We start from the raw sequence: 72,089 nt of genomic DNA, 5'->3' as shown, positions 1-72,089 counted from the left end.
CTGTGACACAACTTTCTGTAGGTAGTGGCCAACTCTTCAAAGGTTACTTCATCATTACTTGAGTCTTCATCAGAACCCCATCTTCCAGTCAAGGCAGTCACAAGATTTGCAGACTCTTCTGTTTCACTTTCATCAGACCAAGTGGCAGTAAGACTCCTATTCTGTTTCTTGAGGTAGGTTCCATATTTAGCTCTAATGTGTCCATACCCATCACATTCATGGCACTGAACTCCTCTTCCTTCTTTGTACTTTTCATCAGATCTTGTTCTTCTTCCAGCATTATTGGATTTACTGATGTCAGATGAGATGTTCTTGACATTTGACTTAGACCTTACATCCATCTTTTTCAGAAGTTTGTTGAACTGTCTTCCCAATAATGCTACATCATTTTTCAGATCCTCATCAGTATCTTGACCACTTTCTTCCTCTTTCTCTTTAGTGTTTGACATGAAGGCTATGCTTTTGACTTTCTTTTCAGATCCATCACACATTCCCATCTCAAATGTTTGGAGAGATCCAATTAGCTCATCAACTCTCATATTGGGAATGTCTTGAGACTCTTCTATGGCTGTCACTTTCATGGCAAATCTCTTAGGAAGTGACCTGAGTATTTTCCTCACTAGCTTTTCATCTGACATTTTCTCACCCAGGGCTCCTGAGGCATTAGCAATTTCAAGGATATTCATATGAAATTCATGAATATTTTCATCTTCTTTCATCATTAAATTTTTAAACTTGGTAGTGAGCAGCTGCAGTCTAGACATTTTTACTCTAGAGGTGCCTTCATGAGTGGTTTTGAGAATGTTCCAAGCATCTTTAGCCACCTCACAGTTGTTTACCAATCTGAAGATGTTCTTATCTACTCCATTGAGTACAACATTCAATGCTTTATAGTTCCCAAGAGCTAGATCATCCTCCTCCTTAGTCCATTCTTCCTCATCCTTCTTGTCAGTTGTAGCTTCTCCTTCCTTAGTAACAATTGGATGTTCCCAGCCTGTTAAAACAGCCTTCCAAGCCTTATTATCCAAAGATTTTAGGAAGGCTACCATTCGAGGTTTCCAGTAATCATAGTTGGATCCATCCAAGATAGGTGGTCTGTGAACAAATCCTCCGTCTCTATCCATAATACCAGAAAGTAACGTCCCTAGATCTCACCCAGAACCAGAGCAGGATGCCTGCTCTGATACCAATTGAAATTCTGGTATCAGATATGAGATGTTGAAGGTAATGTCACGACACTAATATCTGAACAATACAAACAGGATAAAGATAAAGAACAGTAATGCAAGAGACACAAGCAATTGTTAACCCAGTTTGGTGCAAACTCACCTACGTCTGGGGGCTACCAAGCCAGGAAGGAAATCCACTAAATAGAATCAGTTCAAAGACTATCAGTAAACAACTTCAAGTTACAGTCTTTTCACCTAATCTCTACCCATGTGACTTCTACCTAAGAACTCTTAGATATGAGATCCTACTCACTCCCCCTCAATCACATCAATGATATAAAACAAGAATTACAATGAAAAGAAGACACTCTTCAAGGACACATACTTGATCTTACTTAAAAGCTTTAATCAAGTAAACACACACTCATGCTTAAAAGCTTAGAGTGGACAAATTACAACTCAAAAATCAGACCAATTCAATCATCTATGGATGAATTGAATGGCTTACAATTCACACGACCACACAAGACTAAAACCCTTATTCTCTCTCAATATTTCGTTCGTTATTTCTTGTGTATAAAATCAGGTTTTCCATGTCCTTTTTATAGACGCATTTGGCTGGGCTTGGACATCATAAAACCCTAAAACTATTTTCCATTCAAATCTCCTCATGACAGTTGATTAGATCTTGTTGGAAAATAAGTAAATCTTGTTGTAATTAATGATTGAATGCGCGTTTAAATCATCTCTCCAATCATACATAGATTTGCATTAAAAACGCAATCACACAATACATAACATTCAGACTGAATGTTCTGTATACAGATGTCATGACATCGGGTCTGACATCATAGTAAAATCCTGCATAATTACATTTTGAACATCCTGCAGGTACAAGTTATCTTATGTCAAGACAACACATATGACAACTTGTGAACATTCTAGGTTTTACCAAAATTGTTGTCAACACATAGAACCAACAAATACGAAGACTCCACCTAGAGTAGATCTATTTGGAATTTCCATCATGATATGGCTAGCCCATTATTGTGGCGAAATTTTAAATACGATCCATGACTATAGGAACCTCGCCTTAACCTGAAGCCTGTTACTAAGGTCGGTGATTATGTAGTATTGAACCGAGGGGTCTACACCTTGTTCAAACAATATGAAAATCACTCCTAGAGTAGATCTGTTTGGAGTCTTCGTCACGATGAGGCTAGCCCATTATTGCGAGGAAATTCTGAACATGATCCGTGACTCTAGGAACCTCATCTAAAACCTAAGAGCCAACCCTGTGAGTAGTTTATGGGTAGAAAATTTAAAACTATCTATTAAATGGAGCCTACCTAGCAGGTTGTTCTGTGATACTCATATTATCCTGGATCCTAATTATACCTGCATTACATCTTCTTTGCATACCTAAATACAAAATTTCATGCATTCACATTTCATCAGCATGAATTGCATATCATTTTCATTTACCAAAAAACTCATTTCATCCTTTGTCAATAACCTGCAGCTGAGTTCCCGACACTCGTATCGGACCTAAAGCATCCCTTGAAAGATCATGGATCCGTTGGAGCAAAGCCATAACACATTAAGAGGAGATATGGACTTGATGAAAAACCAGATAGACCAACTTTTGGAGGCTATGATAGCTTTAGCAAAGAGGGAGGATAACATTCAGCAAACTGTAGTTGTTGAGAATACCATTCCACCTCCAGTAAATGATCTCACTCAGCCTTGGCTTGTGTGAACCCCAATTGATAACCCTGTTGTACAAGAAATTCATATTGTTCGATATGGGGGTTCCTCATATCATAATGTTGTTGCGTATCACATGTTTTTATTCTCTGTGCCAGATTCCCATGGGACAAGCCTGATGGTTAATACTGAACAATCACAAGATGGCGAGATTGCTAAAAGATGTCGCGTGCTAGAGAAAAGACTCAAGGCCATAGGAGGACAAGCTATTGTTGAACTGAATGCCTTAGACATGTGTTTGGTACCTGACCCGGTTATACCCGCAAAGTTCAAAATACCAGAATTTGAGAAGTACAAAGGAGATAGCTGTCCAAAGCATCATTTGGTGATGTTTTTCCATAAAATGACTTCTCATGCCCATAATGATAAGTTAATGATTCACTGTTTCCAATACAGTTTGACTGGGGCATCGTTGAGTTGGTATATGAAGTTATAAAGGAATCATATTCAGTCATGGTTGGACCTAGCTAATGCCTTTTTGAAGCAGTATAAATACAATTTGGACATGGCTCCCGACCGCATGCAGCTGAGGGCCTTATCTCCGGAAAACAACGAATCCTTCAGAGGGTATGCCCAAAGATGGAGAGAGTTAGCAGCTTGCGTTGAACCACCACTCTTAGACAAAGAATTGATGGAATTATTCAGGGATACCTTGCAAAGTCCTTACTTTGAAAGGATGATTAGTAATGTAGCATCAAACTTCACTCACTTGGTGTCAATTGGAGAACGCATCGAGCATGGCCTTAAAAGTGGAAAAATCCAATGCGCCTCGAGTATCCAGAGCATTGAAAATGAATCTATTGTCAGTTCCCAAAAGGAAGAAAAGGCTGAAGTTAATGCAGTCTGGGAAATCCCACAAGCTCCATATGAGAGACCATCTTCTCCACATGGTCAGTATCCTATAAATCAAGGATCTCTTTACTATCAATGATAGATTCCACCTCAGCAGCCATACAAACGGCAGGATGTTCCACATCGACAACGTCAACACGCCCGACAAAGGCTAAGGAAGCCAGAGAGGCATATTGATCCACTTCCAATGCCATACAGTCAAGTACTTCCATATCTTATTGAGAGAGGACCGATAGTGCCAAAGGAGCTAAATCCAGTCATTCCTCCATATCCACCAGGATTTAACGCCAATGCTCGATGTGACTTCCATGCTGGGGCATATGGGCATTCAATTGAAGACTGTAAGGTGCTCAAAAGCAAGGTACAGTCTCTGCTTGACTCCAAGATGTTCTCATTTGCGCCTCGAGGCATTCACATCAACAATACTTCTTCACCTAGTTGTATTGGTCAATCAATCCATGTTATGGAAGAAATTTCTGAGAGTAGGTCTGAAGATGATTATCATACTGGTCTCAATGAGCAGAACAACCTCCACTCTAAAGAAGGCTAGCCCAACAGTGAACCAAGCACGAGAGAGCTTCCTCTACACTAGCAACCATTTGGCTATTTTTAGCATTTCATTTGTATTTTTCTTTGCATGTTAAGTACTTATCTGCTTTCAAGTATTGTTGATTTCCTCTAATGGTAATATTAATGAAATGATCATGCATGTTTTGAACGAATCCTTTCGTATTCACTCATATTTTCCATTTATATAAAAAAACAAAAAAATATTTCTCCCATTCATTTATCAAATTATTATTCTAGAAAATATTGAAGGGAGGATGACGAAAATGAAATACCCATAATTGATAATGGTATGCTTTTAAATAAAACCTTGCTGATGATATACATGCATTATTTCAAAGTCCCATACACTGGAGAGATAAGGATTTAATCCCTAGTCAACCACTTAGAGCCTAGAAGTAGGAGATTCTTTCGGATTTACAAACCTTTACATTTAACCTGGGGCAGGGTAGTGTTTAGTTAATCTGACTCCACATTGAATTGCAAGGTAATACATCCCATCTGGAGATCAACCGCATGTTATTCTTCGCCAACATCCTGAAGTGGTGAAATAACCAAGCAAAACTCACAATTGATGTCGGTTGTTCTTCAATGACCATGGACTTGACAGTCACATCCTCCAAAAAAATCAAAGAAAGAACCCGCTAAGTCGAACACCCGATAAGGCGACTTAGGAAAAAAAACTGGGGCAATCCCGATGGACTAAAGCTTCAAAAAGCAGTCCAGGCAAAAGTTAGGGACCAAAACAAAAATCAAAAGAGGTCATGAAAACCCTTAAACAAAAGAAAAAACGAGATCCGGTGACCACCATACCAAAATCAAAGGGGCGTCGACATAAAAAAAGGTGACTGCCATTTCAAGCAAAATTTGAATCCTCATCTTTACACCGTCAGACTCTTTTATGAGTGCGTGTGTTAAATAAACTGAGCGTAGGACTGGAGAATCATCATGAAGAAGGGGTAGGGTTAAAACAAAATTTGAGCCTTATATCCTTTGTTTCAATAACCATGAACCAAGCCACGTTACAACCCTTAAAAGACCTAATTGAAGTAGGGTTTATTCTAAAAGCATACTACAACAAGGATGCGTAAACTGACTCCTAAATATTTACTAATTACTTGTATTGGCATCACATTCTCGTTGTATCTTTCAGACTAGCTAAATCAACACCACGTTTGGATTCATGGTCCACTCGTCACACACTACCACATCGTTCCAATAAATGATTTTTAAATACTACATGAATATCGCAATAAAATTACCATTGATTAAATAAACAATTTTAACTGCAAGTAAGTACTTGACATTAAGGAAATTCCAACAATAAGGAATAAATGGAGGAACTTGAACATTCGTCAATGCTGACCTAGATCAATACTACTTCCTAACCCTATGGATTAGGGGCATGGTCCAATGACTATGAATTAGTCAGTCAAAAGACAAACCTACAAGCATCAATTGATCAAGGAGGCTAATTATTTCAAAAGATCTAGTCCATCTGAGGCAAGCCTTTCAAAATCTCAATCAGGGGAAAACTACAGAAAGATTCATACACTGGGGAAAAATTGGTTCAAACCATGGTATCATAGTTCCTAGGGTTTCCTTTCAAAGGAGAATTCCTTCAAAGACCCGCAAACTGGGGAAAACAAGTTATAAAGAGCCTTGGGGTAGAGCAATAACACAATCATCATGCATTGATTGAAGGAGAAGAGCGATCCAAAATGCAGCGGAATTTAAAATTTCTCCTTTAATGATCCTTACGAATGGGCATGATCAGTGATAGAATCGTTACCTCTTGTGGCGATTGTAACCTTTGATGCAGATCTACAGAGCGATCACGAACGTTGAACGATGACAACGCCTCTACTCAGTCCACACGAACGGATTCCTTCAATCTCAGTGCTAGCTACTACGAATGAAGGCTTTGAGTGAGAGAGAGAGAGAGAGAGAGAAACGAAATTGCAACTGCACAAATGCTTCTACACAAGGGTTCTATTTATAGAACCACTTGTGTGGGCTGCAAGCTAAAAAGCCCACTCAAGTGTATGTAGCCCATATCTTATAATATGCCAAAATTACTTAAGCACGTTGTACCTTACCATATTTCGTATTCTACTTAAGTACACCGTATCTTACGATGTTCTACAATTCACTTAAGGGCACCGTACATTACGGTATTCCTTAGATACTCTATCTCTCATCAATCCGTCCTTTTGTGTGTGACCCTGTAGGTTTTCACGGTATTGGCAATTATATTAAATCACGTATTTAACATAATAAACAGTGAGCGGTATCTAGCAACACATCACTACTACCCAAGACACGAAAATGTCATATGATTTGACAAATCCTTTTGTGATAATACTTATGTGCACAATTACCCTTTTGCCCTTATATCTATATTGAACACAAGGCATAGACCGTGTCATCCTTGTCCAGTTCAATATTGGGCCCATAGACATTTATCCTGTTACGCAGGATGGGCGAATTCCATCTAGGTCACTCATGTCCCTTAGCATGCTTCGTGGAGTACCCATCAACTGTCTTTACGGTCATCCAGTTACGGACAATGTTTGATCAGCAATAAGGCACTCGATTCTACATCTAGGGTCCATAGTGGTTTCAGGTCGAAGGGTGGTATACACCATTATCACCATGAGAATAACTTATGAGACTTTGCATAACATTCTATATAGTATTCTCATAGCGGGTCAATCCAGTATAAATATTACTCTTAATATTCATACCTATGTTTAAGACTTGATATCTCCTTATCCATGATCCATGAGATGTGATCATCAGTCTATATACATAATAGTCTTAATGCTTTAATGTTATCCCACTTCACAATAAAGCTCGACTATGGATACTTTAAGAATAGTGTCCTTATGTTTAATGTGATCTCATGATTAAGTCACACTTAATACATTAAACGGACTATCTATTCTAGGGACTTTATTAGACAAACATAATAAAGAAAAAGCCTTTTATTATTAATAAATAATTCGATACAAGTACCAAAAGTATTGGCCTCTAGGGCTTACACCAACATTGATTACATCGTTGCGCTCATTAAATCATTTGCAAGCCATCAAGGCATATCAGGCAAAGAAGTTGAGGATCTCTCCAGAACAAACATGCAACCTATCAGTAACGGATCAAACTTGGGGCACCAAGAGCATCCATATTTATCCTCCAATCATCGCATCGTCAAATACAGAGTGTCGGGAAGTCAAAACCTTTCACCAATCAAAAGTCCAATCTATATTGACAACTACCAAAAATAAAAGTCCACTTTGTCGGCATCTTCATAAACTCAAATCCAATCAACATTGGTACCCAGAAAGTCTCACCTTCAAAAAGGGAGATCAATCCAAAAACAAGCAATAATCCTCTTGCATTACCACATGCACTGCATGCAATAAACACGCATAATTTTCATACCAAATCAGGAAATTGCATATCCAAAAACTTTCTCGCAAAAACGAGAAATTTTCATTAACATGAACCATATGCATACATAACATAATAATTCTTTCTCATCAACCCTTTGGTGATGCCATCCTTTACTTCTTTCTATCAACCCTTTGACGATGACAAATTTTCTTTCCGTTAACCCTTTGACGATGACAAATTCTTTTCCACCAACGTTTTGGTGATGACACCCTTTAATTATTTTTGTCAACCCTTTGACGATGACAATTATTTTCCACTAACCCTTTGGTGATGACATCCTTTAATTATTTCCGTCAACCCTTTCACGATGACAAATTACTTTCCATCAACCCTTTGATGATGCCACTCCATAATGAACTTTCTTTCCGTCAACCCTTTGACGATGATACTACATATATAAGTCCTTTTCCACCAACCCTTTGGTGATGTCATCCTTTACTTCTTTCCGTCAACCCTTTGACGATGACAATTACCTTTCCATCAGCCCTCTGATGATGACAATCTTTTCCGTCAACCCTTTGACAATGACAATTACATTTCCATCATCCCTCTGATGATGACAATCTTTTCCATCAGCCCTCTGATGATGATCTTTTCCATCAACCCTTTGATGATGACATTCACTATATTCCATCAACCCTTCGATGATGATATTCCCCAACAATCTCATTGGAAAAATAAAAACACTACAAAAAAAATCCAAGTACCCAGTTGCATTCCCACATACATCACATTCATTAGTTCATGCATAATTTTCCTGCCAAACAGGAATTTCATCAAACACAATCCTATCAATCATCAGCATACCCATGCATAGAACTCCTGTCGAAATAGGAATTTCATAAAAAATGAACCCAAAAAAAAATCATTCGCATTCCTACATGCACATCCTAAATATCCCCAGTAATTGCATCCCTACATGTATCTCATGCATCATCCCATGCATGGTATTTCCACCCAAAGTGGAACATCATACAAAAATCACACAAAAATATCAGGATCTAGGGCCATTCATGTATATCTTGGGCATTCCTTATTTCTAAATAAATTTATTACCCTGCATGTGCCCGTGGAATTATTTCCCAGCCAATCATTCTTCAACTTTATGATGATATTTCCCAGCATCTTTGCTATCATTTCTCCCCAAGCAGAGGTTACCCTAAAAAGTCTCTTATAAGCTTTTCCCCTGCAGAGCATTCCTAGTAAATCTCCTCCAAAAGGAGTCTTTTCTAAACTATTTCCCCCAACAAATGAACGTCTGAGATACTGCTTCATTTATTCGAAGAATCTCAGTTGTTGTTTAAGATACTACTTCATTTATCTGAAGAATCTCAGTTGCTGTTTGAGATATTGCTTCATCTATCTGAAGAGTCTCATTTATCTATTTGAGATACTGCTTCATTTATCTGAAGAATCTCATTTATCTGATTGAGATGCTGCTTCATTTATCTAAAGAATCTCATTTATCTATTTGAGATACGCCTTCATTTATCTGAAGAATCTCATTTATCTGATTGAGATGCTGCTTCATTCATCTGAAGAATCTCATTTATCTGCTTGAGATACTGCTTCATCAATTTGAAGAGTCTGTTTTGTCTTAGAGATACTGCTCTAGTATCCTCGAAGAGTCTTAGATACAGTTGAGGTATCATTCCCTTGTTGGAGTGTCTCTACTATATCATGTAAGATACTACTTCGTTGATCGTCAGAGAATTTTGTATGTTCAGCTCAGGACACCTCTCTGCTAATGCTCAGAAAATCTTAGGTACATTTGAGGTATCGTTCCATTGTTGGAATATCTCGATTGTGACATCCAGGATACTGTTATGATAATTCCCAGAGAGCCTTGATTGTTTCATTTTACCTCCTAATAACATTTCTCACTGTATTTCTCATTGCATTTTATTTCTGCATTTCATCCTTGTATCTCAAAGGCCAAAATTCGGGTCTTTTTGTATTTAATTATCTTCCACCACGAATGTACGAAGACTACTGTAATTCATACTTCCTGGTTTAAGGTAATTAAATAGGAGCAGCTGTCATACCCCAATTTTCTCCGGCATTTTAAAACTTTCATAAATTCAATTTTATTTTTCAGTTTGCATCAACTGTATAGCATAACATGCACTTAATCATGAATAATACCTAAAATATCAGTCGGAATGAATTCTCGAAAATACAGATAAATTGGTTAAATAATTCCTCAAGTACGTGCAAAATCAGCGGGTAAAAAGTTTCGAAATCAAGCTTGCAGACGTCAGTATTAGTAATCTACGATTCACGTAGTTTAACCTGGTATGCTCGTTATATTTTTCGATGACTTTTTCGGTTGCACTTTGATCCGTCTGAGCCTTTTAACCGGTCAAAATTTATTTCAAAATTAAAAGAAACGTTGTATTTTTTCAATAAGTTTATTTCGTGCTGATCATTTTAGTGCATCCGATTTAATTTTTCGAGCAAACTTTTGCTCGATTTTTCCTCATATTCAGTCATTTTATTTTTATTCGTTTGTCAAATTAATCGGGATCATTAATTAGAATTTTCCATGTTCTTATCTTAGTTGTGAATTTTATTGGAGTTAATTGATTTAATCCCATTTAAATCAATTAAAACTTCTAGAAGGGGCAACTTTGCCATTTTAAATTGTTTGTGCTTCTTTGGTTCAATCCAAGTCACCGATTCAAATTAATCAAAGGCCAATATTTACTATCCATGCCCATTTCCATCTAGCCAATAAAAAAAATCAAAAATTAATTAAAGTTAATAATTAAAAAAAATGAGAAAAATTCTTCCTCCACTTACAAAGGCCCACACGTCCAAAATGGGTCAGATGGATAGGTACTAACGGTAGTCTTAGCTGGCTAAAGGGGAGACCGAAGGAGGATTTTCTTTTTCATTCTAAGCTCTACACATTTTCGGGAGAGGGAGAAAAAAAGGACAAAAAAAAGAGAGCCATCATTCATTGAGACTCGAAAAAGCCATCACCTGACAAAAACTCACACTCACCTCACGTTTTGAAAAAAGATCCATTTTTTCATTACTTAAAAATTCCTCAACAACACAGAGAGGAAGAAAACTCTTTTTGGGTTTTTCTGCAAAGAAAAGAAAAACCTTTTCCTCTTCAACTTTCCTCCATTGCCGACGAACTCACACCGGCCGCCGCGCCTCACTCCACTCCACAACATTTTCTTCTTCCTTCATCAACAACCTACCCTCTTCTTTGTCCTTCAACAAACACCACATCCAACACCATTGTTCGCTTCTTCTCCATCGCTGTAAAAAACTGTCGACAACCACCAAACCTCCATAACCTTCGAAACACCACCGCCAGACCTTCCCCATCTAAAAACCTTCGCACCACTCACAACCGCGACATCATCTTCATCACCTAAACGCCTTCCTCTTCACACCCCACCATCTCAAAACCTTCACCACCACGAAAACCCATCTCCGATTTCACGTCCTACGCGCGGCGCAACCCTTTTGCGTGCTCCCTCCGCCGTCGTACCTCACGCTTCACCGTCACCAATCACAACTGCCGCGGAAGCCACCACATAACCTCATCCTACTATCGCCGACCCTTCATCATTTCTCTCATCTTCCTCCATACACAACCACAGAACCACCAATACCACACATGTCTTAAATACTGCCAGAACCATCCTTAAATAGCTACCTTGCGATTTCGATCTTTTCACGGCGGATCCACTAGGCCCGACAAAGATTTGTGAAGAAGATGAGTGGTGACTATGTTGTTGCTGACTTGGTCACGTTTGAGTCAAGAATCTATTTCAGCTTGTTGTTACGATCATTATATAAGAAGCAGCTGAGGGACAAAGTACCGTCGTAAAACATTTGTATCAAAGTAACGGAGGCCACCAAATCCAAAACCAAGGGATTGTTGTCGCAGCTGAAGGATAATATGTTCATCTGCAGGGTGGTTATGAATATCACGGTTACCCCTTTTTCTTCCTTCCTTATTTCACTTTTCTTTTATTTATCTTGTTTATGTTTTATTTTTAAGGTTAATGTTGTATAATGTAAAATTTGAAGTTAATATGGTTTGAATTGTTAAGTTATATTATTAGGACATTGCTTCATATTATAGTTGTTTTGATTTTCCTAGTATGTTGTTAGAATATATGTGTATTTTGTTTCTACGTAGATGTCAAGTGTGCATCTTGGTGGGTTAGAATACTGTTGGTGATTATAAATGAGCTTTGATATGTAAATATAAATAAACTTTTGATATGTAAATATAAATAAACTTTTGATATGTACATAAAATTTTGAGTTTTATACCATTTTACCTCGTCGCTTTAAATCGGATTTTAATCTGCGAATTCGATAATGTTATGTCGTTATGCCGCCCAAGTTTCAATAAATTAAAAGAATATTTCACCGTGTTTCAATCCACATAAGACACTCCAACTATGTTGTCGCTATGTACAAAACGAACACATTTTCACCGATTTAACTCAATCAATTATATCAACATCATTGCTTAATTCTTTCTCTTTTAACTATAACAAATTAATTAATTAAATTTTGTCCAATTAATTATTTACCATTAATTTAATTTAATTAACTTAGTTATTTAATTTTAATTTAATCCTAATTAATTTAATTAATCGATTCAATCGAACTTTGATCAATTAATTTTGATAATTAAAAATTGATTGACTTCTTCCACTATCACTTCATCATCAATTCATGAGCTAAACCCAGTCAACTTCATTATCAATTCAAAACCGTTATAAACCACTAAAATCACACAATTTTCGATTCAATGTCGAGCCCATTTCCATGCCTTCATAAGTCGATTGCTTTTTAGCATCGCCATCAACCTTACATAGCTTACTCTTGGGCTTTCCTACAATGAGACCTACTAGATTATAATTAAATCGATTAGATGATTGATACACCAAGTATTTCTATCTAAATCCGATTAATTCTACAAATTCAAATTCAAATCTTTTTCCTAATAATAATAATTTCTAAAAGAACATTTTTATAATTTAAACCTTGGATGAAAAAGAATGAGAGACATTCGCCTCACCATCTCTCGAATAATTGAATGATTGGCGCTCGCCATATTACTCAAATTATCGACTTCCGATTAAAACACACTAAATGAACTTGGATAAAGGAATGGGTGGCGCACGCCTCATTGTTCCTTGAATAAGCAAGTGGGAGGCGCACGCCTCACTACCGCGCATATTCGATTTTCGCAAACAATTTACAATAATAATTTGAACGAAAAAGGAAATAGAAGGCGTTCGTCTTATTATTCCTCGAATAATTGAACGATTGGTGTACACCATATTGCTCAATTTTCTGTCGTTCTTCTTCAAAATATCAAACACGTTAAACCTAATTTCTCACCCCCGTGTGACCAACAACTTAATTCTTTTTAGAAATAACATTGCTTAATCCTTTCTAGTGCGTACACAAACTACTGCTTAAGCCTTCACCGCGAGCATGCAAGCCAAAGTTTAACCACTAGGATGCGATCTAAGCACTTGTTCATTAAAACACAGTCAACTTATCAAACCTATTTCATCGCCCCCGTGCGATCGAAACTCTTTTCAAAAATAACGTTGTTTAATCCTTTCTAATGCGCATAACAAACTAGTGCTTCATCCTCCACCGAGAGTAGACAAGCCAATGTTTAGCCTTTAGAACGTGATCTAAACAATCGTTCATTAAAAAGACACCAACCAACCGTAGTTCCCCGAACTATGAATGCTCTGATTTCCTTATTGCATTATAAGGATACGTAGGCAGGAGATTTCTAGATCTTCGCGAGCACACTAATAAAAAACCTCCCTTTTCCCCCTTCTGAGGTTTCCATCCACTTCTCTTTTTCAATCTTTAATTCACTCGAAGAAAACAAACAACATAAGTAACATTCAATTCGCAAATTAAACTAAAAGGTTCCCGTTGAGTACAACGGACGTGAGGGGTGCTAATACCTTCCCCTTGCGTAATCGACTCCCGAACCCGAATATGGTTGTGACGACCATTATTCCATTTTTCAAAGGTTTTATCGATATTTTCCTATTCCTTCGTTGGAATAAATAAGGTTCGGTGGCGACTCTGTTCGAACTATTTTTTTCCGCGACCATTGCGAGGGATCATATATTTTGAGATGCGACAACAACCATACTTAAGGTACCAATTACAATTGGATTATGAAATAGGATACCAACTACAACTGGACTTAAAACACCAGTTACAATTGGATTCTGTAGGGGGTGCCAATAACAACTGGACTTTACAAGCGATGTTGGTGATAACCAAACTTTAAAGAGACACCAGTTACAACTAGATTGGAAAGACATATGCTGATACCAACCAGACTGAACCAAAATATGCTAGTGACAACTGGACTTAGGGTACCAATTACAATTGGATTTTAAAATATTATGCCAATAACAATTGGAGTTCAAAAGTAAAGATGGTGACAACCAAGCTTGGAAAATGGTGCCAGTGACAAATGGACTTTGTGTGCCAATGTCAATTGGACTTTGGAAAAAGGTACCAATTACAATTGGAAGTTAAAAGATGCATGCTGGTAACAACTAGACCTTGGCTGCCAATAACAATTTGGGGTTTAAGAAAAGGTGCCAGTGACAGCTGGACTTTAAACTGTGCCAATTAGAATTGAAATTTGAATACTAATAACAATTAGATCACAAAAAATGAATGCCAATGATAATTGGACTTTTGGACAATACCAATGAAAATTGGGTTTAAAAGATAATGCCAGTGACAACTGGACTTTAAAGGTGTCGCCAATGAAAATTGGACTTCGAAACAGTACCATGACAAATGGAACTCAAATATGTATCAATGATAATTGGATTTTGAAATAAATTCCAATGACAACTAGACTTCAAAGGATGTCAGTAACAACTAGACTCAGGGGTTAATCGATAACGACCAACAATGAGGCCTGAGAGAATGCAAATGAGCATGAAGTACACTTTGGGCTATGTATGATTGTATTTTTCTTCTATGCATGATATATTAATGATCATGATATGCAAATACTTACACTATGTAGACCAAGAGTTTATAGAGGCTTTATAGAGATCCCGAATCCTCAACATCGATAAATCAAACAAAGAGTGATGATATATGCATCGAAGGAGGATCTATCCAGGTTGAAAGTTACAAGTGACCCAAAGATCCTTTCAGAGGATTAATGAATTATGCTCCATGGAAATTTCTATTATGATCATCCAGGAGAAAGCTTGCAACTTGAGTCTTGCAGGGAAAACGAAAGATTTCCTTTCAATATTTCCACATGTCAAAGCAAAATTGTGTTTTTCAATATGTTGAAAATTCTTTTTTTAAGTTCAAAAATTCATTATTAATAAATAAATGACATCTTTCATAACAAATAAAATCAAAGAAAAACAATAAATGATATCAAGTGATAGGAAAACTTGTATTTACTCAAGAATGGTAGCACACAAATGGTGTAGCTCCATGGAATGTTACAAATTTGAAAATCGCAACAGGGAAAAGGTTTACATTGAATCATAATGACTACTATTATCCCTAATAACAATGACTCCACAAAACCTTGCTTCGGAAGGGAGAAGCTGGGTTGATCTTCAGCCTTTGGCTCTTCTGTGTTGATCATTAATATCTGATGTAGTATATGTCTTTTGTCCCTAATTTTTTCCTAGATCACCCTTTCAGGTTTTCAATCCACCGGGACGCTCTTTTTTGCCTAAGTCGCCCTTTCAGGTTTTCGACTAAGCGGGTTTTTGTCATGCATAATATATTTTGACTGCATCAGAGTTCACAGGGTGAGTGAGCTCTTCGCCATCCATAGTTGTGAGAAATAAAGAACCTCCAGAGTATGTTTTCTTTACAACGTATGGGCCTTCAGAATTGGGATTCCGCTTCCCACGTGAATCCTTGTGTGCTGGCAAGATCTTCTTGAGCACGGGATCCCATTCCTTGAACTCTTAAGGACACACCTTCTTGTCAATCACTCTCTTGAGCCGTTGTTGGTACAATTATCCATAGCACAGAGCAATCATATGCTTCTCATCAATGAGTTTAAGTTGATCATAATTGTTATGGATCCATTCAGCTTCATCTAGCTTGCTCTCCACCAGGATTCTTATTGAGGTTATCTTTACTTTGATTGGGAGAACTGCTTCCATCCCATAGACCAAGGAGAATGGGGTTTCCCCAGTTGAAGTGCGGATTGAGGTATGGTATCCACACAATGCAAATGGTAGCATCTCATGCCATTCTTTGTAGGTCTTCACCATCTTTTCCAGGATCTTCTTAATATTCTTGTTGGCAACTTCAACAACGTCGTTCATCTTTGGATGATACGGAGAAGAATTATGATGGTCAATCTTGAAACTCACATAATTTTGTCATTGCCTTGTTATTCAAGTTTGAACCATTATCAATGGTGATCTTGCTTGGGACTCTATAGCGGCAGATAATGTCCTTCATGATAAAGCGGGCCACCACTTGTCTCGTCACGTTGGTGTAGGAAGCAACTTCTACCCATTTGGTAAAGTAATCAATGGAAACCCGAATGAAGAGATGACCATAGGAAGCTTTAGGTTTTATAGCGCCAATCATGTTGATGTTCCACATTGAGAAAAGCCAAGACGATGTCAAAACATTCAACAACGTTGGCGGTACATGCACTTTGTCAGCATAAATTTGATATTTATGGAATTTTCTAGCATAGCTGAAACAATCAGACTCCATGGTCAACCGATAATAACCATCTCTCGAGATCTTCTTGTCCATGGAATTCCTATTGGCATGGGTTCCAAAGGATCATTTATGAATCTCCTTGATCATCAGGTATGCTTCGTGTCTATCCATGCATTTAAACAGAACCATGTCGTGGTTTCTTTTGTAAAGCACATGATTACTCAAAAAGAATTTGGATGATAACCTCCTCAGAGTTTTCTTATCCAACAATGTAGCATCTACTGACTTTGTAGATATCTCTTGATGTCCTGAAACCATGGTTTACCATCAGTTTCTTCTTCAACCAGTTGATAGTAGACATGCTCATCTCTTTGCTCTATTTGAATAATCAGAGCTTCATTACGGAATTTGACTTGGTACATTGATTCTAATGTTGATAGAGTATCAACCACTTGATTTTCTGCTCTTGAGATATGACGGAAAGTGATATCATCAAAGTATTCCACCAGCTTCACAATATGAGCACAATACGGGATCAACTTAGCATCACAAGTCTCCCATTCACCTTTGACTTGATAGATTACCAAGGTCGAGTCTCCATACACCTCAAGGATCTTGATTCAGAGATCAATTGTAGCTTTAATACCAAGGATACAAGCTTCATACTGTACGACATTATTTGTATAATCAAAGCACAACCTGTTGGTGTAAGCCCTATAGGCCAATACTTTTGGTACTTGTATCGAATTATTTATTATTAATAAAAGGTTTTTATTTATTATGTTTGTCTAATAAAGTACCTAGAATAGATAGTCCATTTAATGTATCAAGTGTGACTTAATCATGAGATCACATTAAACATAAGGACACTATTCTTAAAGTATCCATAGTCGAGCTTTATTGTGAAGTGGGATAACATTAAAGCATTAAGACTATTATGTATATAGACTGATGATCACATCTCATGGATCATGGATAAGGAGTTATCAAGTCTTAAACATAGGTATGAGTATTAAAAGTAATATTTATACTGGATTGACCCGCTATGAGAATACTATATAGAATGTTATTCAAAGTGTCATAAGTTATTCTCATGGTGATAATGGTGTATACCACCCTTCGACCTGAAACCACTATGGACCCTAGATGTAGAGTCGAGTGCCTTTTTGTTGATCAAACATTATCCGTAACTGGATGACCATAAAGACAGTTGATGGGTACTCCACGAAGCATGCTAAGGGACATGAGTGACCTAGATGGAATTTTCCCATCCTGCTTAACAGGATAAATGTATATGGGCCCAATATTGAACTAGACAAGGATGACACGGTCTACGCCTTGTGTTCAATATAGACATAAGTGAAAAAGGGTAATTGTACACATAAGTATTGTCATAGAAGGATTTGTCAGATCACATGACAAAAGGACAGATTGATGAGAGATAGAGTAACTAAGGAATACCGTAATGTACGGTGCACTTAAGTGAATTGTAGAACATCATAAGGTACGATGTACTTAAGTAGAATACAAAATATGGTAAGGTACCACGCGCTTAAGTGATTTTGGCATATTATAAGATATGGGCCATATACACTTGAGTGGGCTTTTTAGCTTGCAACCCACACAAGTGGTTCTATAAATAGAACCCTTGTGTAGAAGAATTTGTTCAATTGCAATTTTGTTTCTCTCTCTCTCTCTCTCTCTCTCTATCTCTCTCTCTCTCTCTCTCTCTCTTACTCAAAGCCTTCATTTGTAGCAGCTAGCATTGAGATTGAAGGAATCTGTTCGTGTGGACTGAGTAGAGGCGTTGTCATCATTCAACGTTCGTGATCGCTCCGTAGATCTGCATCAAAGGTTACAATCGCCACAAGAGGTAACGATTCTATCACTGATCATGCTCATTCGTAAGGATCACTAAAGGAGAAATTTTAAATTCCGTTGCGTTTTGTATCGCTCTTCTCCTTCACAGCCTTGCTGCGAAAGGGGTATAACCACGTTTGGGATTCATCAAAACAACTCCTACACCATGACCACTGTAGTTGGAGGAACCATCAAATGCGAGCTTCCATCGAGATCCTAGTTCTAGTCCTTCATCTAGGCATGGGATCTCATAATCCTTTATCACCATTATATCCTCATCAGGAAAATCAAACTTCAATGGCTGATAACTGGTTGATGAGCAAGATACTTTGCTAACACACTTCCCTTTATTGTCTTCTAGGTTACATATTGGATGTCATACTCAGACAAAAGCATCTGCCAACAGGCAAGTCTTCTTGTCAAGGCATGTTTCTCAAAGATGTACTTTATTGGATCCATTTTCGATATCAACAAAGTATATGAAAAATCATATACTACCTCAAACGACGAGCATCTCATGCTAGAGTGCAACAAGTTTTCTCAAAAAGTGAATATTTTTTTCATAATTGGTAAACGTTTTGCTCAAATAGTAAATAACATGTTCTTTCTGACCAGTTTCATCGTGTTTCCCCATTATGCATCCCATTGACTCTTCAAGCACAGTCAGGCACATGATTAATGGCTTTCCTAGGACAGGTGGAATTAAAAGAGGAGGCTCTTGCAAGTATTGTTTGATCTTCTCAAAAGCTTTTTGACAATCAGAGTTCCATTCAATTTCTCGATCCTTTCAAAGCAACTACAAAATAGAATCACACGTGGAAGTCATATATGAGATAAACCTTGAGATGTAATTCAAACGTCCAAGGAAACCTCTGACTTCTCGCTCGGTGCGTAGAGCAGGAATTTCTTGTATAGCTCTGACCTTGTCAAGATCTACCTCAATTCCTCGTTGACTAAAGATGAAACCAAGCATCTTCCTTGATCGGACACAAAATGTTCATTTTGCAGGGACTAATCATAGTCGAAACTTTCTGAGGTGCTCAAACAGCTTCTTCAGATGGTTGATATGATCTTCTTCATTCTGAGATTTAACGATCATGTCGTCGACATAGACCTCTATCTCTTTGTGCATCATGTTATGGAAAAGAGTGAGCCTAGCTCTTTGGTAAGTTTCCCCCGACATTTTTGAGACCGAAAGGCATCACCTTGCAAAATGTTCCCCAAGGGGTGATGAATGTGATCTTCTCCATCTCATCTGGAGCCATCTTGATTTGGTTGTATCCTGAAAAACCATCCATAAAGGAGAAAACAACAAAACTTGCAGCGTTGTCTACTAGAGTATCAATGTGTGGTAGAGGGAAATCGTCCTTCAGACTAGCTTTATTTAAATCCCTATAGTCAACACACATCCTCACCTTGTTATCCTTCTTAGGATTACGTACAATATTAGCTACCCATTAAGGGTACTTCGCCACTGGGAGAAAACCGGTATCAAATTTTTGTTTGACTTCTTCACGAATATTCAGAGCCATATTTGGTCTCGTTCTTCAGAGTTTTTATTTTACTAGCAGGCAGTCAGGCTGAAGAGGCATTTTGTGTACAAAAACATCGGTGTCTAGGCCCGACATATCCTGGTATCACCATGCGAATACATCCATACATTCTTGTAGCAGCTTGACCAATCTATCTTTGACGCTTGCTTCAAGTGTGGTCCCGACCTTGACTTCTTTCTTCTCTTCCTTTGTGCCAAGCTTGATTGCCTCCACCGGTTCCTGATGTGGATGAAGGGCTTTGTACTCGTGCTCGAGCAACCTTGCCAATTCATTGGGGATGTTACAATCTTCCTCACCCTCTTCTTCTGCTTGGTAGATATGGAATTCAAAGTTATGAGAGGGAGTATAGTCATTGGATTCAACGGGCTTATCAGCTATTCTACATGTTTGAATGATTGATTTTTTAGTAAAGTAAAAATAAAATATTCACAAATGGAAAAAAGTTTTTGTTTTTGAAAAGATTGTCATTTTTGAAAAGATTGCCATTTTATGGAGAAAAAAAGCAATAAATGAACAATAAGAATTAACAAAACGTCTTTAATTCACCAATAATGATTATTTGAAAATGAAAAGGGCCCCTACAACATGATCCCTTAGCCTTGGACAGAGCCAAGGATTTTTGAAAGGAAAAACAACAATTATTACTTTGGCAAAGGAAAAATCTCAGGGATCTCAACCGCCTTCCAATTGTTCAAAGTTGTCTCACACGGGTAAACCAAACATGGAAAATCTTCGTCTTCGGCGTTGTCCTCAATTGTGCTGACTTAATCTCCATGGATGAATCTTGTACTAAGGAAAACTTAATGGATGCTTTGGTTGTTGTCCTTTGCAGGGACCAAGACTCCTTTTGCAGTGGAAGGCACATATCCCAAACCAAAGCGTTATTCTCATGAACATCAATAAGTTGACCCCAACCTTCAGGGTTCCCTCCTTCACTGGTTGACTTGGCACTTTTCAGAGAAGCGAAAGATGAACAAGGTTTCCTAACAAGGTCCTTTATCTCAACAAAAATGGCATTGGCTATTTCAAGAGCTTAGGAAGAAGTTTCTAGAGCGTCCTCATCAGCCTCGATATACCTGGAAGATGAAAGGTGACTGACCACAAACCTCTCCAGAAATGATGATAAGTTGATTATCAATCATAAACTTCATCTTTTGATATAAAGTGGAGGTAACTACCCTTACAGTATGGATCCAAGGATGCCTCAACAAGCAGCTATACGCCAGATTAATATCTATGACTTGGAAAGTAATCGGGAATATATGAGGGCCAATCGGTATGGGTAATTCTACCTATCCAATCACGGTTCTCCGGGAACCATCAAAAGCTTTCACTATAAGTGCACTAGGCTTCATGGATGGTCCTTGATAAGATAACTTAGCAAGCATCCTCTTCGACATTACATTCAAGGAAGATCCGATATCAACCAAGACTCTTGCTAATGCATTATCTCTATGTAACACCTTAATTCCCCGACTGAACATTTAAATAAAATAGTTTGATTAAAACCAAGTATTAGAGTGTCTCCAAACCATAAACTTAAAAAACCAATTAGTCATGCAAATATGCGGCGAAAATTAAACAAAGTTTAAAAATAAAGTCCCATCAACAACTCCAACAAAACGAAATAAAAGCATCACGTAATAATGAATGACATCCCATCTCTAATGCTACATATTAGAGCAACTCCACTAGGACCCAATGATAAAAACTAAAGGGAGCATATATGCCATCCCCTACTCCTGTACCTGGTTATATGCACTCCGAGAAGCAAAAACGCCACAACAACAAATAGGGAATGAGAATATACTTACAAGTATTAACAGTGAAGTTTAGCAACAGGATGATAAACGAATACAACAATGAGGTTAATAGATAAACACATACACCAATACAAACACAAAAAAAAGCATTCTCAACATATGTAATGCTATCAAGCACCAACTTCATCATGTATATGCATGTGGTATCAAGTTTTTGTTGATATCAGAGGCATGTTACGAATTTCTTCCACGGTCTCTGGTCCCTCACCTAAACCGACGATCCCCACAAAATAGATTTGAGACCCGTCTCTGGTCTCTCAGTTAGACCAACGATCCCACCAAATAGATCCGAGGCCACCAAAATGAGTCGAAGTCCCACCTAACTCCAATGTATATGCATGTATGATAGTATGAACAAGCAAAAAATGAATTTCACCAAAAGAAAAGTTTTAACATAATACACCAAAAATGATTTATAATATTATTCACCAAAAAAGTAGTTCCATATACGAACAACACATTGTCAATAAAAGGGCATCAATATAGTCCTACCGGACTAATCACAACAAAATAATAACTTTTAATACTTATAATCACCCAAAATTCCAACACACCTCAACAGAGTTGTTATATTATTCTATAGCCCAAAACAACTTTAAAACACTCAAATTACTCTAAAAGGTTCGAAAGGGTCCCCAAAGGATAACCTTCACGAGTGATAACTCTACTGTAACTATCGGAGTTGATGGTTTAACTCAATACTAATAATATATTTTTTAATCTTAATGTATCTAAATAATTATAAACTCGGTATTAATAATAATTTTGAACTTAATAGTGAATTTTAAAATAATTATTTTACCTTAATAATTATTAACTTGATATTATCAAAATAAATATTAACTCAATATTAATAGTTTTAATTTTTAAAATATATTTTTGTATATATAAAAAAACGATTTTTTAGGAAAAAATGATTTTTACCAATAAAAGTGATTATTTATAGAAAAATAATTCTACACCGTCCATTTTTGATATTTTTCCAAAAAGAACATTTTTCTAAATTTAACAAAAACTACATTGTCCCAAAATCGCAATTTTATTATACTTTAACAAAATGAATTTTTCCCAATTCCCACCAATCACCCAATTTCAATGTAACAAATAGTAACCAAATAAGATTTTTCTCTGATCTCATTCAGTTACCAAATCGATAAACATTATCGGTTCAACAAACAATAACCAAATGAGATTTTCCCAAATCCCATTTGGTTACCAAGCATAATAACTATTTGTATCCAAAAACAACAAATCAACCTTTTATACCAAATTCACCATCATATCACATATTATAACAACTTCAATATTATTAACACTATTGAGATATTACCATAGATCAAAGTCAAAAAGGTTAAGGGAAACCCCATTTGGCTAAAATTCAAAATATGAATAACAAAAAAAAATAGAATATAAAAACACAACAACATATTATTGATAAAGAAAATAAGATTATTTGGTCGAAAATCCCTTGGAGCTTATGAGAGGGTAAAAGAACCATCATCGTCCTACTGCCTAAAAGTCACCTTACTATAAACAATTCTCCCACCCTTATCTTAAACGAAACTTTACAATTTCTTGACTTTCCTCCCTCTCCAAAGCTCCCCTTTTTGCCTCTCAGATGGCTTATTCTGTTAAATTTGTGATTTCCTCTCGTACGCCACCCTTAATTTAGAATTTATAGTCCCAAATCCCATTTAGATATTTCACATTTTCCTTACTCTCACAACCCAAATATTACCATTAAATTTCTAACTTTAAAATCTGATTCTTTTTGTTATTAATAAAAATAATTCTCAATTAAATATTTATTCCAATTTAAATAAAATAATACATATAAAATTACCGTAAATGATTATTTTAAAACATTCCAATTAAATAAATATTTAATTAAAACATTTTAATTAATTTCTAACACTCCAATTGTTTCTGCCATTAACTAAATATTTTAAAATTAACTAATTATTACTAATAATTCCAACAATTCTATTTTTAAATTTCACGCTCTCACTTAACTAATTCAGTAATTATTAAATTATCAAAATACTTTTATAACACCCAAATCACCAAAATAATACCATTAATCAAAATAATTCACATCACATGCAACAAATAAATATCATAATATTTAGTTAAAATTAAATTAAACTAGAGGCGTTACAACTCTCCCCCACTTAAAACAGATTTTTGCCCTCGAAAATTACCTGACGAAAATAACTCCGAATATGATTCATTCATCCGACTCTCCGATTCCTAAGTCATACTACCTCCAACAGGTCCCCCCAAACAACTTTCATAAGAATAATCTATTTGCCACGTAGCTGCTTCACTTCTCTCTCCTTAATCCGAATAGGCGATGCCTTAATAGTCAGATTATTCCAAACTTGCACATCGTCCATCTGAATTACGTGAGACAGGTCATGAATATACTTCTGAAGCTGCAACACATGGAAAATATCATGCAGGTTCAAAAGAGATGGGGGTAAATCCACATGGTAGGCAACAACTCCAATCCTCTAAGTAATATGATATGGTCCAATGAATCGAGGAGTAAGCTTCTTAAACTTTAGAGCACAATCAACACTGGTCACATGGGTGACTCTCAGAAAAACATGAGCACCTTCTTGAAACTCAAGATCCTTCCTCGTTTGTCGTGATAACTCTTCTGCCTACTCTAAGATGCTTTCATCTTTTCTTGGATCATTTTAACTTTCTCAATCGTCAACTGCACAATCTCAAGTCCAAGTACAACACTCTTTCCATAATCATACCAATATAAGAGAGTACTACACCTCCTACCATACAAAGCCTCAAAAGACGCCATGTCGATACTAGAATGATGGTTGTTATTGTATGTGAACTCAATTAGTGGTAAGTAATTGTCTCAAGCACTACCTTGCTCCAAAATACAAGACCTTAATAAATCCTCTAGAGACTTTATAGTTCTCTCGGTCTGACCATCAGTCTGTGGGTGGTAGGTAAAACTCAACCTCAGTATAGTACCCAAAACTTCTTGTTAGCTCTCCCAAAATCTGGAAGTCAATCTTAGATCTCTGTCAAAAAATATACTCGATGGAATGCCATGCAGCATCACAACAATACTAATATATATATATATCAGTCAACCCTTGTAATGAAAACTGATCTTAATCGGTATAAAATGAGCCAACTTAGTTAGCCCATCAACAATCACCCAAATTGAACCACTTCCCTTTGGAGTATTCGACAACTAGTCACAAAGTCCATCGAGATATTGTCCCACTTCCATTTAGGTATATCCAACAATTGCAAGCAAACAAACAAATAAATAAAGCGATAAAATTATTACACGTCATGGGAATGAGGGTACATTTTGTCGAATGGGGATTCAAGATAATAAAACGATTAATTCGAGCCCAATCAACAAACAACAATGAATAAGTGTAGGTGCAAGAGGATACGCCCAGATGTAGGTGATGTTGCACCGAACTGGGTTAACAATTGACCTATGTTATTTACTTCTTACGATTCACTTTAACATTGTAATTGTTTCTTGTGTAACAATGTCCTATAAAAGAACACTCCTGGTCCAAACAATACTTCCACAACATCCAAGCAACACCTCTTCCAATTCAAACTCCTTGCTCAATTTAAGCAATTTCTTTTGTATTCAATTCAAGCAACTCTTTCTTTTTATTTTTATCATACAAACTTTTTCAAAACAATTTCCTTTTCTTTTCGTAAAAGAACCATTATAAGTGAATAGTAATAAGTGAATAGTGTTCTTTTATAGGACATTGTCACATAAAAGAACTTTCTTTTCTTTTCTATTCACTTCTTACTATTCACTTTATCACACAAACTTTTTGAACGTACCCATAATTTCTTTATTTATTCCAAAAGGAAAGGGAAAATATCGATAAAACCAAAGGGGAAGAGAAACAGGGTAGGGAAGTCGGTTATGCAAGGGGAGGGTATTAGCATCCCTCACATCCGTTATACTCAACGGGTACCAATTTGATTTTTCTTTGCCCGAATGAGTGTTACTATTTAAAGTTTACTTGCTAAAGGGGAAAGTAAGTTCTTAATTAATGTGCTCTCCAAGGATTCGAACCCTTGTGTCTACCTATTCTCATAGTGCAATACGAAAATCAGAGCTCCATAATTCATGGTAGAAAATACAGATGTGTTGGTTGATTTTAGGGAACAATTATATTCGTATCCTAGAAGTGTATAGACGTTAACTGATTTTAATCCTTGTTTTGATGCTCTGAGCTTTTAGTTTCACTACTAAGGAATGAACTATAATAGTTCTTTTATGAAAAAAAGAAAATTGTTTTGAAAACGTTTGCGTGATAAAAAGAAAAAGAAAGAGTTTCTTGAATTGAATACAAAATAAATTGCTTAAATTGAGAAAGGAATTTGAATTGGAAAAGGTGTTGCTTGGATGTTGTAGAAGTATTGTTTGGGTCAGGAGTGTGTTGTTTGAATCAATATGACAATGTGTCTGAACCAAAAAGTGTGGCGTTAATCAATAGATGGTGATTAGCCAATGTAGAGTTGTAGGATTTGCATAGATCCGGAGTATCAAGACCTACAAATGGGGGTTTCCAGAGCATCGAGCTCCACAGGGAAGTGCATGAAGTTACCAGAGCATAGGGCTTTACAAGTTAATGCAAGCGGTTGCCAAAGCGCAAGGCTCTATAGGGAAATTCATGAGGGTTTCTAGAGCACAGGGCTCCACAGGGCAAAATGTCATACCCTAATTTTTAACCCTAAGACCGCACATATCATTTGCATCCTTGCATATAAACAAGATCACATCTTGGTCCTCTCCCTCTCATCTTTGGGGCTCGCCTTTTGCAGGGATCATCAATCACCTCTTTATTGTTGTTTTACCTTTTGTGTTTATATGTTCATTACTCATCTAACTACTAATCAAAATAGCAAAAATATGTTTTGTTTTCTTTAAGTTTATTGTGGAAGGTAGGGTTTTCAATCAAGAGCATCAAGCATGGCTCCTCAGCTAGGGTTTATTTTGATTCCTCAACAGAGTGTGCCCAACCATTGGTTCTAAAAGGGTTTATCTCTAAAGCATTATCTCTAAGGTTCTCAAGAACCTTTCAATCTCATTTATATCAATAACATCTCAAAGTTTTGCGGTTTATTTCTCAAGAAAAGTCAAAGGTTCATGTGTTTATTTCCATGCCTTCTTCAACAAGTTACTTCAAACTTTGAGCAATTTAATCAAGATACATTCAAGGAAATCTTGTTTTGAGTTAATATGATTATCCACATGCTTTTAAATGCAAGAAAAGTCCAAGTGCACAAGTTTATTCCAAGAGGTTTGACCAAAAAGTCAACATTTGAAGTCAAAGTTCCAAGGATCACAACTCCTTCAATTCTTAACGTTTTTGAATGCTTCTTTTTGCATATGACTCTTCTAAATATCCTATAGAACTTATCTTTACATGACAATATCCAATTATGCTTGGATGATCATAAAAAAAATTGGAGACATTATAGGTCATTTGTGACAAGATCCAATTTGACCTATTTTCAAGTGACTTTTTCTCAAATTTCAAAGTTTACAACTTCTTCAATTTTTAACATTTGAGGATGATTATTTTTGCACAATATCATTTGTGATGCCCTCTATATTTTTTCTTCAAGGATCAAGGTCAAAATATGCTTGGAAGGCCATGGAATTCATTGAGACATTACAGGTCATTTTCAACCACTTGGGATATAGAATTTTCTAAGTTACTTGACCAGTTTTTCGTGCCAACTTCAACATGACATAACTTTATGGTCAAGCATCCAAATGCAAGAGAGGAATGTTAATGACAATTCTAGGGATGGTAAGATCCTGAAGATTGCAATTCAGTGATTTCCCCAGGCCGAATTTTCTTTTGTTACATGTATAACAATCTTCCCAGCATCAGATTGCAAGAGTGGTAAAATCCCTAACGAATCTCTGCCAGTATCTCCATCTTGTTGAGATTATCCGAGTATCTGGTTGTACTATGTTATCAGTCTCACACCTTTGTGTTTGTTTTGTGACCATAATCATACGCATGTGCATATCATCATGATGTTTATTTGCATATTTTTCATTTCTCAATGCTCCCCCCCCCCCCCCCCCCCGCGTGCGCGCGCTCTTTGGAACTTTTCTCCCCACAGAGTGTGTGCGTCCTCTCTCCAATAGAGTGTTGACCTTAAGCAGAAAGAGTTTATGCTTTCTAATTCCCCACTGAGTCTGATCCTTGTGGAAGATTTTGTTTTAGTTTTCCTCTCCAGTTCATTATCTGTATGGAATCAATCCCCAATTGAGTCCATGTCCTCATTGGATTGAGTCCTCTTTGACCACTTCTCTCCATTTCATTCATGGGTTTAGCTTTGGTCCCATTTCAGTTTATTACCTTCGTTAAGCCATCACTTGGCTGATAATAGGTAATATTCCTTTTACCTTTGATTGGTTACCTTTGTTAAGTTATCACTTGGTTGGTAGTTGGTAATCATTTCGTTCGAGTTTATTACCTTCGTTAAGCTATCACTTGGCTGATAATAGGTAATATTCTTTTTACCTTTGATTGGTTACCTTTGTTAAGCTATCACTTGGCTGGTAGTTGGTAATCATTTTATTCGAGTTTATCACCTTCGTTAATCTATCACTTAGCTGATAGTAGGTAATATTCCTTTTACCTTTGATTGGTTACCTTTGTTAAGCTATCACTTGGATGATAGTTGGTAATCATTCCATTCAAGCTTATTACCTTTGTTAAGATATCACTTGGCCAATAGTAGGTAATATTTCCTCTCCTATTAGAGTTAGGTTTTTCCCCTGTTGATGGTTTTCTTTTCCCCGACGAGGTCTTGTTTTGATAAGTCTTTCCCCATTGGACCTTTGGTTCGTTTGTTTTCTAATTGTGCATTGGTTATTCTCAAGTCTTTTTCTTTTCCCCTACAGAACTTTGTTTTTCCCCAGCCGGTTCTCCCTGTGGAAACTGCTTCTCCCTACAGAGGTCCTGGTTTGTATTCATATCATATCATAAACATCTTGTAGTATCTTAGGGCCAAAAATTGGGTCTTTGATATTTAAGTCTCTTCAATCTTGTCGAGATGGAGATTTCAACCTTCATATCTCCAAATTGAAACAACTTAAATAGGGGCATATGTCATACCCTAATGTTTAACCCTAAGATCCCACATGTCATTTGCATCTTTGCATACAAACAAGATCACATCTTGGCCCTTCCTCTATCCATCTTTGGGTTTGCTTCTTGCAGGGATCGCCAAGCACCTCTTTGTTTTGTTTTACCTTTGTGTTTATATGATTAATTGTTTATCTAACCACTAATCAAAATATGAAAAAATATGTCTTGTTTCCTTTAGTTTTATCATGCAAGGTAAAATCTTTCAATCAAGAGCATCATCAAAGTCTTGTGGCTTACTTCCCAAAGAAAGTCAAAGGTTCATGTGTTTATTTCCATGCCTTCTTCAACAAGCAACTTCAAGATTTGAGAAATTTAATCAAGAGGTAATCAAGGTTTCCTTTTTTTGAGTTCATATGAATATCCATGTGCTTTGGAATTCAAGAAAAGTCTAAGTACACAAGCTTGTTCCAAGTGGTTTAACCTAAAAGTCAATAATTTGAAGTCAAGGTTCCAAGGATCATAACTCCTTCAATTCTCAACATTTTTAAATGCTTATTTTTGCATATGAAACTTCTAAATATCCTATACAAATTATATTTACATGACAAGAGCCAATTATGCTTGGAGGATCATCAAAAAAAAATGGAGACATTATAGGTCATTTGTGACTTAGTGAAATTTGACCTATTTTCAAGTGACTTTTTCTCAAATTTCAAAGTTTACAACTTCAATTTTTAACATTTGAGGCTGATTATTTTTGCACAGTATAATTTGTGATGCCCTCTACAAGTTTTCTCCAAGGATCAAGGTCAAAATATGCTTGGAAGACCATGGAATTCATTGAAACATTACAAGTCATTTTCAACCATGAAGCATTCAAATTTTTCTAAGTTATATGATCAACTTTTCATGCCAACTTCAGAACGATATAACTTTGTGCTCAAGCATCCAAATGCAACCTTTCTTGACACATTGTAATCTTGGCCATGATGTTAACACAATACAAAAATAATGGGATCAAAAATCCTCTTGAGTAGGGTGCCCAATTGGGTTGAACATGGTGACTTGTAACTGACCAAATCACCATTTCCCGAGTTTTGAACATGACTAATCTAAATTCCAAGCCAAATTAGCATGTGTTTTGGACCTAAACATGTTTAACCAAGCCTCTAGAATTTAATTGACCCTTAATACGCATCATTTGGCTGAGTTTTGATGAGTTTCAAGTCACATTTTTCACACATTTGGATCAAATTCAGTTTGCATAAATTCTGCATCATTTCACACGTATTTGGATCCAATCACATTCCCTATAAATAGAGGAAGCTATTTTCTTCATTTGCAAGCTTTGGAGAGCCAAGAAATCCCTACTGCAACTTGAAATTTTTCCAGAAAACTCAACTATCGTGTTTTGAGTTTCAGCTTGTTTCAATCCAATTTCTTGATTCCATTAGCACCTTTGGCATCCTCTGAAACTTTTGCAACAATTCCCATGCTCTAAGACCTTCTGAAGTGCTCTAACCAGATTGAGCTTCATCAACTTCTGATCACCATTTGGACAAGGTAGTTCTGAGCATCATTTGAACTTAAACAAATTACCACAATGTAGTCATTCACTCTCTGATGCTTTCCCCTAACTTATCTGGTGTTGATTGATCGTATTCATCATTTAATTTAATTTTTTGTGGCTTGCTTGTTTCTGAAACTTATTTGAAATTTCCTTTGCTCAGTTCACATAAATGAATTTGGAGCATAAGGTTGAATTCAGGATGAGAAGAGGATCATAATGGTGGTGGTCTCGTGTCTTGAATTTACCATACGATGAAACTCCGGGGAGAGCTCACCGGAGAAGACGACCAGAGCTTTCTCAGGTTGTCTGAGTTCGATCAGACACATTGGAAAAATGAAATGTTTTGATTGGTTGGATTTAAACTGGATCCTGTGTTTGGCTTGCAGCGCGTTTCATCGTGTTCTCCAACATTTGGAGTGTTGGATCTGCCACGTCAATTTATAAGGCGTGATCCAACGCTTCTTATTTTTTCTGATTTTTATTATTTTTCTTTTATTATTTTTAATTTCTTTTTCTTTTAGAATTCATAGTAATTTCATATTTTATCCAAAAAATCCAAAAAAAAAATCATAGTAATTTCATTTTTCTTCATCTAATTTTTATTTTTTAACATTTTATTTAACTGATTTTCTATTTTTCATGAATTTCCTCTTTTCTCCTTTGTTTTAATTGGTTAAAAAAATACTTTTCTGCATTTTTAAATTCTGAAAATTTTATCATATGCTTCTTATTTTATTTTTAACCTTCCATAATTTTTTGGCCATTTGTTTGGTGTTATGAAGGACTTTATGGGTTTTTCATTTTATTTCTATTTTAAAAATCATTTAAAAAATACTTTTGGTGCATTTTATTTTATTTTATTGTATTTTATGTTTGTGTGACCTTGTGAACTTCTGTTGGCCTTGGATCATGGTGGTTTGGACTTCAAGTCTCATCAAACTCAATGGATCTTGGATGTTGATGGGGTGAAAACCCTAATCCACCAAAATGGATAATTAATTTTGATGATGACTTGATCAATTTTTTTATCCAATTTTGGTGTGACTTCTTTTGTCTTCTTCTTCTTCATCTCCTTCTTTTCCCTTTGATCAATTAGATAGCTTGTGTCCATCTTGTTCATGATGTGTGGATTGGTACTTGATGAACTTTAATCATTTCAAATCTACCTCCTAATTGATCATGAATCATTTAAGGTAATTTGGATTGATGCATAAGTTTGTCTTAAGTGTCATGAAGTATAGATTGAAGTAATGAACCATCCTCTTAGCCTTCGTGCTTGATCATCCCATTCCTTTCTTTTGTGTTTAGAATGGCTTTAGGATAATAATTTACATTTCATTTGTCTAACATGTATTAACACAAACATTATTATTAACCAGCCTCAGATAGTTGTGACTTCTACATAAGTCCAACTACGATTTCTTAACATATCGTTAAATTTGTCCCAAAAGCAAAGACATTTTTATAAGTGAGATTGTAAGTCTCCTATTCCTCGTGGTATTGTATGAAAATGTTTCTCCTTTTCCATTTGTGAGAACTAGTGGCATACTTGTTGATCATTATCCAAGTTGGAGCCTTTATTATAAATGGTGTATAGGTTCATATTTTCATGTTTGTGAGTGGACAATTGAGTGTTCTCCAAAAAGTGACTAAAACATCTTTCCATCTTTACCAACATCCTTTGCTAACTCTTCACTTGTATTAACTTCTATTTCAATGTCATTTACTTTATGCCTTTATTTTATGCCCTTTACTTTATACTTTATGTTTAGAATTTCATATCATATTGTTTGTGATTATGTCATTTTGCTCTTTGTTCATTTGGACATTTCTTGTATATCATTGTAAAGAAAACACTAATAAAGAAAACACTTTAAAATACTATTGGTTATCTTGATTTATGGACTTGTGGTTACTATCCTTGGAATTATTATGGAGATATGGACTTAGAATTAGGAACTTGACCTTTGCTTTGGGACTTGTGATTTGAGACCCTAGAATTCATCAGATACTTTTGACTTGGGGTTTCCTTTTGAAGACTTGGTGGTGTTACTTTGGTTTCATCTGATACATGGATTATTATTTGCTTATTTTGATTGCTTGAGGCTTAATCCAAATGAAGGAATTCTTGCTTGACTTATGTCATAAATCTTGATATCTTTTCGTTAGATCTTTCCTCCCTAGCTTTTACTTTATGCTTTAGGATAGTGTCTTCTTCTCCTCTCCTTCTTTAGTTCTTAAATCTTCTCCCTCTTTTCAAAAATCTTCTTGATTTCAAACTTGAACCACTTTCTCAATAAACCTTGACTTACGTCAAGTGATTTTCAAAATCTTTTTCTTAATAAATGTTAATCCATCTTAAGCATACTCAACCCGATTTCAAAAGACTAAAAGATGCATAACTTATTTAAACCATTTTTGTGCCCTTGTGCACTTTTCCTTTTAAAAATTTTCTCAATGTGTTTGACATGAGTCATTTCCATAGTTGAGATATTATTCTCCTATCTCCATAGTATTGATGATAATTATTTTCCGTTTGTGGGAGCTAGTGACATACTTGTTGATCCTTATCTAAGTTGGAGTCATTCTCATGATGATTCAAAGTTCTCATACTTATGGTTGACTAGTTGAGTATTCTTCTTAAAATGACAAAATGTTTTTCCATTAAAATATGAATCAAAACAAACTCCATTTGTTATTTTTACCATGAACAACGAGGTTTTAATCCTCCATTGCACTTTGTTGGTACGTAAGCATGAGACTTCAAAAGTCTTGGCAAACACAGAAAATAAGAAAAATATTTTTTTCCCATCTCTCTAATCTTTTCAAACCAAAATGTACACATTTTCAAAGAGGTTCCCATGGAGTACCATGGATGTTTAGGGTGTTAATACATTCCCTTTGCATAACTAACCCCAAGACCCTTGTTCTCTTTTTATTAGTTTTGTTTTAAAACTTCTTTGGGTTTTGTTCGTACTTTTTCCCCTTTACTTTGGAAACAATAAAAGCATGATAGCGGCTCTAGCTTTGCGAGTTAAGTTAATTGATAACTTAATCTCAAAAAAGTTACTGCTACAATATTCACGGATAAAAGAAATGGATATTTAAATCAAGTTTGTTAATAGATATGGATGTGTGTTTAATGATACTCGTGCCCACGAATATCAGTATCCATTAATAAATTATAAAAATTATTTAAATATCATTAGTTTATTATACCTTGTCTTTTCATCTTCTAAAAAAATTAGTCTTCTTATACTTCTTTCTTTTGCTTATGAAATTATCTTTGAAGAAAACCTTTTACATTCCATATAAATTCTATTAGCCATTTCATATTTAAGTTATTCAATACTCCATACCCCACTTCAATAATTCCACTGTACAACCAACAAGTGTCATCATTCCTCTACTGAACCAATGCCTTTATTCCTACTCCTCTCTCGTCTGCTCTTCCATCATATCTCACAATCATAATATATTTTATTTGTTTATTAAAAATGAAATGTAAGGATATTATGTTTGGATCTTATTATATTTTGGTGAAAAAGAATACAATTAATATGATGAAATTTTATTGTTAAATTAAGAGTGAATTGTATGGATGTTATGTGAACTATTTTCAAAAAATAATTTTAGAAAAAATATATATTATCCATGGATATCTATAAATATCTGCGGGCATCATAAAACCCATAAATTACTCGTTTAAGGGATAACCGCATGGATATGGATATTATATTTATTCAAAGGGGAATATATGGATATCATAGTATTCGTCCCCATGGATATCGATTTACATCCCTACTCAAAAGAGTTTCGTGTTATGAATGTAGCTCGCATGTACTCCTAGATTTTTTAGCCTAAAGAGAGTGTAGTGGTACAAAGCGTAGCTCGCATGTGCTTCCATGAATATACTATGAGTTTAGTGTTTGGTACCACATGCATACGGAGTAGAGGTTAGCATGAATTGCATATCATTCATGTGGATTGATGTGTGATTGTATGAACTAACATGACATTTTCCATATTATGATGATGATTGTAAATGTTTGTGTTGTGCTACCTTGTTGTTTTTATACAGATTATTTTTGTAAAATGTATTATCACCCTTCTACTTTCTTGTTTTTTTTATGTGCCTCTGAATAATATACCCTTAGGATGAGACTATATACCCTCAGGATGAGACTGAGGAGTATATGCTTTTTGAGAATATCCAATGAAGATGGTGTAAAAGGTCATATTAGTCTTATGAGTGTTGTGTTGCTGACATATGTTTGTTAGTTGGGTAATTAATGTGAATAAAGTTATGATACAATGACATCATGGATGAGGTTTCAATTTAAAAGAATATTATGTTTTTACTTTTCAATGTATATTATGAATCCCGAACATGCTACCCAAGTATGGGAATTTGCTAATGTATGTTATGATTAATGTGTTATACCCTGTGTTTTGTATACTATTTATTATATGAATTATTCAACAATTTATATCTACAAAAAAAAATATTTAGGGTTTAGGGTGTCACAAGTTTTCCTTCCTATAAGCTATGATTTCCCTTCCCTGAATTCTAACTCATAAATGATCCAAATAAATGATCCAATACATGTAAATTAGTTAAGGTTGATTATTAGATAATGATTTATAGTTTTAAATGGGGATTGTGTATGGTGATATAAATACCTTGAGGATAATATGAGAATGAATGATAGAATCCTAGAATGGATATTCCTAGATGAGAGAATTGTATGATAAATGCATGCTAGAAATTAAGATATTTTGATGTGTTGTGTTGTAGAAAATATTTGATTTCATGTGTTAAGTGTTGATATGAACATGTCTAGATGATAGGACCTAATAAGAAGATTATGATATGATAAGAGTCGAAAATTTTATTGAAAACTACAAAATTGGATTTCAAATGTTATGATTCAAATATAGGCATTGCTAATTCAAATTAAGCAAAAAGTTGTGCAATTCTGCCTATTTGATTTGAATCAAGAATAATTTGGTTTGAATCTAACTAGTTATGATTTGAGTCACAATTTTCATGACTTAAATCATGGACTCGAATCACAAGCTAATTTTCTAGAAGATTTTAAATTATGCATGTTTGGATTGAATTATGGAGTTCTCAAACTCAACTGATGAAGACCGAATGTTTCTAAAACCCTATTTTTAAGATTTCGGCCCTATTTCAATTTAGTTAATGGCTATGGGCTTTGACAAAGTGATTAAAGGCTTAGAATTTTATTAAGAATGAAAATAGAATATATATATATATATATATATATATATATATATATATATATATATATATATATATATATATATATATATAGATAGTGAGATATTGGATCAAACTCTAGTATGGTCAAAGGGTAGCTTCTTGGTTCGACAATTCGACAGGAGCTTAGCATGTCGTCGAAGTCTGTTCACATGTTGTAGTCGAAGTATGCTAGGATTGTTAGCATATCAAATTGGGTCTGTTTGTTATACCCAATTGTTTAAGTTAGCTTGTTCTCTAAGTTAACTTGTGTAATGGGCCTGTGTGTAAAAGCCCATTAGTTTAGTATGTTAGTTTTCTTATAAATAGTATACTAGTCTCTCGTCATTGCATAAGTCAATCCTAATTAGGGTGAGAGAGGTTCTTTTCTATTCTGTAACACTTATAATCTTGTTTCAAAGAGAAAGTAAAGAATAGCAATTTATAACCAATTTCATTGAGTTCTTATTGTCTTCTTTTTTATACCCTTGTGGGTTTCTTACCAATCAAGAAATCAATTATAATTTATAATTTATGCATCATTTTCATAACATATTAGTGAGGAGGGCATGGAGAAGATGTTGTCAACAAAGTATGAGATTGAAAAGTTCACCGGAGTGAACGATTTCGGTATGTGGCGCTTGAAGATGAAAGCTCTACTGGTTCAACAGGGTTGTTTAGAAGTGTCGAAGGGAGCCACAACCATGGATGTTGCGTTAAAGGATAAATAAAAAATGATTATGGAAGAGAAAGCCTACAACACCATCTTATTGAGCCTTGGTGATAAGGTTCTTCGACAAATTTCGAAGAAGACGACGATGTCAAGTCTTTGGGGGAAACTCGAAAGTTTGTACATGACCAAATCATTGGTCAATTGCCTCTACCCGAAGAAAGCTTTATGTTCATTTGAGATGAGTGAAGACAAAGTTCTGGCTGAGCAGTTGGATATGTTTAACAAGCTGATTCTTGATCTTGAAAATATCAATCTAAAAATCGAGGATAAAGATCAAACGTTGTTACTATTGTGTGCGTTGCCCATAACACATGCTCACTTCAAAGAAACTCTCTTTTATGAAAGAGAATCTATGACCTTTGAAGAGGTTCAATCGGCCTTGTACTCTAAGGATTTGAACGAATGAAATGAGCATAGACCATCTTCGATTGGTGAAGGTCTGCCGGTTAAGGAGAAATTCACAAAGAGAGATGGCAAGTTTGACAAGAAGAATGGTAAAAGTCAGCAAAAGTTTTATAGTGGTGATGCATCTGGTATTCGATGTTATCACTATAAGAAGGAGGGTCATACAAGAAAAGTGTTCCCTGAACTCCTGAAAGATCATGGAGGTAAGGATGATGGAAACGTAACCATTGCTCAAGATTATTTTGACTCATCTGATGTTCTTGTGGTTTCAAGCTACGACTCAAATAAATAGTGGATTATGGATTCAGGTTGCACTTGGCACATGACTCCAAACAAAGACTTGTTCGAGGAACCATGTGATCAAGATGGTGGATCTGTATTACTTGGAAAAAATAGAGCTTGCAAGATTACAAATGTTGGATCTGTGAAATTCAAGCTCCATGATGAGTCAATAAGGTTGTTGACTAAAGTCAGGTATGTACCTGATTTGAAGAGAAATTTGATTTCTTTGGGTGAATTCAACAAGAAAGGATATGTTTTCCAAGGAGAGAAAAGTATTCTAAAAGTCATGAAGGGGTTAAAGGAAGTCTTAAGAGGTGTGAAGAAACAAGGCTTGTATACCTTTGAGGTTGAAGTTGTCAGTGGTTCTGCAAATGTTGCATCCATGAAACCTTTGTCGAAGACAAAAATTTGGCGCATGAGATTGGGCCATGTCAGTGAAAGGGGTCTGATCATATTGGGAAAACAAAATCTACTTGGTGGAGACAAAGTCGAAAGCTGAAGTTTTTTGAACCCTGGGTACTTGGAAAATATTGCAAAGTGAAGTTCAATAAAGGAAAACAAAGAACACATGGATCCCTTGATTACATCCATGTTGATCTTTAGGGGCATGTGCGGTGTCCATCACATTCATGATCAAGGTATTTTCTATCCATAATTGGTGATTATTCCAGAAATTCATGTGTATTCATCCAAAAGACTAAGGATGAAACTTTTGAGAACTTCAAAAGTTGGAAGACCCTGTTTGAAAATCAGACTGGCAGGAAGGTCAAGAGGTTGAGAATCGACAATGGCCTTGAATTTTGCAATGAGTTGTTCGACAGTTTTTGAATAGCCTATAGTGTTGGGTTAAAGAAGGTGCTTTGGACAGAGGTTGTTTCGACAGCAACATACCTGATAAACAGATTGTTAGAACAAGATGGTTCTGCATCTATACCTTGAGTTTTGATGATAACAATGTTGCATTTATGTGAGAACAATTTTGGTACCCTAATGGTTTGTTACTGTGTAACTTTAACAGCCAATTTCGATTCTGAGTATATGACGTGCAATACCATCAGTTTCTGAACATTGTGTTCCAATTTCGCTTATGAACCAATCATGAGAAGTTATGGAAGATGTTCAAAGTTGATGTTGTAATGATCTTTTTGCTTCTGTGTTGATTCACTCCTGAGAAACTTCTGAGGAGATGCTATGTTGCTGATGCAAAGTTCTCTCAGTTTGTGCTTCTGGACGTGACTCTGATCATAAAGCTTATGAAGAATGTAAAGCTTCTGAAGTTGTGTTACTTAGCTGAAGATTCTAAAGATATCAAGCCAGACGTTAAGGTTATGACTGAAGAGTCTAAAGACTCTGAAAATTCTGAAGATACTGAAGATCTTAAGCCAGACTGCTGACACTGTCAAGGTTCTGACTGAAGATTCCGAAGTTTCTGAATCCAGCTTTATGTTTGTTCATTTCATGCTTCATCAACTTTCATCAGAAGCCAATGAACTTGAAGATAAGATCAAATGGGTATGTGATCAAATAATACATAGTACAAATCAAGTATTCTTTCCACTATCTGATTTCATGGGCAAGGACTATGTAAGAACAAAGTTGGTTCTACAATATATCTCTAAGATTTTGGTGATAGCAAAGGATGAAACCAAAAATAGTACTCTAGCGAAATTTTCTCTTAGTGTGCAGGACTCTGAACATTTACGCAGGATTTTGAGCATACATCAGATACAAAATTTCATCAGATATAAAGTATTAGATGATCAAATTCCACTCAGAAAGGAATACATCCAGAAGGTTCTGATTATGATCAAAGCAGATACCAGCGCTACAGTAAGAACTCAGAAGTTCCAACAAAAGACTACTGGATTCAGACTCTGATACTTAAGAAGTCTAGAGCCATGAGAAGCTCTGATGAAGTCAGACATAATCATCATCTGAAGACAAACTCTGGTACATCAAGACTCTGATGCAGATTCACAAGTCCATAATGCGTAACCGAAAAGAATCTCATTATGGAAAGGAAGTATTTAAAGAAAGGAATAATGAGGCAGACAAAATGGTTTTAGAAAGAAACAATAGAAGTAATGACATTAATTATTCTTCAATGACCAAGATTCTGTCATCACTTCAACGGTCCTTCACAACTACTATATAAAGGACAAATTACTTCTCTAGAGAGACACACCTGAGGCACACAGAAACATCATTCATTCTCTCTCTTTTTCATGAGTTGTTGCTCTTACGTGAAAAGCTTTTGCTCTCATATTTTCTGTAATACTTGCTTGTTGTTAAAAGCACTTTACATTACAATTTACTTTGGCTTAAACTATTTCCTCAAGTGACTCTGCGCAGTCTGAATACTTAAGAGGGCTAAGAGATTATTCTCTTAGACGATTGGTTGTGTAATCTTTCAAGATTAGTGGAATAAGTCCTTTTTAAAGGTGAAATCACCTTGGCCGGGTGGACTGGAGTAGCTTTGAACTTCAAGAGAACCAGTATAAAATTCTGTGTGTTTTGATTTCACAAAAAGCCAATTATTTCCAAAATAATTCAAACCCCCCTTTCTTGTTTTTCTCAACCTTCAGTTGGTATCAGAGCTTCGGCTCTATTATTGATTTTCTAATCAAACACTTAATAGTGTAGAGAGATTCATCGTGAGAAAAACCATGGCCAACACCAATGAAAGAGATAGTTACAATGCTAAACCTTCAATCTTTGATGGAGAGAAATTTGATTATTGGAAAGACAGAATTGAAAGTTCCTTTTTGGGATACGACGCTGATCTCTGGGATATTGTCACAACTGGCTACACACCACCTATAACAGACGTTGGAGTTGCTATTCCCAGAAGCAAAATGTCAGATGATCAGAAGCGTGAATTCAAGAACCATCACAAAGCCAGAACGATACTACTCAATGCTATTTCCTACAATGAATATGAAAAGATCACCAACAGGGGAACAACTAAAGAAATACTTGACTCCCTGAGGATGACTCACGAAGGAAGTGCTCAAGTCAAAGAAACAAAGACTCTGGCTCTAATCCAGAAATATGAAGCCTTCAAAATGGAGGACGATGAAGCTATAGAGGTAATGTTTTATAGATTTCAAACTTTAATTGCAGGACTCAAAGTGCTAGATAAAGGATATACAATTGCGGATCATGTCAAAAAGATTGTTAGAAGCTTGCCAAAGAAATGGAGACCCATGGTCACAGCTATAAAGCTATCAAAAGATCTGAACTGTATCAACCTTGAGGAACTCGTTAGTTCACTCAGAAGCCACGAGATAGAACTGGAGGAAGATGAACCTCAAAAGAAGATCAAATCTGTAGCACTAAAGTCCAGATCTGAAAGACGCAGACCAGATAGAAACAAAGCCTTCCAGGCTAAAGAAGAAGACATTGATGAATCTAAAAAGGAAGACTCTGACGATGAAGAAGAATGATCCCTTTTAACCAGAAGAGTAAAACAACTCTGGAGAAAAAGGAATAATAACTTTAGAATACCAAGACCCAAGGGAGGTCGATCAGAATCAACTTCCAGAGGTAAATCTAACAAAGATATAGCATGCTATGAATGTAAGGAAATATGTCATTATAGAAACGAATGTCCCAAGCTGAAGAAAGAAAGCTCTAGAAGAGAAAGTTTCAAGAAAAGTTCCTTCAAAACCAAAAAGGGACTGATGGCCACCTGGGACAACAGTGGATCTGATTCCTCAGAATCCGACTCTGAAGAACAGGCAACCGTTGCACTCATGGCTACCACCTCCAGAAATACGTCAGATGAAGAATCTGAATCTGAAGAGGTATTTTCTGATCTTTCTTGCTCTGACCTCGAATCATGCCTTTCTGAAACTCTAAACTCATACCAGAAACTTAAACAAAAATTTAAAACTATAAAAGAGGTTCTTGAAGAAACCATCGAAGAATGTGGTAAACTTGAGATGACAATCTCAGATCTAAAAGATGAAAATCTAATTTTAATATTAGAAAGAGATTCCATAAATAAACAATGTTTAAAACTTGAAGAAGCGTTATCTCAAGCTCTGTAGCGGGGTATTCGTTACCTTATGGTTTATGGACTAAACCAAAAGTGAACATACAATTCGAGTCGCCACCGCACTTTTATTTGTCCAAAGGAAAGGCTAAAAAGGGAACAAAAGCCAAGTAAGAAGTTTTATCAAATCAAAAACTAATAAAAATGTCAGAGATCTAGGTAAGGGGGTTGGTTATGAAATATTTATACGGTTTAAAACAAGCTCCTAGAGCTTGGTATGAAAGACTAAGCAATTTTTTTCTGGAACATGACTTGATTAGAGGAAAAGTTGACTCTACACTCTTCTGTAAAAACATTAGCAATGACCTCATGATATGCCAGATATATGTTGATGACATTATTTTTGGTTCAGCTAATCCTTTTGTATGTTAAGAATTCTCTGAGCTAATGCAGGCATAATTTGAAATGAGCTTAATGCAAGAACTAAAGTTCTTTATAGGAATTCAAATCAATCAAGCTTCAGAAGCCACTTATGTTCATCAAAGTAAATACATTAAAAACATTCTAAAGAAATTCGAAATGGCGGAATGCAAGCCTGCTAAGACACCTATGCATCCAACTTGCATTCTAGAAAAAGAAGAAGTTAGCCAGAAGGTTTGTCAGAAGCTCTATCGTGGTATGATAAGCTCTCTTCTCTATTTGACTACTACTCGTCCTGATATTCTGTTTAGTGTTTGTCTATGTGCCAGATTCCAATCAGATCCTAGAGAATCTCATTTAACAGTTGTTAAAAGAATACTCAGGTATCTGAAAGGAATCCCTAACATGGGCCTGACGTATGAGAAAACATCAGAGTATAAACTTTCTTGTTACTGTGATGCAGATTACGCAGGGGACATAATGGAACGTAAAAGTACATCTGGGAACTATCAGCTCTTGGGAAAGAATCTGATATCCTGGGCCAGCAAAAGGCAATCAACCATAGCTCTATCCACTGTAGAAGCAGAATATATTTCAGCATCATTATGCACTACTCAGATGCTCTGGATGAAGAATCAACTAGAAGATCTTCAAATTTTTTAGAGTAAGATTCCTATCTTCTATGACAATAGTGTTGCCATCTGTTTAAGTAAGAATCCTATTTTGCACTCCAAAGCTAAACACATAGAAATAAAAACATCATTTCATTAGAGACTATGTTCAGAAAGGGGTAGTAACATTAAAATTTATTAATACAGACCATCAATGGGCTGATGTTTTTACCAAACCCCTTGCTGAAGATAGATTCTCCTTTATCTTAAAAAATCTAAACATTCAGAATTGTCTAGAATGAAATGTGCCTCTGAGGTTGCAAAATAAGACTCTGAAGTAAACAACTTGATTCTGTATCTGACTCTGATGCTATTACCAGTTAGAAGTCATTTGAGTTAGAAATCTCCAGGAACCAACCCTTTGGTATTCTTGAAGATTAGATAAAGCAACACGTGGTACATATTGCGTCTGACCTTGGAACTTCTAGACAACTGTCTAGCAGTAATCAAGAAACAGACTCTTGATATCTCCTCGAGCAGTGTGCGAATTTTGGGGATTAGACATCATTTATGAGTTGTAATCATTCTCCTTTATAACGTGCATACTTGGTTAACGTGCTAAACTCTCATTTATGTGTCGTTTTGCATGTGCCCTAATTGTGAATATATACTTTTCACAATCTACAATTGCACACTTTTACACTCACGAACTCACATAACCCCTTCTCTCAGTTCTCTCCTCTCTCAAAGGCTTTTCTGCAGTTCTTACCAAGTTCTTCAACTTTCACCATCATCTTTAACCTTCATGGATTCTCAGCAACAGTCAGTATACAACTTCTCTCAACAGATGAACTCAACTGAGCAAGCACCCAGTTCCAGTCAATAAAACCCTGCAACCACTGGCGTCGTCTCCACTCCTATCTACAAGGAACCTCACATTCTTGATCGTGAGCCTCACATTAATCTTGCAACACCTTTTGACAAGCTGGAAGTTCTCTGTGAAACCTTGGTGGATTTTGATAACATGAAACGCAATGGCGTTGACCTCACTGAAGAACTGAAGAAGCAAGGGTGGGAAAATTACTTTCAACTCCTCTATGGCTCGGTGTACACAAATCTGGTGAAGGAGTTCTGGCGGTTCGCAGACTGTGATAATCACTACATTCTATCCTACGTTCTGGGAGTCAAGATAGTTATCACAGAGAAATTGATTGCTTCTCTTCTGAACATGGAGAAGACTGGAGGAAGACGCATCTACAACATCAACCCTAGGGCAAAGTATCTGTCCCAGGAGATAAACCCTACCATATTCCAACAAAATGCTGAAGGCAAGCATTCCAAGAACAAGGAACTGCATCAAAACCTCCAGGTATGGATGAAGATTATCTTAGGCACCATCCATCACCGTCCGGCTTCTAACTCCTCAGACTACATCAACACAGACCAGAAGTGCATCCTCTACTGCATTCACAAGGGTCTAAAGCTCTGCCTACCTGCACTTCTATTCAAGTATCTCTGAGATTCGGTCAAAGACACCAGAAACAATATGAAGACAAGGAACTACATCCCTCTGGGGAGACTAATATCTGATGTGCTGATCGAAAGTGGCCTCGTGGACCATCTGATTCAGCTCAAACTCATGGAAGACGCTATGATTGATACTGGCAAACCTCTGAACGCTCGCAATCTGAAGAGCACGGAAATCATTGATTAAGTGAGGGCCAAACCAACACTTGACACCTCCTGGGAAGCACTTAAAGATCAGAGCCAGATTCCAAATGGACTCTACTTATTCTCCAAGATCGACCCTCTAGAGGTAGTCGCTTACTATCTAGAGGATCTGTACAAACAAGGAGTGGATATCACAGAAATCCAAGTGGACTGGCTGTCCGAGTTTCCACCAGACTTCCAGAAGAGGACGCGAGAGCCCTCTAAGAAGACCAAGCAGGCGAAGAAAGCTAAGCTGGGAGAAACATCCGGTTCAAGAACCCCCAGTGCCTCTGGTTGGACCTCCTGGTAAGTTTGTATCTCTCCCTCCCTCTGTAAAACTTAAACCCATTGCTTCTTCACTTCCTCAAACAAACCCTATATACACAACTGATGATACTCTTCCCTCAACCACCAGTTCATCTAATCAACCATCTAAAAAGTTCAACCTTGCCACTACAACTCTACCTGTTTCAGAAGCAGAAATGCTAAATGAAACCACTTCACCATCTTCATCACCATCTCCTCAATCCCCACCTTACTACGACCTTTCATCTGACACTGAACCCTCTGACCCTCACTCCCCAACTCTGGCTCAGCTCCAAGACTGTGCTCTGGCATCTCAAAAGCCATCACACCCTAACCCTGAACCTGAAGTCTCTTCCCCACCTCCGGAAAATCCAAACACAACCACTTCTGAACCTCAACCATCAACACCAACCCACCCTGAACCACAACCTTCAGAACCAATCCACTTTGAATCACAACCATCTGAACCAACACACTTTGAAATACCCCAACCCATTACCATCGTTGACCCAATAACCCCCACACTTAACCTAAGTGCCCCCACCTCACCCTCCCAAGCCTCTTCCAATGAACCAGAAACCACCCTTCTAACCCTTGAAGAAGCAATTACGGTTTTTGCAGAGTCTTCAGTTGAAAAGTTCAAGTCTTTGACCATCAACTCTGGTATTAGTGATGATCCCTCTGCTGTAAGGACTCATTGGAACAGAGTGATAAGTAAGATGACCTCTGAAGGCTTCAAGCTGAAAGGCCTCTCTGAACAAGTCCGCAATGACTTCATCAGAGACGCTGAGATCAGACTCCAAGAGCGTCTAACCAGAGAAGTTGAGGAGCGGGCAAGACAGAAAGCTGAAGAGAAAGTGTGACAAGAAGAACTTCAGAGAATCAGAGAAGCTGAAGCCAAGGCTCTTGCTGATGCTGATGATGCTGAAGCTGAGGCAAAAGCCAAAGCCGACGCTGAAGAAGCAGCGTGCCTTGCTAAAGAGTCTGCTGCCAAAGCTAGAGCTAACGAACGGACTCAGGGGGAGACCTCCAACGCTGGATTCGTCCCTCTGGTCCTGAAGACTCTCGAAGAGCTGCAAAAAGAACAATAGGTAGTTCGAGCCAGACTGGATCAACAGGACTTTGTCAATGTAAACATTCAGAACATGTTGTCCCAGCTGCTTCAGAGGATGCCTCCACCTCCAAACCCTTAGGCACCTAGGCTATCTTTGCTTGTTGCTTTCTATGCTTTGCGTATTGTTTTTCTCTGTTTTGATGTTTGTTTCTTAATTTCTTGCTTTCTGCTTTCTGGCTTATGTAAATGCTTAATTATATTAATATAAACCTTTTTGCTATGTCTTTTTGATTTTGACAAAAAGGGGGAGAACTAAAACAGCTCTGACGAAAACATATCTAATTCCTTTCAAGCACTGCAAACATTTTCTCTAAAATCAATTACTTAAGATATGCAGGAAAGTAGCTAAAAGCACCGAACCATGGAAGGTCCGGTAAGAACTTCTGAACTATCCAGATATAACTCAGGGGGAGCTCACTATAATATCTGATCTAAGAGTTTCTTTAAATGTTTCATCTTTAATCTGAAATGTTTTGTCATCATAAAAAAGGGGGAGATTCTAAGAACAAAGTTGGTTCTACAATATATCTCTAAGATTTTGATGATAACAAAGGATGAAACCAAAAATAGTACTCTAACAAATTTTTCTCTTAGTGTGCAGGACTCAGAATATTTACGTAGGATTCAGAGCATACATCAGATACAAAATTTCATCAGATATAAAGTATTAGATGATTAGATGCCACTCAGAAAGGAATACATCCAGAAGGTTCTGATTATGATCAAAGCAGATACTAGCGCTATAGTAAGAAGTTAGAAGCTCCAACAAAAGACTACTGGATTCAGACTTTGATACTTAATAAGTCTAGAGCACTGAGAAGCTCTGATGAAGTCAGACATAATCATCCTCTGAAGACAAACTCTGGTACATCAAGACTCTGATGCAGACTCACAAGTCCAGAATGCATAACCGAAAAGAATCTCATTATGGAAAGGAAGTATTTAAAGAAAGGAATAATGAGGCAGACAAAATGGTTTTAGAAAGAAAAAATAGAAGTAATGACATTAATTATTCTTCAATGACCAAGATTTTGTCATCACTTCAACGGTCCTTCACAACTACTATATAAAGGACGAATTACTTCTCTAGAGAGACACACCTGAGACACACAGAAACATCATTCATTCACTCTTTTTCACGAGATGTTTCTCTTACATGAAAAGCTTTTGCTCTCATATTTTCTGTAATACTTGCTTGTTGTTAGAAGCACTTTACATTACAATTTACTTTGGCTTAAACTATTTCCTCAAATGACTATGCGCAGTCTGAATACTTGAGAGGGCTCAGAGATTATTCTCTTAGACGATTGGTTGTGTAATCTTTCAAGATTAGTGGATTAAGTCCTTTTTGAAGGCGAAATCACCTTGGCCGGGTGGACTGGAGTAGCTTTGAATTTCAAGCGAACCAATATAAAATTCTGTGTGTTTTGATTTCACAAAAAGTCAATTATTTCCAAAACAATTCAAACCCTCCTTTCTTGTTTTTCTCAACCTTCAGACTATACTATACATCACACTTGTCACTGAATTTATGAACGAAGGACATTACACAGTATCACTCCTTTCACCATCCAACAGTGAATAGCCACTCTATTTGGTTTCCCCATTTTGCTCTCAAACGGTCCTCTTCTTATGCTAAATAAGTGGGGCTTGGAGACTTGAAGAAATATACACATATAAAAGAATACTGAAGTGCTGCAAAACTTGACAAAGTTTATTTGTGAAAAACTATCATTTTTCTATACAATTTTTCTTTAAGTATTTGTTTATCATTTGTGTAAAATCTGTTTGTGTAGAAGTAACTTGTAACATACAAAATATTATTCAAACTGTTTGCTTGATTCCTTAAGGAGACTAGGGTATAGTCAAATTCTTAAGAAGACAAAGAAAATTATGCTTTGTGGGTCCTTAAGGAGACTAGGGTATAGTCAGATTCTTAAGAAGACAAAGAAAATTATTCTGTATGATTCCTTAAGGATACTAGGGTATAGTTGGATCCTTGAGAATACAAAGAAGGTTATTATTTGTGATTATTATAATTAGTTGATTATAGTAGATTAATTCCTTGTGTGTAAGGAAAAACCACCTTGGCGGGTGGACTGGAGTAGCTTTGAGTTTCAAGAAAACCATGATAAAATACTTGTGTTTTTATCTCTTTGTTATTAACATTTAAATGGTGTTGTCATACCCTAAATTTTCCCCATCTAAAGTCATTCATTTGTAAACATTCATTCATCTGCATCTCATTGTCTGAATTAATGGTCATCTCTGGTCATGAGGATTTCATGTTTCATACATAATTTAGGGTTAATAGTCAATTTGCTTGATTTATTTATTTTGATCAATCTTGCATTTTTCTATTCATCACATATCCATAATCAACATTGGGTGGTGATTTTCATTTAACCTTTGTCAAACTAGTTATTTAAGGTTTATTGTGAACTTTCATTAGGTGCTTGATAACATGAGTAATTAGAAATTTTGTTGTGTTTGTTTTTAAATTTAGCCTTGATTTCTTACAGTTATGTCTTTGCATTGATTTTCCAAATAGGCTAGAATGTTTTCTTTGATTTTGTCTTACCTTGGTGATTTATAAGTTTAGATTTTCTTGTTCTGATTGTATTGATGGAAGTAGTAATAATCATGATTTTTGTTTTCAAATTCAATTAGAATAAAATATAATCATGAAAATTTTGTTTTTGGATCTACTAATTTGAATTAGGAAAAGTTTTTTTGGGTCACTTAAGAAGAAATCCGATATCGTATCTTTATAAAAAAAGGGTCACTCGATTTTACATTAATCTTTTTATTCACAAAAAATAATTAATAATAATTTCAAAATAATATAACTATATTGAGTTTTTTACATTATAATAAATAAACAAATTATATTTTTACATTAAATCCAACAAAAGTACGAAAAAAAAGGGCATTCGAGGTGGGGGGGACCCTCTTTGCTGTCTCATGCAGGAAACAAGACTCTCTCTTATACCATAGCAGCATCCTTGATCCTTTGAGCAGATGTTTGCCTAGGTTCAAAAGCAACAATATAGTTAGCATATAAATAGATATAGGTCAAAAGAGTCAGTTAAAAAGTAACATTACAGACTATCACTAGTTAGGGAAACACATCAAACTTGTTTAGGATAGCGTAAACCTCAAAGGTTGAATAAAAAATCATCTTATTATAATATATCACCCAAGAACCTTAATTTGATGTCATGAAGTCAATATAAATACAACATATGAAGGGGGAAAAAGCAGAGAAAAAAATTCAAAAAACCATTTAAGACAGAGGTTTGTATTCGGATTAAGCATAAAAAATTGAGAGGGGTTGGTGTTGAAAACTTTGGGTTTTGGGGTGGAGAGCCGACGTAGAAGACAACAACGCCATTGTCGGTCTCTCTTCTTCGACGAGGTTGACTAAAGAATATGAAGGTTCAACGAGAGAGATAGAGAAATAAGTTTTCAAATAAATCCTCTTTCACGTTTCATCTTGATTTTAGTTCCCCCCTCTCTTCGTTCACCGTTCCAGGTGTATACCTGGCCCCATGTGGCTAACCCTTGTGTCGTCACGTCGGGTCCATTTACCAGATAAATAGTAGATCGTGTGTGACCTTCCCCATGATAAGTCCCTACATGCACGTTCCCTGCATCCTTTGTTCATTTTGATGGATCGATCTGAGGGATGGGATCAAGTCAACATAGTTGACTCTCCCCCCTCCTTTGATTATTGACCAGCGAAATAGGCCTTCTTTTGGTGGACCTGAACTAATTTCATTTTTGACACCCCTTTTTCATGTGTTGGTGTTCTAATTTTGGGGCTTTGGACCTTTCTTTTTTAATTTTGTCAGTAACTTGTTTATTTCTTTTTACTTTAACATTAATACTAACTAATGAATAAAAGATAATTGTACTACAATACAATCCTAAAATTTTTATTTTATGTTTATTTATTTATTTGTTTTATTATTTATTTAATTATTTATTCAATTAAGTAAATATTTTATTAAGATTAAATAGATGAATAATTAGTCATTTCTTTTAAAAAAAATGTTCTTTTTATCTTTTGATTTTCTTTTATTTAATTGTTATCCTTTTATTTATTTAATGTAAAATCAATTGAATAACTATCTAATGATGTTGATTAACTAATAGAATAAAATATTTATGATTAATTTCTTAAATCTTGGTCCTACCCCAAGTTTTACCTTTTAATCCGATTAATTTGTTTCTTATCCTGATTCAAACGCTTTATCATTTAAATGCTTTATCCTTTAAGTTAAAATATTAAAACCTTTTTCAAATAACTCGAAAGAAGAGGACCATTGGAATCTAGCATTCTGGTGGGAACCCTCGAGTGATCGGTCTAGAGCCTCGCGTTTTGGATTAACCGCTCATTCTTTTCTTTTGTCCCTAAAACACTTTCAATAACTTGGACAAAATAAGGGCCATTGGGATCAAGCATTCTGGAGCAACTCTTTGAAAAAATGATTCTTATCAAGCGTTTGTTGTCCATCAAACAATTTTATCAATTAATTTGAATGAAAAAAGGACCATTGGAATCTAGCATTCTGGTGGAACCCCGAATGATTGTGTAAGACCCTAATTTTGACCCTAAGATCCCTCATGCAATTTCATCATTATGCATTAGCATTGAGATCACACCTTAGCATCCTCCTTACCCCTCCTTCATTGGGTTTGTTTTGGGAGATATCACCAAGTACTTTGTGATTGTATCATACTTGTATATTATCATTTTACTAACCAAAATACCAAAAATATGTCTTTGCAATTGCCTAACTCTTTTGTAGGTAGGGCATGATCTCCATTGATCTATCAAGTTCATATCTAGGGTTTGAGACCCTCATGAACAAAGCACAACCAAGAATTGATTCAAGAATGGTTACGAACATCATATATGAGTCCCAATGTTCTCTACATGTTATATTGATCAAGTTTTCTTCAAGAGTTTAAGGGTGATTTGCCTTGGAAACCCTAGTTTGACTGGGTATCTTGAGTAACTTCTCCAATAAGCAATCTCAACAATTGATTAAATTTCTCAAGGGACACTTCAAATTTCATCATCTTATGCATATATGATCTACCATGAGCCAATAAAGTCAAGAAAATTGGAAGTTAGCAAGTTGGTTGATGGTGGTTGGCCAGAGGAATTCATCTAATCAAAACCGGGTCTCCCTAGACCCTATCTCCTACAATTTTCACCATATGAAAATTATTCCAAGCGAAAACTTACTCTAAATGACATTCCAAACAACTTTCATGTTGAGACCTAGAGCTAGTTTTGCTTCGAAAATCATTTTCTATGTTGAAACATTATAGGTCATTTTGTCTAAACCCTAATTTGAAAGTCAACTTCCCAAGGCCATAACTTGCTCAATTTTTATGATATGAAAGCTTTCCAAGCTGCACAATCAAATTCAATGTGTCTACTTTAACTTTTATGTTTGGAGTGGGAGCTAATTCAACTTTTTTGAGCATGTTATATGAGGTTACATTATAGGTCACTTTTGACCTATACCATTGATCAAGTGATTTTTCCAAACTTCAAAAATGCATAACTCTATCATTTCAAATCCAAATGACATGAAATTGGTTACCATTTTTGAGGTCTCTCATAGAACTACAACTTTGATGAAGACACGTTTCTCATTTGAAGCTCATATAAAAAGTTAAGCAAGGTGGAATATTGAGACATATGGCTTGACACTTAGAAATTTTTTGATATGTCAAATATTTCCAAACTTCCACCTCAAATTTATTCAAGTTACAAACTCCAAATGGAAAAGTGTTGAACATGAAAGTTATTCCTCTTGATCTCACCTTTCCAAAGAGCTCAAATTCATTCATTTTGGACAAGGAATGAATAGGCTGCGCATGGCATGAACATGGTGTCATCACTTGGCAAGGATCAAACTTCAAATCAAAATGTACACTTGCCTTGCAATTCAAGCTGAATTCAGACTATCTCACACTCATTTGTGGACTTATGGCAATGATTTTATGGGCCTATGCGCGCCCATGCATCATCAATGATCAAGTTTGGAAAGTGAATTCAAGTGTGCAAAAAGCAATGGATTCAGATATAAATAGAGCCTCATATGCTCAGCATTTCACACACATCCGTGCCAGCTTTGATCCCCCATCTCTTACCCTCACATCGTAAAGGATAAACCTGAGAAATTCACTTGAATTTGAGTTTGAATTTCCACTGTTTGGAAATTCAAATCTCCAGGAATCCAAAGCCTTTTGAGCATTCAATCCTTCTTCTGCAAGCATTTGGAGTGAGATCAAGCACGAGCAAAAGCAAGATCAGTTGAATCCAGACCTCCATTGAAGGCATTTTCCAGAAATTTTGATCTCTTCGATTCTCTCTAATTCTTGCTCAATTCTATTGATTCTTTGGTTTTCTGAAGTCTTACCAATGTAGGTAAGAAGATTGAGTTGCTTAGAGGCCAAATCGAAGCAACTCAGTTCATGTACCTCAAATTTCAACTCCATGTATCTCTCAATATACTTGGAGTTAGAGTGAATTGAGTCCAGATTCAAACTTAGTGCCATTTTTACTTTGAAATCATATCCTTGTTTTTAATTTTGGTGATGGTTGAAGGTGGACCAGTCCGGTGAGGTCCACCGGAGAAGAAGACCGGAGCTACAGCTCCGGCCATGCGCTGGCATGTCGCACAACCACATGATCCTCTTGATTTATTTTAATCTGGAGTGTGCATTTGAATTACCAATGTTATGGCGCGCTGACTAATGTCCATCGTGGATAGCGCATTTTTCATCACTTGATCTGCCACCTCAATTAATGAGGGAGATCAAGTGGTCCACGTTTTTTCTGATATTTTAATTTTCATTTTTATTGCACTATTTTCAATAATTCATATTAAATTCAATATTGATCAAAAAAATATGGGACTTTCACAAAAAAAAAATCAAATATTTTCCTCTTTCATATTATGAATTAAAATTATTTTTTGGATCATTATTAATATTTTTCATGAATTAATTGATTTTGCATTTGTTTTTAATTGTTTATATCAACAGCATTTCGAAAATAGCAAGTCCTAAGTGTGAAGCATTAATGGTTCCCCCGAGCAGTTAACCCTTCAGTTATTCCCCATCCAAGTTGGTTAATTCGTTCCCCAACGGAGTTTGTGTATTCCTCAGCAGGATTGATGTTGGTTTTAATCTCCAGCAGAGTAAGATTGGTTTCCTCAGTAGATTGCGTTGGTTTCTCCACCATTCGCCATCCAGCCTGATCCCCAGTCAGAGTTTCCTCCTGGTTTCTGAGCAGCTATTTGCATTTATCCTCTGTACGATTGTACCCCATTTGATATGGTGTTGACCTAGAATTTCCTGCAGATTTGATAACGTTTCCTTTCCTCATCAAATTTCCTCTTTCCCCAACTAGGGTTGAGCCTTTGGGATATTGATCTCTTTGCTCCGGCAGTTGTTTCCCTCTTTTGTGGATTGACCGAGGATTGTATGATGATTCAAATTTTTGTGATACCTTTGTATCCTTTACGATCGTTTTGTCAGCATAATCATCATATATACATATACATATACATATACATATACATATACATATACGTATACACTCATATAATTTCATAATTGCATAATTATATCATCATATTGGTTGATTTATTGCTTGAGACTCTTATTCTCTGTTATGGCGGTACTTTATCCCCATACAAATCTGGCGTCTGTCCTCTTTCAATTGTAGAGTGTCGGCCCCTTAAGCAGAAAGACTTTAACCTTTCTCCTTTCCCCACTGAGTTATTTCCTCGTGGAAGATTTTTGTTTTAGTTTCCTCCCTAGTGGATTATCTGGATAGAATCACTCCCCTTGAATTATATCCTCATTGGGTTGAGTCTTGATTGATCGTTTCTTTCTAGTTCTTACCTAGATAGATACTTTGGGTCCCCTAACAGTTTATTACCCAGTAACTGGTAATATTTTTCTTAGTTTGCAGTTTGTTACTTCTTGCCCAGTACCCGGCAAAGGTACCCCTGTTTTCCCTATCAGTAGAGTCCCCAGTGGATTCATTCTTTTCCCAAAATAATATCCTTGATATGTTCATCCTAACCCATGACGGATATTTTCTTCCCTTGCCTGAGTTTATCCTTGATATGTTCATCCTAACCGATGACGGATACTCTCATCCTTGGTATTCTATCCAGTAAAAAGGTAGTTATAATCCCTATTTTGTTCCCCAGAGAGCTAATCCTTGATATGTTCATCCTAACCGATGACAGGTTTCCTTCTCTTTGCAGTCTTCTACCCAGTAACCGATAGTTGTAAATCTTTCTTTTCTTTCCCCTTTGCAGAGTGAATCCTTGATATGTTCATCCTAATCGGTGACGGATTTTCTCTTTGTGGTATTCTATCCAGTAACTGATAGATGTAATTCCTATTTTTCTCCTCAACAGAGTCTATCCTTGATATGTTCATCCTAACCGGTGACGAATTTTCTCTTTGATGGTATTCTATCCAGCATTCGATAGATGTAATTCCTACTTTTGCTTAGTTGGTTTATCCTTGATATGTTCATCTTAACCGGCGACGGATATCCTACATGACATCCCAAGAAAGTATATCCTTGATATGTTCATCTTAATCGACGACAAATTTTTCTTCCCTTCTAAGTCTATCCTTGATATGTTCACCCTAACCGGTGACGGGTATTCTCATCTTTGGTCTTCTGCCCAGTAACTGATAGTTGTAAATCCTATTTTCTGTAGTTTTCCCTAACAAGGCTATTCTTACCCAGTAATCGGTAATGAATACTCCCTCCTGGTGGTTCTCAGCAAGTCATCCTTGATATGTTCATCCTAACCGATGACGGATGTCCTCTCTGTCAGATCTCTATTATCTCCTTACCCAGTAACAGGTAGTGGATAATAGATTTCTGCTCCTCCTGTGTTGAAGTTTATTTCTTCCCCAGTTGAGTTGAGTGTGTATTTCTTTAGTGAAATTGTTTTTCCTGCATGATCCAAGTACTTCAGCTTTACCCTGAGTTACTCGTATCCCCTGCAGATGTTTTGTTTCCCTGGTTGAGTCTTTCCATTTTTTATGGAATCTCTCTAGTCCCCCAATAATTTTAAGTCGTAGCCTGGCCTACGCATAATCCTTTTTACCCCCTCAGAGTCTCTGCCTCCCCAGTGAGTTTTTTCTTATGGAATGCATTATGCTCTTGCGGATATTCGGTCTCTCTGATTTCTTTTCCTTTGTGGCAACATTTCCCCCACAGAGAATTCACTTTTACATTCATATGCATCATGAGGTCTCTTAGGGACGAAAATTTGTTTCTATGTTGTTATTTAAGCCCATTCTACCGAGTCAATATGAAGAATTTAGCCTTCACCTCCTCAGTTAGAATGTCCTTAAATAGGGTCAGCTGTAAGACCCCAATTTTGACCCTAAGATCCCTCATGCAATTTCATCATATGCATTAACATTGGGATCATACCTTGGCACTCTCCTTACCCCTCTTTCATTGGGTTTATTTTGGGAGAGATTACCAAGCACCATGTGACTGTATCATATTTGTATATTATCATTTTTAATAATCAAAATACCAAAAATATGTCTTTGTATTTGTCTAACCCCTTTGTAGGTAGGGCATGATCCCCATTGATATATCAAGTTCACATCTAGGGTTTAAGACCCTCATGGCTAAAAGTACAATCAAGGATTGATCCACAATGTCTCAAAGCATCATATATGAGTCCCAATGATCTCTACATGTTATATTGATCAAGTACTCTTCAAGAGTTTGGAGGTGATTTGCCTTGGAAACCCTAGTTTGACTGGGTATCTTAAGTAACTTCTCCAACAAGCTATCTCACCAATTGATCAAACTTCTCAAGGGACACTTCAAAATTCATCATATTATGCATATATTATCTACCATGATCCAAGAAAGTCCAAAGAATTGAAGGCTAGCAAGTTGGTTGATGGTGGTTGGCCAGATGAATTCATCTAATCAAAACTGGGTCTCCCTAGACCCTATCTCCTACAATTTTCACCATATGAAAATTATTTCAAGAGAAAACTTACTCTAATTACATTACAAACAACTTTCATGTTGATACCTAGATCTAGTTTTGCTTGGAAATCATTTTCTATGTTGAAACATTATAGGTCATTTTGTCTAAACCCTAATTTGAAAGTCAACTTCCAAAGGCCATAACTTGCTCAATTTTTATGATATTAAAGATTTCTAAGTTTCACAATACAATTCATGGTGTCTACTTGAACTTTTATATTTGGAGTGGGATCTAATTCAACTTTTTTGAGCATGTGATATGAGGCTACATTATAGGTCACTTTTGACTTATACCACTGATCAAGTGATTTTTCCAAACTTCGAAAATGCACAACTCTATCATTTAAAATCCAAATGATATGAAATTGGTGACCATTTTTAAGGTCTTTGATAGAGATACAACTTTGATGAAGACACTTTTCTCATTTGGAGATCACATAACAAGTTAAGTAAGGTGGAATATTGAGATATATGATTTAACACTTAGAAAAAATTTCAACATGTTGAAATTTCCAAACTTCCACCTCAAAATTAACCATGATACAAGTTCCAATTGGAAACGTGTCCAACATAAAATTTGTTCCCCTTGATCTAAGATTTCCAAAGAACCCTATTTTGTGCATTTTGGATGAGGTTTGCTAGGGTTGAGCATGGTCTTAACAGATTTGCATCATTGGAGAAAATCAAATGTCAAAAACTCCATTTCACTTTGCCTTGCCATTCAAGCATGATTTGAACTTTAGTACAATTGCAATTGGATCATAATGGATTGCTTCATGGGCCTATACATGCCCATGCAAGCTTGTGCATCACCCTTGCCATTTTTAGCAATTTTTCAAGTGTGCAATTATCAATCCCAAATGCTATAAATACAAGGCCTCTGAGCTCATTTCAAACACACCTTGCGCACCAGCTTTTCACCCCAATTGAAACCCTCACAATTCAAAGGAAAACCTGAGAATTTTCAACTTGAAAATTGAGTTTGAATCTCACTGTTTAGAGATTCAAAAACTCCAGGATCCAAAGCTTTGTACCATTGCCAAACCACTCCCACAAGCTCCTCGAGTGTGATTAAGTTAAGTTTGAAGCAAGCAAGATCCATTTCTGCACAGCATTGGAGGTAATTTTCAAAAATCTTCTTATCTTCGATTCTCACTCAATTCTCATCAATTCTCTTAGATCTTTGGTTGTCTGAAGTCCTACCAATATAGGCAAGAAGATTGAGTTGCTTTAAGGTCAAATCGAAGCAACTCAATTGACACACCTCAAAATTCAACTCCTCATATCGTTCTATATATTTGGAGTTAGTTGAAATTGAGGTCAAATTCGTGCTCTACGCCATTTTTTCTTTCAGATCATGTCCTCTTTTTTCATTTTAGTGTTGGTGATGAGTGAACCAGTCCGGTGGACCTTGCCTGAGAAGGTGACCGGAGGTCCAACGCCGGTGGTGTGCTGGATAGATTCTGAGCCATTGATCTCATTTGAAATGTTTTAATCTTGAGCGCCCAAAGTAGTTACCACGCGTGTGGAACAGTTGACCGGGTGTATGGTGGAATACGCGTTCATGTCCACTTGATCTGCCACCTCAATTTATGAGGGAGATCAAGTGGTCCACGTTTTTTTGATTTTTGATTTTCATTTTATTTCATTTGACTTTCATTAATTCATATTAATTTTAATATTGATCCAAAAAATATGAGAGTTTCACCAAAAAAATTTAAATAAATTCTTCTTTCATATTTTGAATTAAAATTATTTTTTGGATCATTATTAATATTTTTCATGATTTAATTGATTTTTTGAATATTTTTAATTGTTTAAAAATACTTTTAAGTTTCCAAAAATTCTGAAATTTTTTCTCTAAGGTCCTTTGACCTTGTTTGACCTATGATAAATCTCATGGCCATTTCTTTGGTGTTTTGATGAGATTTTAGGAATTCGACAAACCATATTTAATTTAATGCATTATTTTTAGTATTTTTAAATTGAATAAATGCCAAATAATTGTGTTGAGCTATCTTGATGATTTGTATAAGTTTGACTTGTGTTGTCGGGCCTTGGTCAAAGTTGATTTGACTTTGATAGGTTAAGATCATTGGATTTAGGGGATTGATGGAATGTACGTTCCATCTCCCAAAATGAATGAATGGTCTTAATTTGGTAAAAGTCCTCCTTTGACCAATTTGAGTTTTGATCTATTCCCCTCCCTCTTCATCTAACTCCCCTTCTTTATGCATCCATTTCATTTGGCCTATGATATCTCAAGGTCATAAGGCTAGTTGATTGAAAAATCAACATAAGTATGGATGAGATTAAGCCACCTCTTTTGCATATTCTTTTGTGTATGGTATATTTCATGAGCATAGTCCATTATACTATGTCTCTAACATGCATTAACACAAAAATTCTATTGCCCGACCTCAAATAGTTGTGACTTCTACATAAGTCCAATTACGATTGCTTAACATAACACTAAATTTTTGACACAGAAAAGGCATAGCATTCTAGTTAGTGAGATTGTAAGTCTCCCCTCTTTTATGGTATTGTGTGGAAACTTGGCCTTTTTTCCTTCCTTTGGAAGATGTCTTGGTTCAAGGATCCATGCTTGTGATAAGTGGGTTGAGTGTTCTCCAAAGAATGACTTAAAATGAAAAGCAAAAATAAAAACAATACTAACTTCTAATTCATTAACAACTAACATTTAATTTCAAGCCATTTACTTTTAATGCACTTTAATTTTTAAGCTCTATTCATTTTTCATTATTCATACCATTATAACTGTTTATATTAATGCCTTTTAACTTTGTCCACTTGGAGCATATTGTGTGATATATCTTGTGTATATTTTGTTTGTTTGTGTGGTCTTTGACCATTTAATGTACATAATAAGAAACAAAAACCCTAAAAAACTATTGTGTGGACTGTTGGTTTGATCTTGGGCAATTGGACTTAGAATCTAGGCAACATCCCTATGAAAAAGTACTTGGACAATGCTAACTTTCATGTAACCAAGTGCTTGCAATTTGAAACTTCATCTGATACATCATTGAAGATCCATATGAGTTCCTCTGTAACATGATTAGGGTGAAGATGTTATTTTGAACCTGTGACCTGTGGAATTCATCTGTTACATGGGCAAATTTGAAGAAGATCATGAAGCGGCTAAAGCTTGGATGTGGCTATCTTTATTTGATGCCTTGCCCTTCAAGTTAATATTGTATGCATTGTTTGTTGCTTGATTCTAATATCAAAGGGAATTTGGGGTTTCTATATGACATTCTTGTCTATTGGATTGCAGCCCATTGGTCATATCTTTTCAACTCTTAAACTTTTAAATTTATGCTTAGGATTAGTCTCTTCATCTCCTCCCCATCTCTTTAATTTCAAAATCTCTCCCTCCTTTTAAAAAAACTTCTTTGCTTGTGCTTGTCTTTTTTAACTTAGACCCTTTGCAAATTAGAAACTTTGGCCTTATGCCATTGCATTTTCAAACTTCTTTTCTTAAATCAAACTTGTAAATAAACATAACTATACTTGACATAAAAATTTAAAAATTCAAAAAGAACTAACTCATTCAAACCATTTTCTAGGCCCTCGTGCCTTTCAAACTTAATTTTTGATTAAAAGCAATGCATCCACTTTGAAATTTGTATCACGAACTACGAGGTTTTGATCCCTCATTTTTATGTTGGTACGTAGGCACAAGTCCGAAGGTCTTGTCAAACACAAAAGTATAATTAATGAATTCTTTTCTCATCCCCCCATTCTATTTGTTTGTAAAAATCACTTTATACAAAATACATATGCACACAAGAAAGAGCTCCCTAGGAGTACCTAGGACACTTTGGGTGCTAACACCTTCCCTTTGTGTAACCAACCCCCTTACTTGTAATCTCTGGCATTTTATTAGTTTTGATTTGAAAACTTCTTATTTGTGGGTTTTGTTCGTACTTTTCCCTTTTCCCTTGGAAACAATAAAAGTGCGGTGGCGACTCTTGTTATTTGATGTCTTGCTTATCCATAGCTTGATGATCATGAATTTACCGCTACATACTTACAATCTTGTAAACAATTGTGGTAGTGAATACAGGTGTTGGAAACTCTAATAGTGACTGCACTTGGTCCTTGGTCAAGGTTTGGCTTATGTTTTAGTGAGATGAACAGTATTGGCGTGTTGCCGGTTCTCATGAGGGTAAACATAGTAACTTGTTCTTTTAATGTTTTATGTTGCATCTTGTAATGACTTTGAACTTTGTCTTGTTTTGTACGTAGAGTCTAAGGTTTTGCATCACGATTGCAACTTGTTAGGCCTTCTACAGTAGGTAATCTCAAGGCCATGTATACATCCCCATTTCACATTTATGCATTGCTTCTAATTCCATGACAATGTGCATTCTACAGCAGGTACCGCTGACTTTACCAATGTAGCCTATGTCACGCTAATTCGACACGGATGTGACAACTTTATAGCCTTATTTTTTCAATGTGTTGGTCAACATTTTCCCTCTCTATTCATGTTCTGATCCACTTCTTTTGTAGAGGAGTTTACAAGTCGGTACCTTGTATATCCATGGCTCACCTTGCAACATGATGCCTCAGATGCCTTGTCATTGTTCGGCGATGGTTCAAGTAAGTCAACTTGTAAGAATTCATGGTTGCTTTACATATTTGTACTCATTGCCTTGAATCCTGATTTGTGGCTCAGTTTGGCATGTCTGTGAGGTGCATGTTTTTGCTGCTTCCGCAGCAGCTGGTGCATAGCATTGCAGTTTTGGTCATATCTTTGTTCGTGGCGTTGGAGCTTGAAGGACCATGTGAAAATTTGGTTGAGACTTTGGTTTGATTAGTGTTTGGTTAAACGTTTATGTTTTGCTAAAACTTAATGCAGGTTTGATGCTTGTTTCGCTGAAGATTGTTGTTCTCGTTGTAGATGCAAGTGAGGCATCGCGGGTTATTGTGCAGGTCCGCTGGCTGACTTTGTATTGTGCTTGACATGGTCCATTTTATATCGTCATTCATATTTGAGGAAAAGAAGCTCCATATATGGTGAGTTATTATTGTTGTGGTTAATGGCTTTTCATGGTGAATGACGGGGGTGTTTAATGATGCTTTTGGTTCGTTTTAGCTCACAGTCCAAGCTCACCATGCCCTTCCTTGTTGAGTGACCTCAAATTTCCTTTCCCTTCTATGGTCACGATTTGGATTGGTAAGTTGAAATTGGTGTAGGCGGTTGGGATATTGATGACGACATGTATGAACTTTCTAATTATGTGTACTTCTATATGCTTGAAACTGTTTGGAACACTTGAAGAAATTATGAACATGCTCATTGTGGGCAAACATCCCTTGGCGTGAAATTTGCAGAATTTTAATGAATTCGCCTTAACACTTGGTTTATCTTTGGCAACAGGGCTATTATTTCGAGTTGATACACAGCTGCTGCCGGTTTTGTCGTTGTTGGTGCATTGCAGGGTACTGGTGCAGATTCGCGCACTGATGCGAATTGGTTGATCCCCTATTGTTCTGTTGGAAGTGTTTGATTGTTGGTTCACACTCCAAGGCCTGGCGGCGCGATCTTCCTGCCTTGGCCCACTAGCAGGAATTTAATTCATTATGCTCTTATTTTGCTGCATCCTTCCTAGTATCGAATCGAAGACTCTTCAAGGATACTAGAGCAGTGTCTCTAAAAATGAATGAGACTCTTCATATTGATGAAGCAGCATCTCAAACAACAAAATGAGATTCTCTGTATCGAATCGAAGTAGCTTCTTATATGATGGAATTAAGATATTCCGAACAAGGGAATGATACCTTAATTGAATCTAAGACTCTCCGAGGATACTAGAGTAGTATCTCTAAAAATGAATGAGACTTTTCATATTGATGAAGCAGCATCTCAAACAGCAAAATGAGATTCTCTATATCATATCGAAGCAACATCTTATATGATGGAATTAAGATATTCCGAATAAGGGGATGATACCTTAATTGAATCTAAGACTCTTCAAGGATATTAGACCAGTATCTCGAAAAATTGAATGAGACTCTTCATATTGATGAAGCAACATCTCAAACGGAAAAATGAGATTCTCTGTATCATATTGAAGCAGTATCTTATATGATGGAATTAAGATATTCCAAATAAGAGGATGATACCTTAATTGAATCTAAGACTCTCCAAGGATACTAGAGCAATATCTCTCGAAATTGAATGAGACTCTACATATTGATGAAGCAACATCTCAAATGACAAAATGAGATTCTCTATAACATATCGAAGTAGCATCTTATATGATGGAATTAAGATATTCTGAACAAGGGAATGATACCTTAATTGAATCTAAGACTCTCCGAGGATACTAGAGCAGTATCTTTTGAAATTGAATGAGACTCTTCATATTGATGAAGCAACATCTCAAACGGCAAAATGAGATTCTCTGTATCAATTAAAGCAACATCTTATACGATAGAATTAAGATATTCCAAACAAGGGAATGATACCTTAATTGAATCTAAGACTCTTCAAGGATACTAGAGCAGTATCTCTAAAAATTGAATGAGACTCTTCATATTGACGAAGCAACATCTCAAACGGAAAAATAAGATTCTCTGTATCAATCGAAGCAGCATCTTACACGATAGAATTAAGATATCCCAAACAAGGGAATGATACCTTAATTGAATCTAAGACTCTTCGAGGATACTAGAGCAGTATCTCTAAAACAAATGAGACTCTTCATATTGATGGAGCAGCATCTCAAATGCTCATCTGTTGGGGGAAATATTTTAGAAGAGACTCCTTTTGGAGGAAAAGCTTATAAGAGACCTTTTAGGGTAACCTCAGTTTGGGGAGCAACGATAGCAAAGATGTTGGGGAGTATCGTTATTAACCATGAAGTTGAAGAATGATTGGCTGGGAAATAATTCCCCAAGCGCATGCAAGGTAGAAATTCCATTGAATTAATGTGAGGACAACCCAGGACGCGTATGATTGATCCTGGACCATATAGCGATAAATTCATGACCATCAAGCTATGGATAAGCTAGATATCAAATAACAAGAGTCGCCGCCGCGCTTTTATTATTTTCAAGGAAAAGGGAAAAAGTACGAACAAAACCCAAAAGTAAGAAGTTTTCAAATCAAAACTAATAAAATGTCAGAGATTACAGGTAAGGGGATTAGTTACACAGAGAGAAGGTGTTAGCACCCAAAGTATCTTAGGTACTCCTACGGAGCCCTTTTTGTGTGCATATGTATTTGGTACAAAAATGATGTTTACAAACAAATAGAATGGGGGGATGAGAAAAGAATTCATTAATTATATGTTATTTTTGCTTGACAAGTCCTTCGGACTTATGCCTACGTACCAACATAAAAATGAGAGATCAAAACCTCGTAGTTCGTGATACAAATTTCAAAGTGGATGCATTGTTTTTAACAAAAAATTAAGTTTGAAAGGCACAAAGGCCTAAAAATGGTTTGAATGAGTTAGTTCTTTTTGGCTTTTTGAAAGTTTAAGTCAAGTATAGTTAAGTTTATTTACAAATTTGATTTAAGAAAAGAAGTTTGAAAATGCAATGGCATAAGGCCAAAGTTTCTATCCTTTTGCAAAGTGATCAAAGTTTAGAACAAAATAAGTTGAATCAAATAAGATTTTGAAAAAGGAGGGAGAGATTTTGAAATTAAATAAATGGGGAGAAGATGAAGAGACTAATCCTATGCACAAAATTAAAAGTTGAGAGTTGAAAAGATCTGACCAAATAGGTAGCAACCCAATAGACAAGAATGTCAATAGAAACCCAGAATTCCCTTGGACATTTAGAAACAAGCAACACAAAAATGCACAATTATATTATCTTGAAGAGAAAATGCATCAAATAAAGATAGCCCCATCCAAGCTTTAGCCATTCCATGATCTTCTTCAAAATTAGCCCATGTAGCAGATGAATTCCACAAGTCACCGGTTCAAAATAACAGCTACACAATGATCATGTTGCAGATGAACTCAGAAGGATCTTGAATGATGTATCAGATGAAGTTCCAAATTGCAAGCACTTGATTTCTCAATAAGTTGGCATTGGCCAAGTCCTTTAGCATAGGAATGTTGCCTAAGTTCTAAGTCCATTTGTCCAAGATCAAGCCAACAGTCCACACAAAAGTTTTTTTAGGGTTTTTGTTGTTATTATGTACACTAATGGTCAAAGACCACACAAACAAGAAAAGTATATACAAACAAGAAATATCACACAATATGGTCGAAGTGGACAAAGTGAAAATTTGCATTAAAATAAACAATTAGAATGAAATGAACAATGGCAAATGAATAAAGGCTAGAATTAAATGACATTAAAGTAAATGGCTTGAAATTAAAAGTTAGTTGTTAATGGGTTAGAAGTTAGAATTGTTTTGCTTTTGCTTTTCATTTTAAGACATTCTTTGGAGAACACTCAACCCACTTATCACAAGAAGGATCCTTGAGCCAAGACATCTTCCAAAGGAAGGAAAAAGGCCAAGTTTCCACATAATACCATGAAAGAGGGGAGACTTACAATCTCACTAACTAGAATGTTATGCCTTTTATGTCACAAATTTAGCACTATGTTAAGCAATCGTAATTGGATTTATGTAGAAGTCACAACTATTTGAGGTCGGGCAATAGAATTTTGGTGTTAATGCATGTTAGAGACATAGTACAGTGGACTATGCTCATGAAACATACCACACACAAAAAGAAATATGCAAAAGAAGTGGCCTAATCTCATCCCTACTCATGTTAATTTTTCAATCAACTAGCTTTAGGACTTTGAGATATCATAGGCCAAATGAGATGAATGCATAAATAAGGGGAATGAGATGAAGAGGGAGGGGAATGGATCAAAACTCAAATTGGTCAAAGGAGGACTTTTACCAAATTAATATCATCCATTCATTTTGGGAGATGGAATGTACATTCCATCAATCCCCTAAATCCAATGATATTAACTTGACAAAGTCAAATCAACCTTGACAAAGGCCCAACAACAAGAGTCAAACACAAACAAGTCATCACAATTGGTCAACAAAATTATTTGGCATTTATTCAAATTAAAAATACTAAAATAAGGCACTTAAATTAAATATGGCTTGTCAAATTCCTAAAACCTCATCAAAATACCAAATAAATGGCCATAAGATTTAACATAGGTCAAACAAGGTCAAAGGACCTTGAAGAAAAAATTTCAGAATTTTTAAAGACTTAAAAGTATTTTTAAACAATTAAAAACAAATGCAAAATCAATTAAATCATGAAAAATATTAATAATGATCCAAAAAATAATTTTAATTCAGAATATGAAAGAGGAAATTATTTGAATTTTTTTGGTGAAACTCTCATATTTTTTGGATCAATATTAAAATTAATATGAATTAATGAAAATAAAAGGAATAAAAGAAAATCAGAAAATAACAAAAAAACGTGGACCACTTGATCTCCCTCATTAATTGAGGTGGCAGATCAAGTGCCCAGAAGCGCGTGTTCCATGGTGCACTGCAGTCAACACGGCATAGGCTTGGTATTTAAAAGCAATGCACGATATTAAAACAATTTGAACCAGATCAATGGCTCTGAACACTTCCAGCGCATCGCCGACATCCAAAGGTCGGTCATCTTCTCCGGTGACCCTGGTTGGACTGGTTCACTCATCACCATCAAAAAAATGAAAAAGGAGGACATGATCTAAAACAAAAAATGGCGTAGAGCATGAATATGACCTCAATTTTAACTAACTCCACATATATAGAAAGATATGAGGAGTTGAATTTTGAGGTGTGTCAACTGAGTTGCTTCGATTTGACCTTTAAGCAACTCAATCTTCTTTCCTACATTGGTAGGACTTCAAACAACCAAAGATCCAAGAGAATTGAGAGGAATTGAGAGAGAATCGAAGAGATGAAATTTTCTGGAAAGTACGTTCAATGCAGGTCGTGCTTGATCTTGCTCAGGATCCTTTCAGGAGTAGATTAGAATGCACAAAAGGTCTTGGATCCCTGGAGTTTTGAATCTCAAAACAGTGAGATTCAAACTCAATTTCCAAAGGAAATTCTCAGGATTATCCTCTCAAATGGAAGGGTTTGGTGTTTGGGATCAAAGTTGGCGTGAAGGGATCCTCAATTCTGAGCATATGGAGCTCTATTTATAGCTGGATCATGTGATATTTGCACCTTCCAAATGAGTTTCCAAAATTGGCAATGAGTGATGCATATGTGCATGGGCGTGTACATGCCCATGAGATTATTCCATTTGATCCATAATTGAGTGTGAACAAGTCTGATATCACATTGGAGTGCTAGACAATTGTACATGGAAGCTTGAAGTTTGACTTTTGCCAAATGATGATGCAATGTTCAAGCCATGCGCATCCCTAGCAAATCTTGTCCAAAATGGATGAAATTGAACTTTTTGGAAAGGTTAGATCGAGCGGAATAACTTTCATGTTCAACACTTTTCCATTTGGAGCTTGGAACATGAAGAATTTTGAGGTGGAAGTTTGGAAATTTCAACATGTTGAAAATATTTCTAAGTGTCAAGCCATATATCTCAATATTCCACCTTACTTAACTTTTCATGCGAGCTTCAAATAAGAAAAGTGTCTTCATCAAAGTTGTATCTCTTTCAAATAACTTAAAAATGGTCACCAATTTCATGTCATTTAGATTTAGAATGATTGAGTTATGCATTTTTGAAGTTTGGAAAAATCACATGTTCAATGGTATAGGTCAAAAGTGACCTATAATGTAACCTTATATCACATGCTCATAAAATTTGAATTTTCTCTCACTCCAAAAATAAAAGTTGAAGTAGACACCTTGAATTTGATTGTACAACTTGGAAATATTTCATATCATAAAAATTGAGCAGGTTATGGCCTTGGGAAGTTGACTTTCAAATTAGGGTTTAGACAAAATGACTTATAATGTTTCAACATAGAAAAATGATTTTCCAAGCAAAACTAGCTCTAGGTCTCAACATGAAAGTTGTTTGGAATGTAATTTAGAGTAACTTTTCACTTGGAATAATTTTCATATGGTGAAAATTGTAGGAGATAGAATCTAGGGAGACCCAATTTTGATCAGATGAATTCATCTGGCCAACCACCATCAACCAACTTGCTAGCCTTCAATTCTTTGGACTTTATTGGATCATGGTATATAATATATGCATAATATGATGAATTTTGAAGTTTACCTTGATAAATTTGATCAATCGGTGAGATAGCTTGTTGGAGAAGTTACTCAAGATACCCAGTCAAACTAGGGTTTCCAAGGCAAATCACCCTCAAACTCTTGAAGAAAACTTGATCAATATAACATGTAGGAATCAATGGAACTCATATATGATGCTCATAACCATCTTGGATCAATTTATGGTTGTTCTCTTTGTCATGAGGGTCTCAAACCCTAGATATGAACTTGATAAATCAATGGGATCATGCCTTACCTACAAAAGAGTTAAGCAAATGCAAAGACATATTTTTGTATTTTGGTTAGTAAAATGATAATATACAAGTATGATACAATCACATGGTTCTTGGTGATCTCTCCCAAAACAAACCCAATGAAAGAGGGGTAAGATGGATGCTAAGGTATGATCCCAATGTTAATGCTTATGATGAAATTGCAAGAGGGATCTTAGGGTCAAAATTGGGGTCTTACAGACCATAAATTATGTTATGTTTTTTTTTGTATGATGTTCTGCTTTTGAGGGAAGCCCCATGCATGGAACGATGCATGAGATGTAGGCAAGCATGCAATTGCTGGGGATATTTAGGATATGCATGTAGGAATGCGAGTGTTTTTTTGTTGCATAAGGCTATGCATAAATATGTTGATGATTGATATGATTGTTTTTGATGAATTTTCCTATCTTGGCAGGAAAACAATGCATGCAATGATGCATGTGATGTATGCAAATGGGTGTAGGTGTTTAATTGGCTGCATTATATGGTAAAACACTAGATGGGTACTAATGTCTTGACTGATGTCATGACATGTATGTGTGACTACATTGTAGTTACTGCAGGACTAGCTAACACAGGATTTATTGAATGTCAAACTGGATGCTGTGACATTCATACCTGTCAACAGATACTAAGAAATAGAACAGTTGGTGTTCTGTTAGAACTTAGTATGTATTTCCAGTCTGGTTATCAAGGAAAAACCAGACCTGGAATAAGGCCTACTGACTGAATGTCAAACTGGATGTTATGACAATCATCATTGACAGCAGCTACTGAACATTAGACAGAGTGGTGTTCTGCTATACTTCAGCATGTCACTTAGTTTGTTCTTCAAGAGAATAACATAACTAAATTAAGGCCAAATGTGTAAATGTTAAGTTGGACACTTTGACATTTATTAATGTAAGTTGTTACTGTAGTATGGTCATTTTGATCATGTACAAGTCAGCAAAATTGTACAGTCTGTTTTCTGGAAAAACAGACTCAGCATATGGACCTTGATGTCAAGCTGAATGTCGTGACATTCATGCCTGACAGCATATGCTAAATTGTAGGTTGTTCAGTTTTCTGTTTCAGCTTTTTCTCAGGCTATTCTTCAGGGATTCAACAACTGAGAGAAAATCCAGGAAATCAACAACCAAGCTACATTCAATGAACCTAACAAATAGCCTGTTTGTTAGTAACCTAAATGTTGAATTTATGGGAACTCGCGTGACCTTAAATTCAGGAGAATACAGGTGCAAAAGCTCAGGATACTGCAATATAAAAGGAAGGCGTTCCTTCATTCAGTTTCAGGGATTTTGAGGCGTGAAGATTTTGTGTGTCCATCATACTTCACTGCTGTATTTTTGTGAGTCTTGTATTAGACGTATCTTGTAAGCCAAGCCATTATCAAGTAGATGATAGCTTTGGCATAGGGTGTTCATTGAGTTGTAAGTGTTGTGTCACTCAAAGCTTTTAAGCGTGAGTGCTGTGTATCTTGATTAAAGCTGTGAAGCACAATCAAGAGTTGTTTGAAGTGTGACTTCAACTTGTCTTTAATATTGTTTAAAGATAGTAATCACTGAAGTGATTGAGGGGGAGTGAGTAGGAACTCTGATCTTAGGTTAAGATTGAAATTGCATTGGGTAGTGATTAAGTGATAAGTTGTAAACGGGTGAGTTTAGCTTTGAATTGATACTACTAATAGTGGATTTCCTCCCTGGCTTGGTAACCCCCAGATGTAGGTCATGTTGGACTGAACTGGGTAAACAATTACTTGTGTTATTTACTGCACTTACTGTTAAGTTCTGCATAATTCCTGTCTGTGCAGAATTGGATGTCATAACAACCCGTGTGACATTCAAAGTCTGATAACTAGAATTTCAATTGGCATCAGAGCAGGCACCCTGCCTGTGAATTTCTGGGTGAGATCTAGGGAAGTTACTTTCTAGTACCATGGACAAGGATTTAGGACACTCAAACAGACCACCCATGTTGGATGGCTCTAATTATGATGACTAGAAGCCTCGTATGATAGCCTTCTTAAGGTCTCTAGACAGCAAAGTCTGGAGAGCTGTCAACAAAGGATGGGAACATCCAATGAGGACAGGTGAAGATGGAGTCAGTGTGCAGATTCCTGACGAAGAGTGGGACAAGGAGCAAGAGGCATTAGCTCTTGGAAATTCCAAGGCCTTGAATGCATTGTTCAATGGAATCAGCAAGAACATCTTCAGGCTGGTACACCACTGTGAACTAGCTAAGGAAGTTTGGGATACCCTCAAGGTAACTCATGAAGGTACTTCCAAGGTGAAGATGTCCAAACTTCAGATGCTGACCACCAAGTTTGAAAATCTGAGGATGAAAGAGGATGAGACTATTCATTACTTTCACATGAATATTCTTGAAATTGCAAACACCTCTGGTGGACTAGGTGAGAAAATGGCTGAAGAGAAACTTGTAAGAAAGATTCTCAGGTCCTTGCCTAAGAGATTTGCTATGAAGGTCACAGCCATAGAGGAGGCGCAGGACATCTGCAACATGAAGGTGGATGAGCTCATTGGTTCCCTCCAAACCTTTAAAATGGGCTTGGGTGAGTATGCTGAGAAGAAGAACAAAAGCATAGCTTTTATATCTAATGCTGAAGAGGAGTCAGAAGCAGGATATACTGGAGGTGATGAAAGTATATCAGAAGCCTTAGCCATGCTTGGGAGACAGTTCAACAAGTTCGTGAAGAAGATTGATCAAAGAGGTAGACCCAATGTCAAGAACATCCCGTCTGACATTAAGAAAAGATCAACTTCTGATGAGAAGTTCAATCACGGCAAGGGAATCCAGTGTCATGGCTGTGAAGGGTATGGACACGTCAGAGTTGAATGCCCTACTTACCTCAAATTGCAAAATAAGGGGTTAGCTATCACATGGTCTGAAGGAGACTCTGAAAGTGAATCTGAAGGAGAATCTGCCAAACATGTCACTGCATTGACCAGTGTTTGTGCCTCTGAAGATGACTCAAGTGCAGATGAACTGACCTTTGATGAACTTGCTGCAGCCTATAAGAAGCTGTGTTCCACCAGTGCAGAAGTGCGTGCACAAGACGAAAAGCAAAAGAAACTCATCAAGGAACTGGAAGATGAGAGACAAAAGCAACTGTCTGTCATAGAGGGTCTAAATAGTGAGATAACCCTGCTGACCTCCAAGCTGAATCAGATGACTAAATCCATCAGAATGATGAATAAGGGAACTGACACCTTGGAAGAGATTCTAAAGGTGGGACAGCAGTCTGGAACCAAATTTGGCCTTGGATTTGGGAAAAGATCCTCAACTGAACACAAACGCCCAAAGGCTAAAGTTCAGAAGTTCAAGCGGAAGTCAAAGCCAATGTCTCAACATCGAGGAACTAGGATGAATGACCATCAGAAGAGGAAATACCAGGAGTGGAGGTGTCACCACTGTGGTAGGCTTGGGCATATAAAAGCCTTCTGCTACTGGATTCATAGTTTCCCTAACCAAGCCTTGCATGTTAAGCCTAAGCATAAAACACATAAGCGCTATGTTCCCATTAAGAAGCAACAATGGTATGCTAGGATAGCACACACTGCTCTAAGGGCTTCTACCAGAGAAGACTGGTACTTTGACAGTGGATGCTCAAGACATATGACTGGTATGGAAAATCTACTGGTAGATATTCAACCTCACACTACCAGCTATGTGACCTTTGGTGATGGTGCCAAAGGAAAAATAAAAGGCGTGGGCAAACTGGACTGTTCTGGAGTGCCAAAACTGAATAATGTGTTGTTAGTAAGAGGACTAACTGCAAACCTCATCAGCATAAGTCAGCTGTATGATCAAGGGTTTCATGTTCAGTTTACTAAGGAGCTATGCATTGTGACAAATGGTGACAATCAGGAAGTTATGAGAGGAACCAGGTCCAAAGATAACTGCTACCTGTGGGAACCTGAAGTCTCTAACTTTTCCACAACATGCTCCTCAGCCAAGGAAGAACAGGATGTGAAGCTGTGGCATAGACGTCTTGGACATCTCCACTTACGGGGAATGAAGAAGATTATATCCAAGGAAGCAGTCAGAGGAATTCCAAAGCTTCTGATTGATGAAGGAAGAGTCTGTGGAGAATGCCAGGTGGGCAAGCAAACCAAGATGTCACATCCGAAGCTGGGACATCCCACAACCTCCAGAGTTCTGAAACTGTTGCACATGGACCTAATGGGACCTATGCAGGTTGAAAGTCTTGGTGGGAAGAAATATGCATACGTGGTGGTGGATGACCATTCCAGATACACGTGGATAAGCTTCATCAGAGAGAAGTCAGATACATTTGATGTCTTCAAAGACCTGTGCATAAGACTTCAAAGGGAAAAGGACAGTTGTGTGGTCCGGATTAGAAGTGATCATGGTACGTAGTTCAATAATTCTAAGTTTGATGAGTTTTGCTCGTCTGAAGGAATAAGTCATGAGTTCTCCTCCCCTATAACTCCTCAGCAGAATGGAATAGTTGAAAGAAAAAATGGAACTATTCAAGAATCTGCCAGAGCAATGATTCATGCAAAGAAGCTCCCCATGCACTTCTGGGCTGAAGCAATGAATACCGCATGCTATGTTCACAACAGAGTCACCTTGAGAAAAGGAACCTCCTCCACTCTATATGAAATATGGAAAGGCAGAAAACCCACTGTGAAGTACTTTCATATCTTTGGAAGTAAATGCTACATTCTCACAGATCGTGAACAGAGAAGGAAGCTAGATCCCAAAAGTGATGAAGGTATATTTCTGGGATACTCCACTAACAGCAGAGCCTACAGAGTGTTCAACTACAGGACCAATGTCCTGATGGAATCCATAAATGTCATTGTGGACGACAAAGAGGAAGGAACCGATGTCATGGAGGATGTTGAAACATTCCTTGACAGTTCAACTGACAGTCCAGTCAAGTCTGAAGAAGTACAGGAACCTCCTCCTGAATGTGAAGTAGATGTAACCACCAAAGTGCCATCTATCAGAATTCAGAAAGACCACCCTAAGGATCTTATCATAGGGGATCCCACCAGTGGTGTAACTACCAGGTCAAGAGGAATAAACTCAAATTCCTGCTTTGTATCCAAGGTTGAACCAAAGAATGTGAAAGAAGCCCTGACTGATGAATACTGGATCACTGCCATGCAAGAGGAACTTGAGCAGTTCAAAAGGAATGAAGTCTGGGAACTAGTTCCAAGACCTG

General features: G+C 36.4%; 1 protein-coding gene across 1 annotated transcript; it reads left to right on the top strand.

Annotated features, from left to right (window-relative positions):
- Positions 1-43,191: 43,191 nt before the first annotated feature.
- LOC127112360 (extensin-like) lies at positions 43,192-60,918 on the top strand. The gene is made up of 5 exons (XM_051046334.1): positions 43,192-43,287; positions 44,036-44,897; positions 59,918-60,007; positions 60,267-60,340; positions 60,850-60,918. The coding sequence occupies exons 1-5, from the start codon at positions 43,192-43,194 to the stop codon at positions 60,916-60,918; spliced, it is 1,191 nt and encodes a 396-aa protein (XP_050902291.1).
- Positions 60,919-72,089: the final 11,171 nt, after the last annotated feature.

This window comes from Lathyrus oleraceus, chromosome 1 (genome assembly GCF_024323335.1).
Source record: "Lathyrus oleraceus cultivar Zhongwan6 chromosome 1, CAAS_Psat_ZW6_1.0, whole genome shotgun sequence".
Classification (NCBI taxonomy): Eukaryota; Viridiplantae; Streptophyta; class Magnoliopsida; order Fabales; family Fabaceae; genus Lathyrus; species Lathyrus oleraceus.
This window is presented reverse-complemented; position numbering and strand designations above follow the sequence as displayed.

Excerpts from the sequence above, each read along its gene's own strand:
- LOC127112360 (XM_051046334.1), top strand. The coding sequence starts at position 43,192 with ATGAAACGCAATGGCGTTGACCTCACTGAAGAACTGAAGAAGCAAGGG. Across the intron at positions 44,898-59,917 it reads TCATTGGAACAGAGTGATAA|AGGAGTTTACAAGTCGGTAC; the intron begins GTAAGATGACCT and ends CTTCTTTTGTAG. Across the intron at positions 60,008-60,266 it reads ATTGTTCGGCGATGGTTCAA|GTTTGATGCTTGTTTCGCTG; the intron begins GTAAGTCAACTT and ends AACTTAATGCAG.